The sequence below is a fragment of the Cannabis sativa genome, chromosome 7 (assembly GCF_029168945.1).
Source record: "Cannabis sativa cultivar Pink pepper isolate KNU-18-1 chromosome 7, ASM2916894v1, whole genome shotgun sequence".
Lineage (NCBI taxonomy): Eukaryota > Viridiplantae > Streptophyta > Magnoliopsida > Rosales > Cannabaceae > Cannabis > Cannabis sativa.
The window spans coordinates 60,647,421-60,702,179 of NC_083607.1; the positions used below are offsets into that span (position 1 = coordinate 60,647,421).

The window sequence follows — 54,759 nt, forward strand, 5'->3', positions numbered from 1 at the left end:
TAAAGCCTAGAAAACAAGTGAGGATAATATTATCAAGATGTCAAATGATAACATTAAAAAAAATTCTCTTAATATGCTTAGACAAGACAACCACCCAAGCTAATATTCATATCTATATTACTTTCAATTTTTCTTGCCAAATTCAAAACATTGAAAGAAAACAATTTCAAATGGATGATTGGAAATTCTTTCTTAAACAAGCATTAAAGAAAAAAAAAAAACTAATTAAGTGAAAAATTACAATGTTTGTAAGTTTTTACTATGATTCAAATTCTGTTTTTTTTTTTTTTTTGTGAATTATATGAAAAAAAAAAAAATACTTAGAATCTCTTATATAAATTTGATAAGAGTGTAACGTCCACAAAAAAAATTATTTTTCACATGTGTCACAATGCACACTAATCAAATATTTGTTTTAAATTCAATACAATCATATTAAGATTACACAATACAAGAAACCCATAAAATTAACAAATATTTGAATGATTTGAATGATCGAATACTAATCTAAAGAACTTGCAACAATGTAAAAGCACTCAAACAAAAATATGAGATGGAACAGATAAAATTAATAAATATTTGAAAGATTTGAATGATCAACACTAATCTAAAGAACTTGCAACACCAAAGGAATATCAGTTTTATTTATAGACTATATAGTTAACACATATGGTATTTTTATAAAATGTGGGATTTTTTTTATTAAGATAGTAAAAAAGCCCAAGAAAAAAATGTAAAAGCACTAAAACAAAAATATGAGATATGCTCCTTTCTATAGATTAGATTTGTTAATTTATGTTCTTCTTTTTCCTTATGTTTATGATTCATAGAGTCCACCATATGAAAAAAAAGGGAAAAAAAAATCAATGAATCAACCTTTAATTTTTTTTTTTTTGAATGCACTATTCATTCTCTGAAGGTAAAGCAAGTTGTATTAATTTGAGTACATCTCTATTATACATATATAATTTAGAAAAATTTTATAATGCACCCCCGAAATGCATCGATACATCTTTATCTATTTTAGTATTTGAAATAATTTTTCAGTCAATTTTTTTCTCATGGTCATGTAAATTATAGTTATTTAAAACATCCTGCAAAATTTTAAAAAACTTGAAAAAATTTAACACGCAAAAAATTATGTTCAAATTGTGTGTTAGACGCATTACTATTTTATTTTATAAGTGTGTAAAATAGACTATTTGAACATTATTTTTTATATTGTAAATTATTCCGAATTTCTCAAAATTTTGTAAAATCTCTTAAATAGCTATGTAGTACATGAATATGAAAAAAAAAATTAAACTAAAAAATTCTTCTAGATGCCGAAACAAGTAGAGAATGTATCAGTTGATTTCTTTTAAAAGAGATGTATTATAGAATCACCCTATAATTATAATTTAAAGAAGTTAGAGGCATTCTTTACCATATTTAGTTAAAAAAAAATTCAATATTCAAAAATGGGACTACAAAAAAAGCCAATCACAAGAAGAAAATTCCCCACTAGTAAAAATTCAAAAGCCATAGAAAACAAGAGGGAATAATATTATCAAGATTTCAAATGATAACATTAAAAAAAATATATAAAAGATTTCTCTTAATATGCTAGACAAGACATTCACCCAAACTTATATTCATAACTAAGTCACTTTCCATTTTTCTTAATCAAATTACAAATGAAAGATTGCAAATATTTTCTTAACCAAGCATAAAAAGAGAGAAAAACTTCATAAGTACAATGGTACAATGTTGGCTAAGATTCTTGTCAAATCTTGTACCCATTAGAAGTGTTCTTCTCAGAGTTTACTACACAAACCTTGGTTGAATTATGTGAAAATTTACCAAGAATCTCTGATATAAACTTAATCAGAGAACAAAGTCCACCCAAGAAGTTATGATCAATAATACCATTACCTTCTATCACATGAGCAAAATCAATCAGTTTAATTGTAGCACATGGGCTCTCCCCTTTCTCACACACCATCAGAACTGAACAAGAATAGAAATGAAAAATGGTTTGATCTTCAAACCAAGCCTTGAGTTTCAACAACTGTGCCAACACCCCATTATCACCACCATAAACATTTTCTGCATAAACACAATCAGGTTCTTCAGCAACTAAATCATCCGACGAATTAGACGAAACAAATTTCCTAAGAGCTAATCTAACATCATCTTTGTTATACCCTTGAACACACTTCCTTTCTGGTTTCCAATACCCTGAGTCTTTACTTCCATATATCTGAAATCCTGATATCCGAAATCCCAAAGACAAGCTTGTTGTTTTTCTATCTTTGTTAAGACATTTCTTGATATAGTCTTCAGAAGCTGTTGGGAACCATGTTCTTGATCCCATTTTAATGTCCATTAAGGAAGGATTAGTTCGAATTGAAACAAAATCTTCCAAGACAAGATGGGGGCGTGGACCAGATCCATCGGACGCCTCTATATCCTTAGTCCCATAATAATTAGGGAAGAATTTGCGGATATGATTTGGAATTTCAGTGTTGGAAGAGAACTTTGTATAGAATGCCTCCTCTTGGGCACCACGGTCAGCACTTTGAAGAGGCTTGTAGAAACGCCCCGAATCATCTACAAGAGGACCAATGGCTCCTTTACTGGATTTGTGGCCAGCAACCTGATGATCTGGTATCTTAAACATGGTCTACAGAACATGAATTACCACAACAATGTCAAAATAAACTCTTAAAATCTATTAGATTCACAAAATTAATCTCTTTTTCATTGTTAAATGCAGTAATTATACATAAACAAAGATAACAAGCTTACTAACATTGTAACCCCAAAATTAATAGCAATGATTAGAAACAAACAAACAAATAAGATGCAATGCCTAGAAAGCTTATTAACATTTATAAATGCAATGGTTAGAAATAAACAAAGATAACAAGCTTACTAACATTTTAATCCCAAAATTCATAACTAAATCTATCAAAATTTGAGAATGAAGAGTATTGTAATTCATAACACAAATATGTAAAGTCTCATACATCATAAAGTCCTTAAAAAGTTCATAAACTAAAATTCCAAGCAAAAACAATATATTTATGCAAAATAACAAAATATTAAATTATGTATTAACCATCAATTTGAATATGTTTAGTCATAATTTAAAAATTATCATGCTTTACACCATTACCGACACTAATACTAAATCACCATGAAATCTAAAGCTGAAATGGGTTCTGAGCTATGACATTTCCTCAAGAAAAGGATTCAAATATCTCTAATTTTTTTCTTCAATTATTGAAAAATCTCGAAATCAAAGTTTACAACACAGGAAAACAAAATACCAATATGAAAAATTCATTACCTTTGAGGAGAGGCGGAGATATTCGTGAAGATTCAGAGAAGAGAGAGAGAGAGAGAATTGAGAGTGAGAAAATTCAGAAGAAAATTGGATTTTTCTATCTTCATAGGCAGAAATGGTCGACAAAGACAGATCGCAGTCTTTTCAAATTAAATGGGCCCTTTTATTGGGCCTGATTATGGATTGAGCTTTTTATATATTTTAATGAATTTTACCACTTTTTCTCTTTAGGAAATGAGTTTTACCATTACTTCTGCTTCTTTCATATTTCTTTTGTATAAACTTAACTATTTTATTTTTTATTTATAATTAGAAGCTTTAATTATTTTTTACTTTAATATGTAGTTTTTTTTATAATTTTTTTTGTTTTAACTTTTTGTCAAATATTCAAAATACATTTTTGTTGTTTTTATAATAATAAAAAATATATAAAAACTTTTTTTTTAAAAAAAAATGATATGTGAAGTGATTTCCCTTTTAATAAATTATGGTAAAGTTAAATTTAAACAAATAAGATTAAATTTAATTTAAATTAAACACGATATAGATTTTTTCTTTTTGAAAAGGTTTTCACTATATTTACAATTAATATTATTTATGTTATATTTTTTGAAATTGTAAACACTTTGTATTAGTAAAGAGTTTAAGTTATGAATATTAATATATTATTTTTATTTTTAATAAAAAATAAATGTATTTATATTTTTTATCATATATATTAAATTATTTATTATTTAAAATATATAATTATTTAATTTTAAAAAAAAATAAATAATCAAATTTACTTTATATATATAATGAATTTACAAAGAAAACTAATCGAAGAAACATTGTCCTATTACCTCTTTAAATATATTAATGATCTTGAAAAAAAAAATAGAATTTGGGAAAATATATGAGAATTATTTTATATATTATTTTTTAATTTTTTTTTTAAAATTTATATCTTGTGTTGTTGTGATGATTTTTATGTGTATTATTTTGTAAATTTTGATTACAATTGAAAGTTACTGTAATAATTACTAAGTGAATTTTTAGGAAGATTTCTACAAAACAAATTAAAAAAAATATATATTTTAACGTATATAAATAAAAAAAAAAACCAAATATCTATCCAATAAATCATATTTATTCAAGGGAAATTTAAAATTCCAAGCTTAAAATACGTTATAATTTTTCCTCTAAATGCCTAGTTATTAAAATTGGTCATATATGACCACTTTACTAATTTTCCTAAACTACCCCTCACATTTCAAAACATCACCCTCTCTCTTCCTCTCTCTCAGCCGAACCACGAAACCCAGCCCCCCTCTCACAGCCGATGCCCCCTTTCTCAACCGAGCTTCGTCGACGCTTAACCCCGACCAACCCAGCTCCGTCGACCCTCAACCGCGACCACCCAACCCCCTCTGTCGGACCCGAAGCCTCAATCACACAGCCCCCTCTCTCTCTCTCTCTTCGTCTCTCTCTCGGACCGAAATAAAAAAAAAAAGGCACAGTGGTCCGATGGGGTCCGACCAATCAGACCCATGGTCCGACTATCGGACCCAGCCTCTCTCTCTTCGTCTACCTCAAACCGAAAAAAAAGGTACAGTGGTCCGATGGTCGGACTATGGGTCCGATTGGTCGGACCCCATCGGACCATATGGTCCGACCATCGGACTACTGTGCCTTTTTTTTTGTTTCGGTCCGAGAGAGACGAAGAGAGAGAGAGGGGGTTGTGTGGTTGAGGCTTCGGGTCCGACAGAGGGGAGCTGGGTGGTCGCAGTTGAGGGTCGACGGAGCTGGGTGGGTCGGGGTTAAGCGTCGACGGAGCTCGGTTGAGAAAGGGGGCGTCGGCTGTGAGAGGGGGGCTGGGTTTCGTGGTTCGGCTGAGAGAGAGGAAGAGAGAGGGTGATGTTTTGAAATGTGAGGGGTAGTTTAGAAAAATTAGTAAAGTGGTCATATATGACCAATTTTAATAACTATGCATTTAGGGCCCGTTTGGTACACAGGATTGGACTGGACTGGACAAGATTAGATTATGCAGAAAGTAATCCTGTGTTTGGTTTAAGAATGGACTGGACTATTTTATTTATTTCCTTTTAAAAAAAAACTTAAATTAAATAAAAATATATAATAATAAATTAAAATTAAAATATATAAATATAAATAAATAATTCGTAGCAAAAAAAAATAATATATCATATATAATTAAGAATATATCATAAATATATAATAAAATATTTTGTCATATTTTTTATTTAATAAATAATTAAAATAGTAAAATAAAAATACTTGAATAATATTTAATTGTTTATCTTAAACACTAATTTAATATAAATATTAATTTTTTAAAATATTTTTTAAAATATTTATATAAATTTTTTAATAATTTAAAAATAATATATAATTTTATTGTATAAATAAATGTGCGATAATTATTTCCTTTAATTTCTTATTAAATTTAAAATATATTATTAAAATTTAAATTAAAAAAACGATAAAAAAAAATCTCACCTGCATTGGGTGGGATAAATAATCCCAGACAGATGAGGTTAACTGGATTAGTTATCCAGACTTCTAACATGCCTAAAGACTGGATTTGACAAATTAACCTGTTTAATCCAATCGAATCCTGCGTACCAAACGGGCCCTTAGGGAAAAAATTATAAGATATTTTAAGCATGGAATTTCAAATTTCTTAAACAATAAAAAAAAAATAGAAAGAGTACTATTTCACTTCCACAACAGAAAACAACTGCCTTCCACGATCTACCACCTCCGATCTCCACCGCCGTCGACAGCCACAACCCACCGCCGAAAGGTCTCTGTAAATGCTATCTACCCAATTCGAGTTCTGAGAAGCAATTTGAGCCAGGGATTTTTTATTTATTTATATTGCAGGTCGATTAATCCAGTTTTCCGGTCGATTTGATTTTTTTTTTTGTTTGAGAAAAGGGTTGGAATCAGATTCAGACGTGATGGGTTTTTTGATTACAACCCTAATTTTTGCTGTGGTGGGCGTAATTGCATCTCTTCTGGTCAGAATCTGCTGCAACAGAACCCCTTCGACTAATTTGTATGTTCTCCTGATCCAATTCAAAGTTTTAATTTTTCGTCACTTTTAATTCAATTGCCAAGTGGGTTTTCATCTGTTTCATCATAGAATAATGTTTAGATTGTAAATTGGTCTTATTAGGATTTACCAGATAGAATATGATTTGAGTGCTTCTTTCTTAGTATAGTTTGAAATTTTGAAGATTGGGGATTTTGTGTTCATAAGGAATGTAGCACATATTAAAATTTAGATCTTTGAGCATAAGTCATTGTAAATTGAAGAACTTGATTATAAGCATCTATTAGTAAATATTGAAATTTTAGATCTTTAAGAGTATAAGTAATTATAAAGTGAAGAACTTTATTATAGACACCCATTATCGTTCTTTCCATTGTTTTCTCTACAATTTAGCATATTTAATTGATGAGTACGAGTTATATGTGTCCATGCTGTTTCAAAGTTATATAAATCCTCCAATTATACATGATGTGAGATATTGCTGCTGATCTACACTAAGATTTTCAAGTCAACTCCTTGGTGAATTTTGGGTTATTTAGGTTGCAAGCTCTTTAAATTTTTTGCTCTATTGAAACTCCTTCAACTCCTTAGATGGCTAATTCAATATTTACTTTTGTGCAGGCTTCACCTGACATTGGTTGTCACAGCAGTAGTATGCTGTTGGATGATGTAAGTTATTGCATTTTTCTTTGTTTATTTGAGTTTCTTTCATTATTTTGAGTATGCATTATTAGTAGCTACCATTTTGTGGTTTAGCAATAATGACACCAATCTTATACTTTACACTTTGTAACAAATAACTCTCAATCTAAAATTTTAGTGGCAATACTTCTCAAACTCTATTTTCGTTTGCAAATCTAATGATTCGTTGAAAATAACACGTGGATGATCCAACTCGGCAAATAACACAGAGGGTTTTCAACTGAACCTTAAATTGGCAAAATAGAAATGGAGTTTGGGAGAATTTTAAATTGGGGGTTAGTTGTTACTAAGTGTAAAGATTAAGAGTTTAGCGGTCAATAACCCTTGAAAGAAAAAGGAAAAAACAACAACAAATTTATACCAAATCTTCAAATGTTTCTGATCCACTCTTTAGTAGTAAACCTGGATTTGAAGCCTACTATTGCTTTGTTTGTTATTTTAACTAACAAGTCCTCTCATTTCGTCACACATTCTTTTCCCAATCTAGATTTACTAAGTACTTGGATTGGATTTTGCTTCCTCTTGCTTATGCTGTCTTCTGTTGGAGCAGAGAAGAATCGTTCGTATAGATAATGACTTATTTTTTCGTCTTCATATCTGTAGGTGGGCGATTGTTTACCTCGCGCAGATGAAACCGCTAATAGTTCCAATCCTCAGTGAAGGAGAGTAAAGTGTAGACAACACAAGATTGTTACCCTTCGTTGTTTCGAACTCCATGCTGAGTAATGTGTAATTTTAAAAGAGAAATTCGACTGTAATATTTATATATTTAGTAGTGCATTTTTATTAAGTTGTTCATTCATTCTTTAGAACAAGTTGATCAGTGATGTTGGTCAATCTGGGTGTCTGTTACTATGTACTCTAATTTCGAGTTAAGTTAAATAAAGAGGCCTATATTGGAGTTTCTTGGCTATTTAATTGGGCTAGTGAAAATTAAAGCGCAGATTTTTCCGTGATATAATTTCACTTAATTTATTATAAATCTATGATCGTTTATGTTTGCAAAGTATAATTCATGATTGTTTACTAATTAAAATTTTCATATAAATATATATAGAACTTCTCAATTACAATAAGAGATAATGGTGATGATTATGCATATGACACCTAAATCATATGACATCATAATCTCATTTTTCTTCTTATTATTAAAACTCAATCATTGTGAAAAAATTATTGGCTAAAGAAAATTGGATAAATATTATTTTAGACATTGTGTTTTGTAAAAGTTATTAATTGAATTTTCAGTTTTGTTAAATACTATTTTAGACCATCTGTTTTACAAAAGTTACCAATTGGATCCTGTGTTTTGTTAAATGATAAAATAGACCTTGTATTTTCTAAAATAGTACATATAGGACCCTGAATTGATTTTTTGTCAAAATAAAGTTTAATTATAATCCGATCTAAAAGTGCTATGACAAAACTGTTTACATTTATTGTATCTGTTCGTATTAAGTATTGTCTTCAAGTTGGTTGCATTAAAAAAAAGTTGTCAAAAATTAAGCTTAGGGTCCAATTTTTACTATTTCAGAAAATACAGGGTCCATTTTGTCATTTAACAAAACACAGGGTCCAATTTGTAACTTTTGCAAAACACAGGGTCCAAAATGGTATTTACCCTAAATGGATCCTTTATTTTCTAAATAGTACAAGTGGGACTCTTAATTGATTTTTTATCAAAATAAAATTTAATTATAATTCGATCTAAAAATGTTATAATAAAACTGTTTACATTTTCCATATCGGTTCGTATTAGGAATTGTCTTCAAGTTGGTTATATTAATAAAAAATTGTCAAAAATTAAGCTCAGGGTCTTTTTTTTTTTACTATTTTGAAAAATACATGGTCAATTTTATCATTTAATAAAACACAGGATCCAATCGGTAACTTTTGCAAAATACATGGTCCAAAATAGTATTTACCTAAAAAAAAAATTTTCATTATCATGATGATTTTCTTTAGCAACATTTATTTGTTACCACAAATAGTTAATTTTCTGAAAAATTGAATCTTAATTAATTCTCTTATTCTTGATTTTGATTCATTATTAACTCCAACCACAAGAATTTGATTAGGCAATAAGAGAGTTAATCCCGCGATTTTGTATCCATTACCGACTTATTATTTTATTTACATATTATGATTTTAATTTTAAAGTACTGCAACTAAATACATGTGAAAATTCTTATATTTTATTCATATATTATAATTTTATATTTATGTAAGAACAAAATTCTTATCTAAAAACATAGTATTTAAAACTAATTAAATACTAATTTCCCATAAGAAAATACCGAACATAACTAACTAGTAACTACTTACTACCTTCTCTTCTCTCTGCCTATAAATATCACTCTTACATTCTAAACTTCTTTCCATTCATAACCCCTCTCTCTCTCTCACAATTATTTTGTGTTTGTGTACTAAAATCAAGCTGGTTAAGATCAAGAATGGAGGACTTCAACTCAAGCCCAGAGGAGTTGAAATCAAAATGTGAAACATTGATTTCAGAGCTGAAAGATTTGATGAGAATGATGGACAAGAAGATTGAAGAAATGTTAATTAGTAACGAGTTACCATTTTCTTGTGATGTGGATATGATGATAAAGAAGGAACTTCAAGAAAATTTCAAAGAAAGAGTCATTCAATTGGAAACTAATTACTTTTGTAGTAATGATAATGATGATGATGGTGATGATCATCTCAAGGTTTCACCAAAAATTGTCAACAACAAAATGATACTCATTCTTTTGAAGAGAAAGATTCAAAAGTTGAAGGAACAACAAATTAATAAGTCTGTTGCTTTAGATATAGTAAAGGCTATCTCTTAGTTCTTCATTTAAATTTTTAATGTAATATTTAGAATATGTTTTTTAGTATATGAACTTTTAAGTAGTTTGACTCTTTGGTTTATTATTGTATTGTTTAAAAGAATTTATGTTAATGAAGTGATCCAACTTTTAGTTCTTGATTATCTGATTTGTTTGGTTTTAATCTCTGAGTAAATTGAATTATAAAAAATTATGATGTTTAGAATCATAGGAGTGAATAGATTCAAGAAAATTAAGGAATTAATGGCCAAGTTTGTTGTTTTCTCTAAGTAATGTCGTTTCTGCTCAAGTTTATTGTCGTTTTTCATGTATTGTGGTTTAATGCAATTCCTGCTGTCCTTTTTGTAAAATATATGTCGTTTTTCATTTTATTGTCGTTTTATAAGTTTAATATCGTTTCAGCATTGTTTCTTTTTGAACGATTACTGTCGTTTAACAAAAGGCGTTGTTTGAATGTAATGTCGTTTTATGTAAATTATTGTCGTTTTTTAATATATTGAATAATATATAAATCACTCTTATTATATTGGCTCAGAAACTATTTAAATTAATGAATGTTAGTTACGACTTACGATATTTTTATTGATCCTTTTAAAAAAAAAATATTCCTTTTAAATAATGTCGTTTGTTCAAAAAAAAAAAAGAAAAGAAAAGAAAAATCAATTCCAGTCATTTATGTGAAACGCATGTCGTTTGTCAATTTATTGTCGTTTTGTAACTTTAATGTCGTTTCATGGTTGTTTGTCAAATTAAACGTTTAATGTCGTTTTTGTTTTCTCAAAAATGTTTTTATAGGAAAGTCCACACAACAGTGAGTGAGCACAGACACTCAATGGTCATTAACTAAATTATAGATTTTATACAAAGTGAAAACTCAAAGAAAGCATTAATTATTTGAAGAAACTAATAAAATAAAGGATTGCTATTAAGTACTTAAGATCTCTAATAGGTTACGTTCCATAATTAATTAGCGATATTTTGTAAATATAATTTTTTAAATTATATAAAATTCAATATTTAATTATACAAATAACGATATAACACCGAAAAATATATTATTTTTAGCAATTCTCTCAAAATTAATGTGTTTTGACAATGATTAATATGTTGATGAAAAACAAAATGATTGAACAATTTCCATTTTATATGAACGAAAGATTTTTTTTTCTTTCTTTTTCTGTTCTTTTTCCAAGTGAAAATGAATGAGTTAATCTTCTGTCAAAACTCATAACTAATAAAGTATCAAATTTTGCTTATATTCTCATATTGATTTAAATACATTCTCATAATACCAACTAGGGTCATGAAAATTTCCATCAAATATAAAAATAACAAACATAAAAAAATGATAAATTGACCAAAAAAACAATCTCTTCATTTCAAAAGATCACAATCCAAGACAACAACTTAGTCACTAATAAACATCATCATAATCCAAAAGATCTAATAAAACATATAATAGCTATGGTGACATATCACACTCCATCAACACACCAAAATCTTCAACTTTCTGTTTAAGATTTTCCACATGTTTCTCTAGTCTTCCAATTTCAGCCTCAAAAACCTCAACTTCCTCAACAAGTAATATGTGTTCTTCAAGCATCTTAACACCTTTGATATCCTTTTCCATTATATCAATGATGTAATTCAACCTTAACAACTTCATTTTTATCTCAAATATGCTTTCACCATTTCCAATAGCCATCGATTCAGTTCTTGGAAGCTCTAGATTCTCCCACAATTTCTCAATTTGAGAACCCAATTTTTTATATGACATGACATTTACATCTTGTACATGCACAAAATTTGCATTGATTTTATTAATCTTTTTAAAAATACCATCAAATGTTGAGCTTTGCAAAAATACCACCGGATATAAACTTGGGTAATTGAAAACAACTTCAAGACTCAAAATTTCATTCAAAATTAAACCAAGTAATAATTGATCAATTTCACTTTTCTCATATGATATCTCAATCTCATTCTTCTTCTTTTTATCAAAATTTAACATTCCTATTATCAATGCAGACATGAAAAAATCATTGGTTAAAGAATAAGATTCTTCATTCTCATGATGATGATTCTCTCTAAAAATACTTACTTGTTCCAACAAAGAATCTATATTCTGAAAAATTGAATCTTGATCTTGATTCATTAACAATTCCAACCACAAGAATTTGATTAGGCAATGAGAGAGTTCAATACCGCGATTTCGCACCCAATGTGTCTTAACTTTCTCTTTTATCTCAACACTTCCAATCAATTTCTTTCTCATTTCTTTGATCTTTAGAGAAAAAAATCTTTGAATCTCTTCTTTCTTGAACTCGAAACAATTTTTGTCGAAATCTCTTAGATTCGCCTTAATTTGTACGAATGTAGACTTGAAAGGATTGACATAATCATGATCAATTATCATATCTTTGACCAGTTTCTTCAAACTATTCACATCTTCTAACATGGTTTGAATGAGTTGCTTCATTTCTAACATGTGAGAATGGATTGGAAGATACAAAATATTTCTCTTGTTTCGATTCGCCATTGATGATTTTTCTAGATGAAAAAAAATTGCCCAATTGAGAAGAAGTTGTGAAAACAGAACAAATACAAGTAAAAATCATTGAAGAGAAATATGTATGTAAGTAATGTTACCTTGGATTTCTTAGTCTCTAACTTCAGTGGTTGATTTTTCTACTTAGTTTGTTAAGACTAAAGAGACATGTGGTCTTTATAAACGTGAGAATTTTCAACTTTTGACCTTATAACAGAAATAACTACCAAGTCTCTCATATAAACCCAAATATATCTTTGAACTAAATTTTTACTACAAAGAAAGTAAGTTCTACAATATTGAGGGTGATTAAGTCATTTGCCATGTGGCATGTGCTCATTGGTTGGGTTAGTTTCGAGATGAGAAATGCCTTTTAAGGTATAGTATTAGTACTAGTAAAGTAACACGTGCTCCGCACGTGAATTATACTTATAAAATTAAAACAAAATATATATGAAAATTAATATTTTTATTATATATATTATAAATAATTATCTTGTATATTAAGTTATATATGATAAATAATTATAGGCTAATTAGCAATTTTTTCCCTCGAACTTTGACATATACCAAATTATGTCCCCTGAACTTTTTTTGTCGTTAAAAATTTCCCCTGAACTATTGAGATTGTTAAATTTAATGACTTTTGTCTAATTTCATTCAATTTATTGTTTCAGTGATTGTTTATGAACAAAACCATGCTCCCCATACTTTGATATCTACCAAATTATTTCCCTCAAACTTTGATATGTACTAAATCATGCCCTCTGAACTGTCATCCATGTTAGAATTTTTTTACTAAAATTAGATAAAAGTCCTTAAATCTAACAATCTTAATAGTTCAGGGGACATCATTTAGTACATGTTAAAGTTCGGAGGGATGGGGGGAATTGCTAATTAGCCTTAATTATATTATTATGATAATTAATACAAAAAAAATTAAATTATTTTACTAATTTTCTTTAATTGTTGATCAAGTTTATAGTTAAATTATATATATGCCTGCAAATTGTTTCTATTCATCAATACAAATATAATTATTAAAATAATTTGTTATGGGATTATTATCAAATACATAATTATTCATAAAGAGTGATTAAAATACAATATATTATTATATTTATATAAGGGATTAGAATATTTTAACAATTTTTTGTTGTTAATTATAATGTTTATAGATAAACTATAATGTATGCATAATGTTTCATAACAATGATTATTTATATTTATTTTTTGTATGATTATTAGCTTATATATGATTAAAAATTAAAAATTAATATCACTCACAAAATTTCTCACTTATAAAAATATAATAGTTATCAAAATAATTTAATTTATATTAAATTACAAAAGATTTTAATGGAAGAAAAAATATAAGAGTTAAGTAATTTAAGATGTAAAAGCTTAAAAACTATTAACATTTTTTATATAGTTATAGATTATAGATTATTCATAGAGAATAATTAAAACAATATTTTAATAATTTTTTATTTTTAATGGTAATATTTTTATAGATAAATTATAATATATGCATGTTGTTTCATCAACACAAATATGATTATAATTTATATTAATTTATTATGTAATTATTAGCTAATATATAATTATTTATGGTAATGTTTATAGATATAAACTATAATATATACATAGATATAAACTATAATATATACATATACAAATATGATTATTTATATTGATTTGTTGTGTTATTATTAGCTAATATATAGTTATCCACAAAAAATAATTAAAAACAAAAATATCCCTTACAAAATTTCTCACTTAGAAAAGTATAGTGGTTATTAAAGTAATATAATTTATATTAAATTATAAATAATTTTAATCAAAAAAAGACAAAGGTTAAATAAATAATTTAATATGTAAAGCCCAAAAATTATTCACACTTTTTATTTTGTAGTCTTTTTTATATAAACAAATCATATAAAAAACTATTAGTAAAAAGAAATAAAAATATGTATTTGTATGCATTGTATATAAAAAGTGAAGCTCTCTAAATTATAATTTTTTTCTTGTGATTAAATGGTGTGAGGATTTAATAGTAATTAACAAAAAAAAAAAATAAGGATAATTTTGTAATTTAATGTAGGAAGCCCAAACCTACATTCTCATTTTTATATAGTTATAGATTAGTGTAATTCAATATGGATCTTAATTATTTTACCTTAACAAAAATTAGAAAAAATAGCTAAAGCACATCATTAGTAATACTAGCCACTTTGGTGCCTCTCAAAATTGATAAACCTCAAACCTCTCTTCTAAAGTGGCTCTCCACTATTTTTTTTCATTTTAAAATAATTTTGTTTATCTATTATAAGATTACATTTAAGCTTAAGCATTTATGTCTAGTACTATAAAAATATTTTTTAAAAAATACATAGTAAATAGTTTGTTTAATATGTACACATAATTTATCTATAAATATATATTTTATAGGTCAACTAATCAATTGTATAAGAAGTAATTAAATTACATTGGGATATTTTGGCCTTTTCAAGGTTAAGAAAAAACTCAATCTAGTTCTTTCCTCAAATCCATGGAGAAAAGTGAAAACAAAGAAAGAGACATACAAAGTGTGTCTTTCTTGAGATATTACACAAAAGTGAGAGAATGTATTCTATTTATGTCTATAATTATTTGATCATGATTGAGTTGATTTAACGGTTATTATTTAAAGTTGATCAAACTAAACTCTAATCATATTACACTTTAATTAAATTAAAGTCAAACAAAACTTATAATGCATAACGAAATGCGTTTTATTTTTTTTTTTTCGCCCAAAAATACATATCAAAATATTTTTTTTATTATCAATATTTTTTTTTCTTCTATTACCATCAATATTTTTTAGTTAATATTATCTCTGTACATTTTTTAAAATTTTAAAATAATTTATAGTGCCAAAAATAAATTTGAATTTTTTTAAACATATATGATAAACTATAATATAAAAAACTCTGTTTATATGATCCGTGCGTGTGATCTTTAGACCCTCACGTTGCTGAAGCCAAAGCTTTGCTTCATGGGTTTTCTTGTTGCTTATAGTAAGGTATAAGTTTGTTATTGCCTTCTCTGATTGCCAGCGGTTAGTTCTTGGTGTCAATAGCAAGGTTCCTCATCTCAGTGAGTTTGGTATTGTCCTTAATGATATTAAACCATATTTGAAAGTCTTTTAATAACATATCCCTGATTCATTATAATCGGTCTAAAAACTTTGTTACTCATTTTTTTTAGCAAAACGAGCTCTAGATTTAGATGAGGCTCATGTTTGGTGGCCGAACCTACCTATAAATTAATTGTCTAATTTTGCATATCTTTTATATCTCGAATCTTTTTAGGCTTGGTGCCTTCTTATGGAATTTCTCCGTTTTCTTTTAAAAAAAAAAAAAAAAACTTTGTTTTTAATACTTTAAATTATTCAAATTTTATCAAAAATTTACATATTGTAAATATAACAAATATTACTATAAAAAAAGTGTTTACACCGAGGAGCGTGAAAACAGGAGGAGAGAGAAACCCTACAGAGTCGACGAGAAGCTTCCAGGGACGTAGCGATTACCTTCAGAGTTGTGTGCGATAACGACAGCCTCCAGGAGCATCGTTGGCCAGTCGTCTGCTGTTCGGTTCACGTCGACCGGCGACACCGATCAACGACGGCCACCGTCGGTTCTTGTCTTTTGTCTTGTCTTGTCTTTTGTGACATGGTGTGATTGTTTGAGATTGGTTCTTGTTTATCGGTTCTTGTTATTGGTTTGAGTTTGTTCTGGTTTTGCCATTGTTTTCTGGCTTGAGTGTCTAAGTTTTCTGGCTTGAGAGTCGAAGTTTTTTTGGTTTGAGATTGTTTATGGTTTTATGGTTTGAGAGTCTAAGTTTTCTGGTTTGAGATTGGGTTCGGTCTGTTGGTTTTAGTTTCTTGTTTCGATTGTTTTTGGGATGGCTTCTTGTTTCGATTGTTTCGATTGTTTCGAGGGTTCAAATTGAAGTTGCTGAGATGGTTGGCATCAAGGAAGCGTTAAGTTGGATTGATCGTCACAATTGGGGACAAGTAATTTTAGAATCAGACAGTTTGGTATGCATACAAGCTATTCAATGTGAAATCTATGTCATCTTTTTTTGGTCTTTTAGTGCATGATGTTCGTGCATTATTTTTATCTTTAGACAACATGTTGAATTACATTTTGTCAAACGATCTGCAAACAAGTTGTCTCACTGCTTAGCCAGAGATTCTTATTTCTCTCCAAGTCGTGTGCTTCAGTTGGAAGATTGTTCCTCTGAAGCACGTTCTATTATTTTTAACGATTTGATTAATTAATAAAGATACCGATTTGAGTCAAAAAAATATTACTATGAAAAAAAAAATTGAAAAAATTATTACGGCATGTGATTTTAGACATAAAATTGACTAAAACTTGTAATAAGAAGTTGTAATTATCACTCATCAAAGAAAACAAAAATCTAAGAACTAGGGGTTACATTTAGTTTTGACAAATTAAAATCATAATAAAAAGTCATCAATAGGTTCAATAAGCATTTACTTAAGAAATATCCAAATCATTAATTAGTGATTTGGTTAATAAATCTTGATACTATAACAGTAACTTATTACCATATACAGTTAAAATAGTCAACTATATAATTAATATACAATTAAATACTATTATAACCGTTTATAACATCTTCTCAATATAAATACATGAAGTAAACAAACAAAAATTTACACAATTAAAAAAATCATCACTCTTTTCTCTCTTGGGTTTCTACTGATTTTTTTACTACTTCAATAATGGTTAGTAACATTTTTTCTCCTTCTATATTTTTTTTTTCTCTTCCATTAATTTGTTTTATTTAATTCTTAATTATTTTGCAGGACCCTAAAATAAGCTACTTAATAATTTTAGTATTATTTGGTATGATTTTCTCATCAAGATGTTATGGCCAAAATATATACAATGTGCTTGATTTTGGAGCCACTGGAAATGGCACAAATGATGATTCACAAGTAACATAATAACCATTTTTTTTATCTTAATTATTATGCAATTTATTTTAATTAAGTAATTAATTAATAATATGTATAAAATTAGGCTGTGTTAATGGCTTGGAAAAAGGCATGTGGAAGCACATCAGGGACATCAGTTATGAAATTCCAAGCTGGAATAAAATACCATCTTAAACCTATGTTATTTGAAGGTCCTTGCCTCCCCAAAAATATTATAATTCAGGTAAATATTATAATTGGGAAATTTACATGATATGCTAACTTTTGTTTTTTTTTTTATAAAAATATTGCTAGGTGGTATTTTTTACTTTTTTACTGTATTTTTTTATAAGTTTCATACTGCAGTATACTGTGTTAAGTTTTCACTAGTGTTCTACTAGTGTTTTTTTAGTTGTTTTAATGTTGTTTTGAGTTGTTCTGTTTTGTGTTTTACTAGTATTTTATAAAAACACAGTATTTTTGAAAACTTTTTCGTGTGATAGTATTTTTGTAAAATTTAACCTAAATTCTAGTATTTTTATAAGTTTCTCAATTAAATTATGTCTAAGTGTTAGTGAAGCCTGACTCAAGAGTGGAATGAGTTGGGCCCTCGCTAAGGTGGGCTCGTTTTTAAAATTTCTTTAGAAAATTATACATAAATTAAATTATCTTCAAGTGTGCTGTTCTAAAATATTGTCCTCTTTTATTTTTACCTTCTTTTTTAAAATATATCATTTTTACCTATTTTTTTAAACATTGTACCAATTTTGCCCCTGTCACTTCAAGATACTCTCCATGTGATTCTCTTATGTAAGGGTATTTTGGGTACAATACATATAAAAAGAGGTATGTTTCAAATAAATATAAAATTAGAGGTAAATTTGATTAATTGATGAATAAAAGAGGCATTTTTCAACTTACCCCTAAATTAAATTATCTTCAAGTGTGCTGTTCTAGTGAGACCCGACTCAAGAGTAGGTTGAGTTGGGCCCTAGCTAAGGTGGGCCTGTTTTTAAAATTTTATAAGAAAATTACACAGAAATTAAACTATGTCCAAATGTCGTTCTAGTGAGGTCCGACTCAAGGATTGGGTCCTCTCTAAGGTGGGACTGACTCAAGAGTGGATGAGTTGGGCTTTCGCTAAGGTGAGCCTTTTTTTAAACTTTTTTTAGAAAATTACACACAAATTAAACTATGTCCAAGTGTCGTTCTAGTGAGGCCCGACTCAAGAGTTGGATGAGTTGGGCCGTCACTAAGGTGGGTCCGTTTCAAAAATTTCTTTAGAAAATTACACACAAATTAAAGAGGAAATTACACTATATACCCTTTTTATATTGTCTTCTTTTATTTTTACCTTCTTTTTTAAAATCTATCATTTTTACATCTTTTTTTAAACATTGTACCAATTTTGCCCCTGTCACTTCAAGATACTCTCCATGTGATTCTCTTATGTAAGGGTATTTTGGGTACAATACATATAAAAAGAGGTATGTTTCAAATAAATATAAAATTAGAGGTAAATTTGATTAATTGATGAATAAAAGAGGCATTTTTCAACTTACCCCCAAATTAAACTATGTCCAAGTGACGTTCTAGTGAGAGCCCGACTCAAGGGTTAGATGAGTTGGGCCATCGCTAAGGTGAGCCCATTTTTAAACTTTTTTAAAAAATTACACGCAAATTAAAACTATGTCCAAGTGTTGTTCTAGTGAGACCTGACTCAATGGTAGGATGAGCTGAGCCCTCACTAAGGTGGGCTCGTTTTAAAATTTTCTTTAAAAATTTATACACAAATTAAACTATGTCCAAATGTCGTTCTAGTAAGGCCCGATTCAAAGGTAAAGGTAGGATGAACTGAGCTATTGTTAAAGTTGGCCCATTTACTTTAAAATAAAATAAACTTATTTTCTTTGAAGAAATGACCAATATATACAGGAAACTTACAAAAATATTGAAATTTGGGTTAATTTTTACAAAAATACTATCACACGGAAATCTTTACAAAAATACTGTATTTTTATAAAACACCAGTAAAACACAGAGCAGAACAACTCAAAACAACAGTAAAACACCAGTAGAACACCAGTGAAAACTTAACACAGTATACTGCAGTATGAAACTTATAAAAAAATACAGTAAAAAAGTAAAAAATACCGCCTGACAGTATTTTTGTAAAAAAATGGCAAAAGTTAGTATAACATGTAAATTTCTCTATATATATATTTATATTTTAGATTTTAAATTTTAATTAGAAAAAGAACTAATTATTCTTAACCTAATTGAACTCTTTTAGCTTAAGAACCTCAATTAGCTTGAGTCGACTCTAATTCTCGTCTCAATCTCTAACACATTATTAGGGACGAGACTCTCGTCCCTGTAGGGTCTTACAATTACGGCCCCAGATAATTTTTATTTTTCGAATATGTAATATATATTTTTGGGTAATTATTGATTTACTTTTAATTTTGTGTTTAATTAGATGGATGGATATGTGGTGGCACCATCAAATATTTCAGAGTGGGAAGGATATGAGCGTGGAAGTTGGCTTCATTTCTTAAACGTTAATGGTCTCATTGTTACTGGAAATGGCATTTTTGATGGTTATGGAGATATTTGGTGGAACATTGCCAAACATGTATAGTATATAACAATTCTATACATTTTTTTTTTATAGATTTAATATTATATATTATGATAAGCTAATTTTTTTTTGTAGGGAGGTGGTGTCCAAGCACCTGCGGTACGTGTTAAATTTCCTAAATAGTTATTAATAAATATACGACTATAATTTATAAACTATATAATATAGTACCAAAATTATAACTCATATTTATTTATAAATGTACGTGTATAATAGACAAAGAAAAGAAATACATACATACGTAAGTGTGCATATAAATTGATGGATTACATATATAAAAAGTAATAGAAATGCTAAAAAATGTCTAATTTTTTTTTAACCTAATGGTGCAATTAAATATCAGATTTTATATAATTTTATTAATAACTTTTAGAAAGTATCGTTAACTGATTGTAAAGTGACATACACTACTAGTGTCTAATATCAATGCTCAAAAAAGTAAAATTAAGTCATATAATTTTTTTTACGATAAATGCTAAAAGACACAAGTAATACTTAATTAGGCCCGATCTTAGTATAGGTAGGCCAGGCCTGCACCTAGGGCCCACCTAATTTAAGGGCCTAAAAAAATTCTTTTTTAAAAAATACATATAATTTTTTTTACTTTTTTAAAGAAGATGCAATTTTTTTAAGTATCAAATCTCATATAATTTAATATAATAATTTTTATAAAATATCGCTAACTAGTTATATCACGCCACCATAGTGGTAGGCAGAATGCCTAATAGTAATATTTTATTTACGTACTAAAAAAGAAAGATGTCATTATCAATAAAGACAAGTGTAATATTCATACTATAAAATCTATATAAATCATTATATTTTTGAAAAGGAAAAGCATTGATTATATATGATGATGATGATGATGATGATGATGATTGCAGGGTTTAGGATTTCACCATTGTAACAATCTTAAATTAAATGGATTTGCTTCTAAGAACAGTCCAAACAAACACATCACCATTCAAGGTTGCATTGGAGTGACTATCTCTAATGTTCATATATTAGCACCTAAAACCAGTCCCAACACTGATGGAATCATGATCTCTTACTCTTCTCAACTTAATATACATGATTGTTTTATTGCTACTGGTTCGTAATTTAATTACATATAATTCATTTTTTTATTATAATTTATTAGTTCCATATTATATAAATTGTAATAAATATTATCACATTTTTTTATATATACATACAGGTGATGACTGTATTTCTATTAAGAGTGGCTCCTCTTACATCAATATAACACATATAGCATGTGGACCAGGTCATGGTATAAGGTATTTAATATCACCTATAAAATTAGTGCTCGATATTCACTTACTCTCAAAAATACTCATCATTTGAAAGTTCAGAGAGGCCAACTTAGGTTAAAGCGAATTAGGTCCGTGTTTTTGAGTCCACCTAATTCAGGAGCTCAAATAAAGAAAAACCTTTTTAAAAATAGAGGAAATTACATTCTATATCCTTTTTATATTGTCATCTTTTATTTTTACCCTCTTTTTTAAAGTCTATCATTTTTACCTCTTTTTTTAAACATTGTACCAATTTTGCCCCTATCACTTCAAGATACTCTCCATGTGACTCTCTTATGTCAGGATATTTTGGGTACAATACATATAAAAAGAAGTATGTTTCAAATAAATATAAAATTAGAGATAAATTTGGTTAATTGATTAATAAAAAATGCATTTTTCAACTTACCCCTTAAAAATATACAGGGCCGGCCCTGCTCTTGTCGTAGATCTTAAACTTTGAACCATATGTAAGACTTGATACCTAATTGGATGAATTACAATCAAAGTAGTTTTGGGCACTTGGTGTCTTCCTCCCCTATAATATAAACATTATTATAATTGATAATTATAATTTATGTACTAATGTAATGATAAAAAACCAGTGTGGGAAGCTTAGGAGTTGGAACAACCCCTAGCACGGTGGAACATGTGCATGTTAAAAATTGCACATTTAAGGGAACTTTAAATGGTGCTCGAATCAAAACATGGAATGTAAGTATTATATAAAAGGAATAGTAAATGTTATGTGATACTACTTTATATGTTGAATACGTATAAGTATGACTCGATATTTAATTACACTAATATCAATATGATATCTCATTGCATACGTATCATTAATAACATTTGGCATTTATCTGAATTTAATACTTGTTAAACTTAATAAATTTAATTCCTTTCATTTGTATAGGATATTGTTAACTATATGGTGTCTATAGAACAATATTCTTACAAATATTAAGCAAAAATGTTGATACATATTTTCTAACTAATTTATTTTATATCTTAAGTCGGGAGTTGGATATGCAAGAAACATCACATTTGAGCACATAACACTCCTAAATTCCGAAAATCCAATCATCATTGATCAAGACTATGCCTACTTGGAGGTAATAATTTATTGCTATTATTATTATTAATATTAGTTAGTGAAATTGATAATTTTTTGGAGTTATTTTTCAAAATGATTTAATATTTTGTATATTCTACTAATAGAGAGAGTGTATTAATTGAGTATTTATCTATAGTGTGTCAAAAAAGTTATTTTATAAAAAATTATTAAACTAATACTATTTTGTAAGCTACAAAAATAATATACAAACAACATAATAGGAATATAAAGTAAAATATAAACAACTTGAAATCAATATATTATAATATTGTTGTGAAAACAACCATGTGTATTTTGCGAAGAAAATATTTAAATTCGTAAAAATATTGAAAAAAAATTATAAATTTGTATTTTTCGTAATTTTAATAAGGGATGATTACATAAGGTACTATTGTTTTGTAAAAATAATTATATTTTCACGTTTAAAGAATATTTTTTTACATTTTTACGGTTTTTTATAGAAACAGCACGAAAACAACAAGAAAATTACATAAAAGTAACATGAAAATAACATCAAAATAACAACAAAAAATAACATACAGATAACAAAAAATCAATAACAAATTAACAATAGTACAACATAAAAAGACCGTATTTTTTATAAATAAAATTTAAAAAATCATAAAAATATTCAAAATTCCATAAAACCGTAATTTTATAATTTTTGTGTGTATTTTTGAAATAACCCCATTTTATAATGCAGGGTAGTTCGATCAAAATAAGTGATGTAACTTATAGAGGGTTTGTGGGAACATCACTAAGTGAGGAGGCAATCACATTGGATTGTGCCAAGTTGGGTTGCAGTGGCATAGTAATGGACAGTGTTAATTTGATTTCAGCCTTGCCGGGGAAGAATGTGACGTCGTTTTGTAAAAATGCAGATGGAAGACTCATTTCTACTTACCCTAATGTTCCTTGTCTAAACAAAGAATAATCATAGTCTTGAATGATTTTAATTACTTAGTTTTTGATGATGCTCTTTCATTTAGTTTCCAAATAATAAAGTACTATTATCTTATATATATTAAGTTTTTTATTTTCAAATTTTGATTTATCAGTTTTGTCCTCTAAGATTTAATTTTGTGAAAAATAAATTGTTGAACAATAGTAATCAATGAAAAATATGCATATTCAACTGTACTATGTATAATTGTAGTATGAGAATTTTTTTAAGAGAAATTTTTAAAAATATTATTATTTATTTTTTATTTATAATTTTACGACTTAAAATTTTTATTTTAAAAAATGAAGTTTGAAAAATAAAAAGGGACTTTTTCATTTGGGAAATTTGATTTTCTATGCTTAGAAAATCAAAAAATTTGATTTTTAAACCAATAATTAAAACCCTAAAAAAACTATACCTTTTTTTTCAAAACCCCAAAAATACCCCCAAACTAAAACTATCTCTCTTTCTCTCTCTATCTAGCCGGTCCCAATAATCCCACACCCCAGGTCCGATTGTCGGACCATGGGGTCCGATGGGGTCCGACCAATCGGACCCATCGGACCCCAAGGTCCGACCATCGGACCTCTCTCTCAAATCGCAGGAAAAAAAAAAAAAAAAAAATTAAAGCGGTCGGACCTTCGGTCCGATGGGTCCGACCATCGGACCGAAGGTCCGACCATCGGACCCTTTCTTCCTCCCTCTCCAAAATTGCGAAAAAAAAAAAAAAAAATTCAAAGGTCCGATGGTCGGACCTTGGGGGTCCGATGGGTCCGACCATCGGACCTTTGTCTTCTTCCCTCTCTCAAATCGCAGGAAAAAAAAAAAAAAGTTTCAGAGACTGGGGTTGCTCTTTCGGGTTGGGGTTGGGGTCGGAGGGGTTGGGGTCGTGGTCGACGGGGGTGAGGGTGGTGATCGGCGTTGGGGTTGACGTGGGTGGGTGAGGGTGGTTCGGGTGAGGGTGGGCGGTTGGGGTGAGATAGAGGGAGAGAGAGATGATGCAGAGAGAGAGAATATTGTGAGGGGTATTTTTGGGGTTTTGAAAAAAAAGAATAGTTTTTTTAGGTTTTAAATTTTTGGTTTAAAAATCAAATTTTTTGATTTTCTAAGCATAGAAAATCAAATTTCCCTTTCATTTTTACACTTCAAAATAGATTTTTTTTTTTTTTGTACTTTTACGAAATTCTACATAAAAACACCTATTACAACTAGCACTGTAACCTAAATTGCAACAAAAAATCGTATAGAAACCATTGCAACTAGCACTGTAACCACTTTAGACACTCAAACCATAAATTTAAAAAAAAATAAAATAATATATGAGGTAATTCCCCAAATAAAAATTACTTCATAAAAATAAAAGAAAAATAAACCCCCTTTTTTCAAAAAAAGAAAAATAAAAATTATTCTATATTCTTATTCCCTAAAAAATAATCAGATTCTTATTAAAAAAATAACTTTTTTTTTTAAAAAAAAAAACAATTTATTAATTAAAAAAAACTAAAAAATAAAAGTATTTTAGGTTTTTAATTTTTTTAATTATTAATTAATTGTATTTTTTGTTTAGGAGTAGGACCTTCGTAGGGCAAAGCTTCTTCTCCCCTCAGTCTATATTTCCCCTTCTCTCTTACACAGTCGTCTTTCTCTCAATCTCCATCGTCTTCTCGGTCAATCCACCTTCCAATCTCCACCGTTAACAGCGAAAAGTTTCAATCTTTGAGACAGATTTCTCTTCTTCCTTCGAAACCCAATTCAGATTCACTCACACAACAATGGAAGAACAACTTACCAGAAGTGAAAACTCAGCAGTACCACACTCAGTAACAGAGTCAGCTAAGAGAAGTTTGACCCACCTAGAAGCTGTTCAAACCCACTTCTTCGATTTCTTATCTCTTTCCTCAGACCCAGATGTCCTTTCCCAAATGCCTCCATTGCAACGCGCCCACGCGCTGCTCTTGTTAGCAAAAACCATCACAACCCTATTCACTTTGAAATTGAGGTGTAATGGAGTTGACCCAGATGAGCATCAAGTCAAATCAGAGGTTGAGAGGTTGTGTTTGTATCAGAACAAATTAGAAAAGTTTGTTGGGATGAGTAAAGCCCCAATTAGACCTTCAACAAGTTTGAATTTTGAGGCTGCAACTCGTTTTATTCAACATTCTTTGCCTGATCTTAGTCAAGAACAGAAGAGGAGTATGATAGCTATTGGGAAAGAGAAGAAGAAGAATAAGAATAAGAGAAAGTTTGAATCAAGTGAGAAGAGATCTGTTAAGACTGCTGCTAAGGAGTTTTTAGAAAAAGCAGCTTTGGAGCTTCTTGGTAGTGATAATGAAGGCAAAATCAAGGGGCCTTTGCAGTTGAAAAAGGGTTCTGAAGATGAAGATAATTCAGATTGAATTAGTTTATCTTTGGTAAAGTTTTGATTTTTATGAAATTTTTTGTTATGATATATGAGTTTTTAGGATAAGAGAACCTTTGTTTGATTTTATTGGTTTTGATCTTTTCATAGGTTAGGATCTTGTATTTATTTGAATATTGGTTTGTGTTTATTTGATATAAGAGATTGTTTTGTTGATACTGAGCCTTTTACTGTTTAAATCTTAATTTGGGCACTGTAAATTGTGCTGATTTTTCAAAAAATAAGCATAATCTCTAGTATAATTACATTTCAAAAATAAGGAGTTTTTAGAAAGTAAAAAAAGAAGCTTTGGAGCTTCTTGGTAGTGATAATGAAGGCAAACTCAAGGGACATTTGCAGTTGAAAAGGGGTTCTGAAGATGAAGATAATTCAGATTGAATTAGTTTATCTTTGGTAAAGTTTTGATTTTTATGAATTTTTGTTGTTGTGATATTGTATTTGAATATTGGTTATTTGATATAAGAGATTGTTTGTTGATTTTATTGGCTTGAATGTGGTGAAAGAAGAACCTTTGAGGAGTAACAAAACACTGAACTTTTAGTCTTTAAATCCTAGTTTTTGACACTGTAAATTATTCGAAATTTTCCGAATGGAATGCCTAATATAACTATACTGCCATATGAAAAAGAGTAATTTGCGGCATAAATACCTAAGTTTTATGTCGAGTAGCAGATAAATACTTAAGTCGTATTTTTGGCGGTAAAAATACCTTCCGTCACTAGTGTGGAACTTCCGTAGGTACCTGGCCGTTATGTGCCAGGTTATTATCTACGTGTCACTATGTGATTAGTCCAGATCATTTTATTTTTATTTTTTATTTGTAAATCAAATTAAAATGTTAAAAATAAACAAAAAATAGTTTAAATTAAAATAAAATAATAAATATTTAATATTTATATTTTCATTAAATTAAAATAAAATAAATTATTAATTAAAACCCTAAAACTAAAACATCTCTTCCTCATCCTCCTCTTCTTCTTCCTTCTCTTCTTGCTGAAAACTATTCATGAACCCTAATCAGAGACCCTCGCGTTCTTCACTCTCTCTCCATCTCTTTCTCGACTTCTATCTTCTCAGAGCCAAATGGAGGTTCGCAACCCTTGAAAACCTAGATCTGGATCTGCTTTGATGGTGAGGAGGAAGAAGGCGTCGATGAGGAGGAGGTTCTCAAAGAATCCAATCGCCCAGTTTTTAGAAACAGCCGGAGAAGAAGAAGAGACATTGAAATTGCTGAGCAAAACGGAGTCGACTGATATTTTAGGGAGGCGGGGACGGAGTACGAGTCAGATGATGAAGATTAGAGGCAGAAACGATAAAGAAGGCTAACATCAAAGCAAAGATACGACAGATGAAGGTAGTGTGTGTTGGATTGTAACAGTAGGGATACGCATTAGGGTTATTAGGCGGTGGTTGCTGGTGATGGTAAGGCAGCGGATAAGGATAACCATTGGGGTTAGCAGCGTTGGGTTGAGGCTAGTGGAAGCAGGGTAACCCGTTATGGGTCTTGAGGTATCTGCCATGGAAGAAAAGCTTGGATTTAGAGTGTGTGATGCTAGTGATGAGAGAAGGCTAATTTAAAAGGAAAGAAAAGGAGAAAGAGAAAGATGGGTTGTAAAATATGCTAAGGTCTGCTATGTGGATCAACCTGTCAACGCAGAAGAGAGAAGAACATGATTTTAGGGATTAGGAATTTTATGTTCTCAGATTTTTTAAGTTTTGAATTTAATTTTGTACTTAAATTAATTTTAAGTTTTATGTTTAACAAAACCAATCCTCTTTTGTTGGATTCTTTTTATTAACATAGGATTAAATTTAAAGTTTATGTGTTTGATAATTTTGTAATTTTTTATGTTAAAAATAATTTTTATTTAATTTTTAAATATATAAGAATTTATGATAAAAAAAATTTGATTATATTTATTTTTTGTTTATTTTTTATATTTTAAAAATCATTTTTAAATATTTAAATAATAAATTAAAAAAAATTAATGACATGAACTAATGAACGAGTGACACGTGGATTCTAACCTAGCACTTAACGGAGAGGTACCTACGGAAGTTTCAGAGTAGTGACGGAAGGTATTTTTACCGCCAAAATTAGGATTTAGGTATTTATCTGCTACTCGGCATAAAACTTAGGTATTTATGCCGCAAATTACTCTATGAAAAATGACTTTTGTATGTGCAAAAGTGATATCTGCACTTAAGGATTTCACAATGCTTGCTTACCTTGTGGTTTAAGCTACTAAACTTAAACTCAGAATAATGTTTGGAAAACGAGAAAAATGAAATTGTTGTATGAAGACAAACTCAAGGGACCTTTTACAGTTAAAATGGTTCTGAAGATGAAGATAATTGAGATTGAATTAGTTTATCTTTGGTAAAGTTTTGATTTTTATGAATTTTTGTTGTTGTGATATTGTATTTGAATATTGGTTATTTGATATAAGAGATTGTTTGTTGATTTTATTGGCTTGAATGTGGTGAAAGAAGAACCTTTGAGGAGTAACAAAACACTGAACTTTTAGTCTTTAAATCCTAGTTTTTGACACGGTAAATTATTCGAAATTTTCCGAATGGAATGCCTAATATAACTATACTGCCATATGAAAAATGACTTTTGTATGTGCAAAAGTGATATCTGCACTTAAGGATTTCACAATGCTTGCTTACCTTGTGGTTTAAGCTACTAAACTTAAACTCAGAATAATGTTTGGAAAACGAGAAAAATGAAATTGTTGTATGAAGACAAACTCAAGGGACCTTTTACAGTTAAAATGGTTCTGAAGATGAAGATAATTGAGATTGAATTAGTTTATCTTTGGTAAAGTTTTGATTTTTATGAATTTTTTGTTATGATATGATTATATTTTATGATAAGAGAACCTTTGTTTGATATAAGAGATAGTTGTTGATTTTATTGGTTTGATATTTTCATTTGGTAGGATCTTGTATTTGAATATTGGTTTGTGTTTTTGATATAAGAGATTGTTTTGTTGATTTTATTGGGGATATTGGCAGCAAACCTAAATCAACTTTATGATTAATCACATAAACTAATTTTTTGACGGTAAAATATACTGCAAACTCCCATTTTATTTTGTTATTTACTATTTCGTCTAAAATTTTATATTTAATGTTACGGTATGTAACATAGGTATACATAAGTGGCAAATATTAGTAAAGTCAATTTTTTTTTTTTTTATTTTGGTTAAAATCATAAAGAAAATTAGAAAGAATTTAAGGGTAAATACTATTTTGGATATTGTATTTTGTAAAGTTATGATCATTTTATTATTTAACAAAACAGAAATTATAATTGTTAACTTTTGCAAAACACACAGTCTACAATGGTATTTATCCAAATTTAAGAGACAAAATACAATAAAAATTATAAAAGAATAACAAAAAATACCGTCTTATTATGTTGAACTTATGTTAATTTGTTGTTATTTTTTTTATTATTTATATGTTATTTTTTGTTATTTTGATGTTATTTAAATTTTATTTTTATGTAATTTTTTTGTTATTTTTATAAAAAATTGTAAAAAAAAATTCTTTAAAGGGTAATTTTTTTTAAATAATAATAATTATCTAATAAAAAACCCAAAACATTCATTGGTCACTTTCCCTCAGCCTCCATAACTTTGCACAATACTCTCCTCTCTCTCTCTCTTCTCTTTCTCTCTCCCTTGAAGAGATATTTAGAGAGAGATTTGGTGTTTGGTGAGTGATGTAACAAAGTGATTGGTAGGATTTTATTGTCTATTGATAATTTTTTTTTTTGAAACAACTTTGCCATTTCATCATGTAATCAATTAAATATATTAGAAGCCTTCTATGTTAATTTATAATATATGATAACAAAATATTTCCTCTGAATTTATTTCATACACACTCTTGGAATTTGGAATCATTGTGGATCTGATCCAACAATATATAATCTCAAGTTTATTTGTTGCATTTCTCCCACTTTAGAATTTAATATTTCTAATATCATTAAATCTTATGCCCATTAGGTTTTGTAACAAGAATAATATATATGGTTTTATATGTTAGTTATTATCTACGCAGTTAGAAGAGTAAAACATATTGTAGATACGTTTGATATTTTGGAGAGTATCTTGAATCAGATAATTGTTCTGTTCTCTATATCAGCTTTAACTTACCCACTGTATAATAATTTTATCACTTTGATTTTCTCTTAACTTTTCTCTGTTGCTTAGTGAAATTAATTATTCTTCCAACTAATATTTAAACTATCTTTTGAAATTACCCTGCTTTCTTAAAGTCATGTGGTACAAAAATTTTTAGTCTTTTGAAGAGGAGAAGACATGAATTGGTTTGTGTAAAAAATTTAGGGGACTTAGAAGAAATTCGGTTATTATTTTTTACTAGGAAGTGAGGCTTGATTTGAACCTTCTTTTTGTAGCTTCAGTTCAATGCATATATTTCATTTGTGTATCATCTTATTCTTATTTGGCCCTCTCGAGAGCTTTTTGTTATGTTAAAAAATAAATAAGGGAAGCATTGTAACTAAAAGAGTTTGTCTGATCTTGATCTCTCATTGGTAAGGTTTCTTTGTTTATAATTTTAGAAGCAAGACTTGTTGGTGCAATTCTCTTGTCTATTCTATATAAAGTGTGACTATATAACCGAATTATAACTGAATTTTTATTTATATTAAAAATAAAATAATTAAGTATTAAAAATAAAATAGTTTTTGAGATATCTATATATCTATATATCTATATATATTTATGGGTGATTTATTATAGATATTTATTATAGATATTTATTATAATTGAATATATATAAACTTAATTATATTTAAAATGCATAACACCCTCTTCTATCCATTTTTACCAGGCAGATTTACACGTAAGTGTGTATTACTTTGTTCTTTTATTTTCTTTATTTTTCAATCTAATTGACTCTCTTATTGCTTCTAAAATTATTTTTTTATTGACATATATGTTTGATTTATCATACATATGATGAAAACAAAATTGTATTAGTGGTAGGTTTTCATTGTTAATGGTAAGTGTTGACCGAGGTTTTCGGCAACTAATAAAATATTATAAAGTTAGTGAGCTGTAAGAAATTGAGAGAAGGATTTTTACGTGGTTGGGGCGTTAATGAGCCTTAGTCCACGAGTCTTTGTTATTTATGGATGTCTTTAATACAGAGAATGTATTTGGGGAGTGTTTCACTCTTATAAATACAGAGAATGTTCTTGGTGAGTATTTTCTCTACTTGCTCATCTGCAGTCCAAGATTCTCGATCCTATTTAATGAGCTTTGATGGGGTATTTATAGTATTTTTGGTGGGGTGATCCCTAGAATTATCCTTACAAGTGTATCTGTAAGTATCCATAAAGTTAGGTATTCCCAATGAATATACCATGGGTAATGCATGGTCAAATCCCAAGGTACTGTAGGGTTTTTATGTGGAATGACCTGATTGTCTTTTGACTGATGTGACTCTTCACAGTGTAGCCGTCGCTAGACTTAAATGATCATTACTGTGCAGTTGCTGGTTGGAGGTTGTGCCGTCAGACTTTATTGCGTGTAGCAGTCCCAACACGCTTCCTCCCATGCGGCATTTAATGCGACTTGATTGCTCAGGAGAAACCTGACACCTCGCGGAGATGCCTTAGCGTTATTCGAGCTTCCGGGAGCATATGGAGTTCCATGTGCCTTCTCCGGGGGCTACGTCCTGGACGCTACCTTATGGCATAAAGACATATCAAATATTGTAAATTGCTTGATCCACGTGTCCTTATCTGGTTGGTCCACGTATATTGGGCAAAATCAAGGACAACATTTACCCCCCAAATCTTGTTTATTTGAAAAATGAAACAAGGCTTGTTCAAGTGCCTCCGGTTGACTCCTCGGTTTCCTGGCACGAGCTTTGAGCGCGTGAGGGTGTATTTAATGATGGCTTTTAATGCATCGATTCACTTTTTGCAGGGGTCGATTCGTTTCGCGCCCATTGATTGATACGGCGCATTAATGGTGTCAGACGGATACTCAAACGTTTCCACCGCCTATATTGCAAATCGATCTGGTCCGTTGATCTTTGAGTATTCGAATCGTGCGCTTCCCCCACCGTTTGATTGGTAGGTGATGACGCCTGTTCAAATTTAGATATTAAAAAAAAAAATATCTTTTACCTAACATACAAAATTAACAACACAATAATTAATATCTCATTAAATATCAACATAATATATGTTTTGAAAAATTTGGTGGACTTAATCTTTCTAATTTATTAAATCTAAAAATGAATTTAAGATATATAAGAATATCGTTATTTGATGATTAAATTTCCATTTTAATCATGAAATAACGATAATGGAAAATATTTCTATTCGTATATATATAACTGAGAATGAATATATATAACATATACCTTGTCTCATATATATTCAGCATCATCGGCCATGTCTTCCATTTGATGACTTTGAATATAATTTTGTGTGATATATATATATATATATATGCAGAGATATATATACTTGGTGTGAGACCAGATCATATTCTTTGGCTTCCTTTCTTCACCATGATGTTAATTACGTCATGAGAATCTGTAACATTTCTTAATTCATTGATGACATAACTGTGGACACCCCAATTTCTAAGCAAATTAATAATTCTCCAATCATACATCCAATTCCAAACAACAATAACATTAATAACTTATATATATTTATATATATATATATATATATATCTAAGCATTCATTGAATTAACGTGAGAAGATAGTAACTAATGATCATTTGGAACTTTTGAAAATTCTCTCCGTACAACTTTTGAAATTCTTGTGTAATGGCGTACGCGGTGTACGACTAGGACGTGTCCTGGGTACGATTTGCCCGTTATGGCCGGTACGGCGAAGAGGGGTAGTGGCCGACTATCCCCTGACCAATTCATTGTGGTCCTAGGGTTTATTATCCCTTATTTTGCTCTGCGAAATTACATCAACATCTACCATTTTCAGACCTGCAAAAAACGAGTGAAACTCTGCCTTTACCAGAAACAACTGACTTGGATTTCTATGGCATCAGCTAGTATGGATAAGTCTTCGAATGTTAGGGTGGAGGAAGTGGCTGAGGAAGTGGAAAATTTCTCGTTGGAAGATTTCTCGATTCAACTGGCACCTGATTCAGAGGCGGCAAAGAACACAATAGCTTCTTCCGTGGTGGGGCGTTTCTTTTCCAGGAGGGATTTTTCTACTGCTACCATGAGAGGAGCTCTGACTGGGATGTGGAGACTCCAAAGAGGATGGCGATTTCAAATGGTCGATCGTAAAACCAAGACGTTCATCTTTCGTCTTTCTTCTGAGGGGGAGGCTCGTTTCATCCTCTCCAATGGTCCGTGGTCTCCGTGTGATGGCTTTATGATGGTTGCTGCGATGCCGGAGGATGGGCAATGGACATCAGCGGACCTGGACTCTCTTGATATCTGGGTAAAAGCTCACGGCATTCCCCTGGAACTTATGACTGATGAAGCTGCGGTTCTGTTGGCGAACAGAGTGGGTATATATGTCACATCGGATAAGGTTAGGAAGAAGGGAATCCTAATGAACTCTTTCCTCCGGTTCAAGTCTCGAATCAACATCCGCCTCCCTTTGGTCCCTGGTGTCTCTCTGGAAGGAAATGGTAAGAAAAAACACTGGGCTTTCTTTAAATTTGAACGTTTACCGGTTTTCTGTTTTAAATGTGGAGTTATAGGCCATTTGGAGAACATGTGTTTTGGGCGAAAGAGAGTGGTCTTGGTGGATGATGGGCGTAGTGTTCCGTTGTTTGGCCCTTGGATTCGGGATGGGTCTCGACTTGAAAACGGATTTGCTCTATTGGAAGTGGAGGATATTCGGGACAGAGAGGTCTTGGAAAAATCGGATGGGCAACCTGTGGGATTGGAATCGGGGAATGGTGGTTCTTCTGGTTATCCGATTGCTGCTCTCCCCCCCCAAATGGGAAGCGATCTTGCTGGGTTGGGTTCGCGTCATTCGGAGCTTGTTAGTAAGAACTTACTTGCTGGAGGGATGGAAGGTGTTCCTAGACAACGGTCAGATACAGCTTTTTCGGTGGCGTACAATGATTATGTTCAGCTTCCGTTCCCTGCTCAGCATGTGGCCCATGTGGCCAAAATCTTTCAAGATAAACTGGGGCCAATCCGGTTTGGTGCAACTCGTGAAGGGGAGGCTAGTGGGAAGCCCCCTAAATCGGCTATCCACTTGAAAAAGCCTCAGATGGTGGGACCTAAAGGAGTCCACAAGAAGCTAGTGTTTAGATTCTCTAACCGGGATCTTGAGTCTCATTCAGGGGCTAAACGTAAGAAACCCATGGGCTAAACGCGATGGATTTGTCTGAATACAAGGATATAATGAAAGTTATTGCAAGATTAAAATTAGAAAATGAGAAGTTAGACAAGATTGAAGAGAGGTTCAAAAAGTTTAATATCCTAAAACGATATCAAAATGGTCAAAAACAACCTTTGGCGGATTACAAAGAAAGATTACAAGAGTTTATGGAAATGACATGGAGAGAAGAATCCAAGAAAAAAAGAGAAAGAGAGTATTTTAGTTTGAACGATTGGATGAGAGAGATGACAAGAAGCTCCGAACAAGATTGTATTGTTTCCAATTCTCTCTCGACTTGTTTTAAAAAAATTGGTACTCAAATCTCCAACTTCTTTATGAATTATTTACCATTGATTGTCTTTGCTTCTAATGCAAGTAATCATGAAACGGTGTCATTGTTTCTTGATGAGGTCATAACTTTAATCCAGTGCTTAAATGTGGAAGAGAATGGTAACAAGTCTTTTGTAATAAATGGTTTTGATACTTTATTGCGATTTCTCAAAAAAACAATGGAGTTGATTGAACCATTTTGGTATAATGAGACGAATAAGAAAGAAAGGGAGAAGACAATATTTTATTTGAATGATGAAATCGAAGACGAATTTGTTCATCGTATCATCAATGAAGTTCTTCGTTTAGAGATAAGCTTTTTTAATCCTGAATTCATCCCTATAGAGAACAAAAACTTTATTGAAGTGTTTCATTCAATGGCAGAGGATCTTGAAAGTAAGGTTTTCAAAGACAAATTGAAAAGAATCAGTGATAAGATAAATGAGCATTGGAGTATTTGTATTGATCCATATTCGGTCCAAGAAAGTAGGGGTGTTCACAAAGTATCCGATCCAATCCAATCCGCACGATCCAATCCAATCCAATCCGCAAAATGCGGATATCCGCACTTGTGCGGATTGGATTGGATTGAAAAATCTAAAATCCGCACTTGTGCGGATTGGATGTTGTTTGACCTCAAAAAGTAACCGATCCAATCCAATCCGCACTTAATTATATATATTTTTTAAAAATTATAATATGTAATATATATTAATTAAAAAAAGACACAAACTTCTAATTTCTTAATCTTTTTTAGTAATATATTGAGTTGGTGCATTTTATTTATTTTGTAATAAAAAACACAAGAAAAATAATTCTTATTCACATAGACACATACACATAAAGTTTAAATATATATATACTAGTTTATTTATTTTAGTAATTAGATACATATATATTTTAGTGTAAATCTAAATATAAGTATATATATATTGATATATATGTATATTGGTTTAATTTGTATATAAATAGAGATGGAAATAGATTAGTATTGGAGATTAAGAAACAATAGTCTTTTTTTAATTTTTTTTTCTATGAAATATTAAATAATTTATTATTAAAAAAGTAACCGATCCAAAATAACCGATCCAATCCGCACTATTGCGGATTGGATTGGATTGGATTTAAACTTTTATGCGGATCGGATTGGATCCAAAATATGAAATCCGCACTTAGTGCGGATTGGATGTTGTTTGACCAAAAAAGTGCGGATTGGATCGGATGAACAGCCCTACAAGAAAGTAATAATGGTGACAGCTCTGATTATATTTCTGATTGGTATTTTTCTCGAGTGTTGAGTGAAGGGATTCAAGAAATATGGAGAGAACATGATCCAAAATTACGGTTCTTAGTGAACTTAGTTCTTCTTTAGTTAATTAATAAATTTCTTTATCATTGTAATGTTTCTTTAAAGATTTATCAATAATAGAATGAAAGATTGAAGAATTTATTATTATTATTATTATTATTATTATTCAAAATTACATTATTCTCAAGATTTTCCTAAGATTAAAGATATTTTTTATTAGGCAAACTTGACTCAGATTGATTTAAGTAATTATATCATTTAGTACAGTCAAATTATGAAGAAAAGACTAATTTCTTTTAAGATATAAAACTCTATAAAAATGGGGCCTTTTTGTTACTGTTCTTGAATCGAAGACTAAACTCATTAAATATACTTTTGTTGTGCTTGAAGAGAACGAAAAAGGTCATTTTCTCATTTTCTGCCTTTAATAAGGTGTAGCTTAATTGAAAAAGGATAAGACCATTAAGAGAAATAAGAAAGAAAAAAATTGGCCTGAAAACCCCATTACTATTCAATCAAGAAGTATGTAAACAAATCATTTGAATTCGAAAGAGATTCGATATCAAGTGATGTACCATATGGAACACGGGCAATGTTAGAAACTGTAAAAGCAAAGGCATAATACAAAAGAGAACGAAACTTCATTAGAATTGCCTTACTTTTTTAGCCCCAAACTCACCCCAAATCGGGCAACAAAGTCGTGAACAAATGTAGGTTGATCTTGTGATAGAATGCTCAATGTACAACAAGTGATCGATCAAATCACCCAAGTGAATAAATCATTCGCTCGCCAAGCTCTTTGCCAACAACGTGTAAGTATCTACGCAACTGACTATCCAAGTCACCCCTTTCCCTCGAACCAAAAGCTCGTTGTAAATCCTGCACGAGTGAGAAACATAAGAGCCAAATGGAAATCGTTTTAGTTCTCATATTCCTGTATAGCTCACAATGAATATAACATACCTTGTACTTCATATAAGTGCCTCTCATCCCAATCAATAAGTTACCGATATCTCCATCATCCCCTTGGATAGATTCTGGGAGATTTGATTCTCCGCCTGAATCATTGTCAGAGCTGTCATCATATTCGGCATCATCCATCTCTTCCCTTTGAGGTATAAGAACATCGTTCGTGTCTTCTACGCTGTTGTCATGATGTTGCATTTCCATGGCTTGTTCAGAAGCATTCGGTGATGAGGACTCCTCATCTTGTTGGGCAGCACAATCTGATAAGACAACATATGCCTTTTTGTCAAGGTAAGGCCTGGCCACATCAAACGAAACCCACCTGGATAAGAGAAGATCACATGACAACCAGGTTAGCATTGGTGGGCGGTAATGAGGAAAGTTATGAATGTTAAACTGAGAATGAGAAGGTTATGAAGCACAGCTATCACAATGAAAAACCAAACGAAAAAGACCGAGGGCTTTCTACTTTAACTACCCCCGATTTGTGTAAAAGACTTACTCATAACGAAGAGGGCAGAGAAGCTCAGAAGGGCGATACGCTGCTTTGTATCTCATCTTATTGCAGGAGTGAATGTAAAATCCAAGATAGTAAAATTGGAGACTTGGACAATGAATTTGATTTTCTTTCACCCAATTGATTTCTTGTAATGCAGAATACTTGCCAAGTGATAGAAATGCAAAGTCTGGATCCCAAAATAAGTATTTACTTGACAAACATCTAGGAAGGATATCTATAACACCAACTGCAACAAGTTGGCCATCAATCACATACCGCTGATGGAAAGACCCAAAACCACAAGGTGGAACTGTACCATCACTAGTTGGAGGAACAAAGATTAGCGGAGTATCAACAAGAAACCTTCTATATGAACTTTCTGTGACACGGCTAGGTGAATCGTTATGTACATTTATCTGATATCGTCTGTACAAGGCAAATTCCTCTGGATCGAAACTTGACCTTGTTAAATAAATCTCAAGCTTTCTTTTTTTAACTGAAGAACCTTCATGATTATTCGTTGAGGAACACACTTTACTTTCATGTACAGTAGCAGATCCTTCAGAATTATCTACAATCTCAGAACTTCCATCCAAATAAGCCTTATTTGCACCAGAATAAAAATTTATGTGTCCATTGCAAGCCTTAACGGAGAGACCAGAATTTTCTGCTAGCTGATTTAGGGAACTCACCAGCTTTTCTGCAATTGTTTTGGGACATAGCTTATTCTCATCCACAGTATCATTGGAGACTCTTGGCTGGTGGACATGCTCCAGAGCTGGTTTTGCTCGTTTTATAGCAGCAGAAATCTGGAATGCAATATTGCTTGAGTACAAGAGAGTCTCAGATCCTTCAACAAACAATTTCCTTTTGCCTTGTGAGACTTTTTTAACAGAAGCTTTTGGCAATTGAATGTCATTGGGAAACACCCCGCTCTCAATACATGTGCAAACTGCATTAGTAATTATGTCCGTTAAAGAATTTAAGAAAGGTTCCCCCTCAGTCTTCTCTGCACCATTACTAGATGAGCATCTTTTCACTTCTGAACTTGAATATTGAGTATCAGCACAACTGTGTGCTTCCTTGGAAGCACTAGAATCATCTTTTAGTTTGGGAGACTTATTAGAATCCAGGTCACCATCTAAAAACCTAGGCATAAATTGCTATCAGAACTCATTTTCAAATGTTAGGAAATAAAATGAACTGTCAAACTAAAAGGCGAATATCCATATAAATTTGTAAAGCAGCTATGACTACCTGCTTCACCAAAAAAAAAAGGAGAAGCATTGGTAAAGTAACTAGAACCTTCTGCACTTCTGTAACCATTATCTTATCATTTGAATGGAGTGTGGACACAGAACGACCATTTCTAACAGAAGAGACAATAAAAGTATACCTTTGCAATCGCCTAGCAACTCGAAGCTGCTCTTTAGAAGGAGAAAAATCGGCTGCTCTCAAACGAATCGTATAAGAAGGGCAACACGTCCTTTCCATCTCAGGTTTGTAAAGGAAAGAGCCAGATCTTCTCCAACCTCGGTCAAGAAGATCTAAAAAATCATTAATTAAGTTCAGAACAATCAGTCATCCATTACCAGCCAAATTGAGAACAGCAGAAGATAATTAAACTTAGCACATATAGTCTAGTTTTCCTCCAAGCACATAAAAAAAAGAATTTGGGGAGATAATAAAAAAATTTGTAATGAAAGCTCTCACGAAAATGAAAATAATAATTCATCGAATGCTTACTTATTCATAATGGAAACCTAGCTTACGAAGAGCATTTTTCGTTTAAGAGAATTTTCTCACAACCATAGAATAGTCTAAAGATCAAATGCACAAACATAAGCTTGGTAACATCACATGTTGAAATATGTAAAATACTTTGAAAGAGAGCACCCTAAGGCCCCAATTTCGCAAGGATGTTTGGTATTGAGGATCCATCCATATTATCAATCACGATGGCAAAAGAGTATGTTAAGAGTTAGAAAGTTATGCACTAAAAGTAGTTATGCAAACCAACCTTGATAGTCATTGACACTAAGGCTATGCGCCCACAAACCTGCAAACCACAGCAATGTGATCAAAAGATCAGTTTATAACTTATAACAAAGCACACAAACTAATTTATCATTCGAAAGCCTCAACATTGCAACTGAATTATTGTTACTATCAAAATGGTTTTTTTAATTAAAAGCTTGTGCTAGTTAATTACCATAAAAATTTGTTACAATTGCTTAATGTTCATATAATCAATACAACAATCTATCTTGATATGTCTTGCTTAATTGTTCAGTGTTTAATATACTGAATACATTCATGTAACAATCTCACCTATATTCCTACGAATTTCAATATTAATTCAGATTAAAACCTCAATTCAAAAACAAAAGTTTTAGCCATCGTTGACCAAATACTCCAAAGCCCAAAATTCAAAAATTGTAATTAGGTTGATGATAATTCTCAACGAACAATCCGATCAAATAAATAGCAAGTACATAAGATTTAAGAAAGAGAAATGAAACCGTGAGAGATGCTTGTGGAACCACGGGATTTACAGTAGCCGCAAGAGCTTCTGTTTCTTCCACAATCGGCTAGCTTAGTTTCTCCTCTGCCATTGTTGATGATAGTGGTGGTTCTACTGCTACTGCTAGCTTCGCTTTTCATCTTCCCTGCCATTTCCGATTCGGTCTTCTTCTTCTTCTTCTTCTCTCCCAAACTTTGTTCCGAGTTCAACTCGGAGACCGATTTACAGAGGAAGCAACCCATGGTTGTCTCTTTCTTCTATTTTAATATCCATAAAACGACGTCGTTTCGCCTATATATGAAATTTATTTATTTTAGAAATTTTATTGGGGTATTTCTCTTGCATAAAATATGAGTACACCTTAATTAATTTATCTTTTTTAAAAAAATAATAAATTAATTTTTAGAAAAGATTTTCTTTTTAATTTTTATACTTCAAATAATTTTTTTTTACATTTTTATAGAAATTAACAGTAAAAATCACTGTCAGCGGCGGAAGTTATTCTATTGGCAAGAGTAGTCCTTAATCAATGGAGACATGCTCAACAAAGGAGATTGGGGTCTTTATTTGTTCCTTCGGGTTCGAACATAGACTTAGAGCATTGGGTGAAACCAGTTAGGGGAAAGATTAAGGTAAATGTTGATGGCGCAATCTTTGCAAATGACGGAAAGTTTGGAGCGCCTGCCGTGGCTCGAGACCATGATGGTCGGTTCATTGAAGCCTTCACGGTCCTCTAGGAGGGGTTCGTGGACCCGGCCATAGCTGAAGTTGTGGGGGTTAAGGAGGCTCTGAGTTGGATAAAGAGACACCAATGGGGTCAGGTTGAAGTTGAGACGGATTCTTTGGTTGTTGTTCAAGCAATCCGAGGTTCGGTTATCATTCCATCTCCTTTTGGTCAACATGTGTCTGCTTGTCGTACATTGTTGGCTTCCTTACCTTTAGTCACGATTAATTTTGTTAAACGTTCTGTAAACAAAGCTACACACTGTCTTGCTCGTAGCTCTTGTTTGTATTCAGATCGTATTTTCAGTGAGAGTAATGCTCCTACTGATCTTTTATCTATTGTAATAGTTGAAAGTTCATTCTAATAAAATTTACCATTCTCCTTCAAAAAAAAAAAAAAAAAAAACAGTAAAAACCACCTAGAAGTAACTTAAATTGTAACCAAAATTCACATAGAAACTAAAATAATTTTAAGAAATTATTTCAGGCATCTTGTAAAATTTTAAAAAATTCGAAATAATTTACAATATAAAAAGCAATGTTTAAACTGTCTATTTCACACTTGTAAAATAAAAGAGTCACTCGTGCAATAAACTGTTTGAATCATGTTTTCAAAGTGTTAACTTTTTTCTAAATTTTTTAAATTTTTCACAGAATATATTAAATAACTATAATATTTACAACCATGAAAAAAATTAGAATAATTTTTTTTTTAATACCAAAACAAATAATGGTGAATCAAACTACTATTTTTGAAAAGTTGAACTAAATAAATGAAAGTTTATACAAGTTACAAGGTGAGAGAAAGTTGAATGTCTACAGGTTTGACTTGGCCTATTGGGACCCATGTATTATAAAGCTTCTACATTTGGTGGTGATGATGATGAATAGACTGAGTCGCCTTTAGGTCGTGTGCATAATTAATAAAAATGGAGAAGAGTAAGAATTTGTTACAATACAAAGTAACCAAACAAGTAATGTAAATAAAGATAAACAAAAGAGAAGAAGAACCTCACTATAAAATAGTGGAGATCACTTAACTTAAACAAGCCTTTACACATTTATCTAGAAAAAAACTTTCTTCTCTTTATCTCTAGGCACTAAAAAGAACTTTCAAGGAGATTGTGAGAATGGTTAAAAAGCACCACTAGTGTCTAGTATTCTCCTCGGAATTATACCGCTATTAGTGTAATTAAATATCAAATCTTATATAACTTAAGAATATAGTTTTTAAAAAATATAACTAATCAATCGTGGGACACCACTCATAGAAGGTGTTGAGCACCACTAATGCTCAATAACAATGCTTGAAGATTGTAGTAGTAAAAATCCATTAAGGGGTCTTACCAAAAGCCTAATAAGGCTCCTTCGGTCCAAGTTGTCAAACTAGCTCACGAGTCGAAATGCCAATAAGCCAAGCAAGCTAGCACATAGGGCTATCTGGCTGGCTCATGCACCCAAGCTCAAACTCAACCAAGTCAGCTAAATGAGTCAACCCACACTATTCTCAATGGCAGGCCAAAGATACACAAAAATCTTCTATTTTTTCCTTTTTTTCGACTTCTTTTTCTTCATAAAAGTGAAATAGATGAAAGATCTTATAGAGGTTCATAGTCATGCATAAAAAAATTGTATTATTTACATATCTTCATCGTGTTTTGATGTGTTGAAAAAAGATAACTTTGACTTCAGAAATTCAAGTATCAGCAAAACTTGCAAGGGAAAGAAGAAGGGTCACCAATGCTAAGTACATCCATAGACAGTATTACAAAATTACTCTACAAACGAGTGTTTTGTAAAAATAATCTGATTTTTTTTAACCTTGTATAGTCGCAGAGATGACCATGAATTATACTACACGACCATAAACCACTATAGATTTACACTGTGCGACCATACTATAAAGTAAATTAAGTGAGGTTATTTTGTAAAGTTTAGTATTTCACATTGTTAGTTTGGCAAATGTCATTCCACAAACTGTCATGGCTTACACTTTTAATAGTCTTTAACTACTCTTGTGGAGAATTACAAACAAACATTGATACCCTAGTAGAAAGGTCATAATAAAGTCAACTAATTACATACATGGAATTTAATACCATAGTAGAAGCAAAAGGTCTCAAAAAGATGAACACATCTAAATTCGATACGAAAAAACTTCAGGTAGGAATAGGATGCATGTTAATACTCTCTTTGTTCCTTATTAGCAACCTCTGCCTGCATGGGAAAATTTTATGCATATCATGAATTCACATTTTCATCACCTATAAACCAACTATTGATAAACTTGACAGTGTGAGGCTCGACCGAGGCAGCTAACCAATTAGAAGAGAAACTTGCAAGTAACAAAAGATGTATGGACCAAGATTGCATACCTCAAAAGTGCTCCTGAGATGGTCAAGTTCCTTATCGAGATCATTGATAGCCTGGTTATATGCTTGCATAGGTGAAGACTGGCTGGTTGTATGAATCTTCACATAAAAATGACAAGATCACATATTATGTTAGAACCCAAGTTAGTAATAGTATATACATATAGGATACTAAGGAGAATTGGGGGTTATGCAATGTATCGAGTAAAACTTTTTGCATCAAAGGGGCCTAAGGGCTCCCATAGTTTGTAGTACTAGTAATTGGTTTTCTCATATATTCAATATCAACTCCCACAGTCTAATCCATTGTTCTACTACTGTTTCATTGATATTTCGGCTACTTTGCTACTGGTTTAAGAATTTGGCAGCATGGTCTTATCACATTACAAGACTTACATTACCACCTTACAAATTGTATGTATATATAGTAAATATCAACTATTTAACCCAAGGCTAAGTGGAACATTTTGAGCTCTAAGTTTTAGCTTCAATTTATTCAGGAAACTACTAAGAAAATTTGTAGAGTAGATAAATTAAAACCAAATTAAATATACCATAAGCTTTAACAGGGAGTAGAGGAAGAAAGAGTGAATATAACAATGACTAACCCTAACAATTATCTTGTACTGAAGAGGGTGGGGAAGCTTGTAACCAGCAAAAAGCACACTTTCGTCCCTGTGCAACTGCCTGATTCGATTATAGAAAAAAAAAACATAATGAATGTTGTACTAAGAAAAGATATGGAGAGAGAGAGAGAGAGATAGAATAAAAAAGATGATTAATACATGCGGAGGATGTTGCCGACGGTGTGGTCCTCTCTCTCAATGGTGAAGGAAGCGGCATTGATGATCTTAGTGTCCCTCTCATAGGAAACCCTGCATCATCATCATGTCAAAACTTACAAGTTACAACAAAACCCTATACCTATTATAATTTTCAAATAATAAATCTAGATAGCAAAAAACCAACTTTTTGGTTCCTTCAGGGACGACGAAACGTTCGTATCGATCAGGTGCGTTCATTCTTTACTTCTCTCCCAAATACCTACAGGACAGCTCTGTCACTCTCACTACACCAAATACTACTTTCCAAATACAAAAATATGAGTTTATCAGAAAAGTATTATAAAAACTAAGGGAAAAAACAAAGAGGAAAAGGAATTAAAAAGTGGACATTGAAAATTTTAAAGCAGCAAAATGACAAAATTAAATCCAAAGTGTTAAACCAAATATCCTTTTTTTAAGGTTCTCTCTGGTTCTTGTCTAACTAGGGATGAGCCTTGAAGATCACCAAGTTTTCTAACCTAGGTATGTATTCTTCTTCTTCTTCCTAGTTTAAATAGTTCTTATTGTATATCCTATTTGTTGGATGACTTGATATATATATAGAAAAATTTCTTCTAGTAAACAAAAAATATATGTACTTAAATGCCATACTTAGAGTTATGTAGGAGCACAATTTCTCCATTGGTTTATTTATTCAAACTTATGAATAATATTTACTTCTATAAGTCAGAAATGAAAATCAAAACATAAGGTGTGAGAAATGCTTACATTTATTGCAATTACAGGTCTATAAGAAGTGTTAACGTGATTTTGTTTAATTTGCTATATCAATTTTATTAAGAAGTATTACATTTCTTTTTCTGTTTTAGTCATTTTGTTTTTTATTTTCACTATGGTCCATATGGGAATAGCCCAAAAAATGATAAAATCAAGATAATACATACAGAATAATATATAGAATCTCTTCTTTATTTCATTTTGAGCTATTGCCATAAGGACCATCGTAAAAATAAAAAACAAAATGACTAAAACAGAGGAAAAACCATTACCTTTTACTCTTCATAAAATTGCAATAGAAAAGTAAACAATTCTTACAGAAAGCGAGCATTGCCTTAATAAAAGAAAAAACTGTTCAGCTTTTCAGAACAATCACAAAACAAGAAAAATTAAATCCACCCACAAAATAAAATAACGAAAGTAAATAAAGAAAATAACTACTAGTAATACACAACCGCAACGCGCTTAAAATCTTGCCTTATCTAATCTTGCAAAAAAGATGCAAATTTCAGTTCCCTAGCTAGTATGAAAAAACAATAACCTTGTAGTGTTGGTCTGTAGTTTCTCATGTAGAATTTGGCTGTTTCTGCTATACGAGTTTGAGGTGTTGGAAAGAAACAACAGAGTTTTTGAAGGGACTGAATGCTCATTAGAAGAGGTATGGGAGAAGATTAAATTCTGAACTGCCACTTGGGTCTACAAAACCAAGCATTTTGAGCATTTGACGTTTTTCGATCCGAACAAGGAGTGGAAATCTTGGATGTATTAGGTTTTAAAAGTTAGGCTGGTTTGTTTGATGTATTTCTCTCTGTCTAATTTTCATGTTATTCTCATTCTAATTGTTTACCAAGATTTTCCTCCGCTACAAGTGAGCATATAAATCTATATCGGGGGGAGGCTAGTCTAAGACAATGGCCTCTTTCTCTTTTTCAAAGAAATAACCTTGCACACTCACTTAGTTTCAGCTTTATCCCTAGCTAGTATGAGAAAACAATAACAAACACAATAGCTCACTAATTGTTTCTTCTTTATAACTTTTTTTTATTACTCATAACATAAATAATCTTATAAATTATCATACACTAAAAAAAAATATTCAACAGAAAATTCATCTTTTTCCTTTATCTTTCCAAACCCTTTTTAACCAATGTATTGCCATATCAAACAATGCACCACACTACAACTCAAACAAGACTTTCCTACAAAAAAGAGCAAGACTTTCAAACAGAAAATCAAAATATGAATAATGTTAATATGTTGAAAATCAAAAGAAAACTAGATTGGAAGAATCATTATAAACAAACAAAACCACAAATTCAATTTCCTAAAGCTACAAATGAACATGAATGAACATCATACCTCATATTCAATTTTAACCACACTCAAATCTTAACTATTATATATAAAAAGACTATCTAACTTTATTTGTTGTGTATTAAACAAATTCTTATGCTTTAACAGAAGTGTGAATGTCAATTGGTTAGAATCTGAAATTACTTTCAGAATAACAAAGATTTTTAAAGAATCAAATGAAATCAGTTATATAAGCATATTGTTTCAAACAAAACAAACTAAGTAATGCTCTTCTTCTGAACTATGATATTGTAGAAAAAGGAAATCTTTGTAGAAAAACATAAAGGGAAAAGGGAAAAAAAAGAAAGATGCATTGTTCCCTTAGAACCCTAAAATCCGTACCAGTGAGTGAAGGAGTTCCTCTTCTCCGATGGGTTCCGCCGAAAACGCCGATAGAGAGAGATTGACGAAGGAGTTGCTCACTATAGTATATATGAAACCATTTTTATTAGGGATTTTTAGTCAAAACAATTTTTTTTTATTTATTTATTTTGAGAAATTTGAAAAACTATATTTTAAAAACCTTAATATTTTATTCTTAAACCAATACATTTTAAAATAAAACATATGTGACACTTTTATAAAAAACCCAAAAATAACCCTCAACCCAACCGAACCCTCAACCCCCTCACCCCCACTCCGACCACGAGACGACCCAGCCCCCTCACCCCCACTCTGACCACGAGACGACCCCCTCCTCCGACCGAGACGACTCCGACAGAGACCCACAGCCCCGATCCGACCGAGACGACTCCCACCGCCCCGACCCACATAACCTTCAATATGTGTTGTAGCCAACAACACCATCGGACCCAACCTACGTAACCCATCGTACCCCCACCCATCGGACCATCGGACCCCCCACATACCCCATCCAACCCACATACCCCATCGGACCCCAACCCCACGAGAATGACCATCGGACCCCAACCCACAACCCCATCAGACCCAAACCACATACCCCATCGGACCCAACCCACAACCCCATCGGACCATCGGACGGCATCGGACCAATAGGAGGTCCGATGTCTTCAACCTCAGATCTGAAAAAATCCAAAATCGACCGAGGAAAAACTAACCTTCGACATATTCACGACTGCGGATGGTGGTCGTGCGTGGTCGGACGGTGGTCGTGCATGGTCGGGGGCTGCTGTCGGTGGTGGTGGGTGGTCGTCGGTGGCCGGGCGTGGTGGTCGGGCGCTGAAGCCGTGGTCAGCAAGAGGGAGAGAGAATGACGAAAGAATGTTGGGATTTGTTTTTCAAATGGGAGGGGTATTATGGGGAAAAATTAAATGTAGTCATATATGGGCAATTTTAATAGATATAGATTTAGGAAAATAATTTTAGAGTGTTTTATGGATAGTTTTTTAAATTTATCTTTATTTTAGAGTAATTTGTGTAGTAAATACTTAAGTTGAATTTTTGACACTAATATTTATTTATTTTTGAAAAATTATTTCATATATTATTTTTTATTTTATTTTTTTCAAATTTACGGTTTGGGTTGCTCTGTTATTTCTATGTGGGTTAATATACAGATTTTGGTTGCAATTTAAGTTGTTCCGTTAGTTGCTACAGAAGTTTTTTACGTGAAATTTCGTAAAATATAAAAAAAAAAGAAAAAAAAAACTATTTTAAAGTGTAAAATTAAAAAAGTTTTTTTTTTTTGCTTAATTTTATTTGTTTATTTTTTGTATTACCATAGTCAAACAATTTCATTATTTTTCTTAACTTTATTTATTATTTTTGAATATTTTACGCGTAATTACAGTAATAATAGTTAAGTTATACTTAAGTTATTATTTTATTGGTATATTTAAATAAACTTTTAGATAAAAAATAAAAATTTAATAACTTAGACCAATTAGAGATTGTCACGTGGTAATTTATTTCACTTAACAGCAAAATGTCTTTCAAGATTATAATTTACCTAAAATTAAATTTAAGTATTTATTTATAATCAGAATCAATCTTAAATATTTATATTATAAATTATTCTCTTTTTTTTTTTTTTTTGAGTATTTTTACACAAAGTATTGAAATGATACTTCTTTTTTCACATTATTTTACAATTTTATTTAAAAAAGATAGTTATATTTTTTGAAAAATTAAGGTAAAAATAATTATTCATATTTTTGTAAAAAAAATTAAAATTCATAAAAAAGTTGAAAAAATGTAACTTGTTTTGTTATTTTTGAGTATGTATGAAGGTATTTCTTTGTAGAAAAAAAATTTACTGTTTTTAAATTAGTGTGCCCTTTTTATTCCACCAATTATTTTAATACACATTATCTATACTTATTTAATATATAATAATAAATTCGTTAACAAACTCTAAATTAAATTAATATTTGTAAAATAGATATAAATTAATACCTTTGAAAAACTAGAAAGTAAACTTTGATTATTCTCCATATTTTGGATCAAGGGTATGCCTAATCATAGATTTAAAAGTGTTCTAATCAAATTGTTTCTTCTTCTCCATTAGTTTGGTGATTATGTCATTAACAAACACAAAATTTCAGTGAGCTTTTAAGGACAGCTTAATTGCATGTGCCCATGTAATATAATTGTCTTAAATCTTCTCCCTCGCGCACTCTAAAGGCCAATTTTAAAAGCAAGGAGTTCCGCTTCAACAACAACCAAACAAAGTATGACGAAACACACTTTTGCTTTACCAAAGTTCAGAGTCAGCTTAAAACTCTATTTTTCCGAAAATCTTAGTTAACACCATTCTTCACTATTGATCAGAAAAGGCAATCAGTCTCGCCTTTGTAGGCAAAGCATCTCACAAAATTCTCCATAGCATCATACTTAATCCCCATGTGAATGTCAAGGTCCCTATTAACTCCAAAGGTCTTTTACTCATCTAAACCTATGAGACTGACTTAACTTGAAATCCTTTGCATATATATATGCAGAGGATTTGATTGATTACTAATATCATCCTCGATCGGAGCCGGTTTAACACTCTCCGTAGAGCCTTGAATTTAAGTCAATATGAATAACTATTGTAGTATAATAAAAATAAGAGAAATGTCACTCATGCTTAGTATTTTTTTTTGGTGTCATACTGATATTGATGTAATTAAGTATTATATCTTATATAACTTAAGAAAATAGCTTTTAGAGAATATCGCTAACCAATCGTAAAGTGTCGTAAGCTCTCAAATATCAATGCTTTAATAATAATGCAATAATACTATAGTGATTACTCTAAATTGGAGCCTTGAATTCAAGTCAATATTAATCATTATTATTTCAAGAAAAAATAAGCCTTGAATAAAAAGGTACGTACAATATTATTAGAAAAATTCATAGCATCATGAGTAGCAAAGACCAAGTTTGCTGCATATATTACACTACCATTTCCTTGAACATAATTCACTACATTGTTGTCCTCTCAGTTAAGTTAAACGACATGTCGTTAATGAAAGCATGGAATCATTAAATAAAAACGACATGTCGTGAGTCTAATTTTTCAGGAAAACGACATTTGTATCCATCTTAAGAACAAAAATAATACAAACAACCAAATTAACACGTAATGAACTTGCATGAATTGATCATTTTCTCATAATTTAAAACACGTCAAAAACAATTATAGTAATATTATTTATGTGAATTATATTCTTTTATAATTTGCAATAGTAGAAAGATAGAAAGAAACATTAACTAATCTCTTGAATAAGAATTAGCAGACTACATTATTTTGAAAAATTAAATCTAACTCTGCTTGAAACGTTTGATCTTTTGAGAAATTTTCGAACTCGCCAAATATGCTTTCGAGCTCATCCTTCGTTAATTTTGTTGAAGTTTTTGGTACTTCTTGTTGTACCGCTATATTCTTCTCTTCGCCAATATCATCAAGAAGATAAAGATTTGATGTAGACTCTGATAAAGTATTCTCGTATACTATTTTTTGTCGTTTCACGTTCGATTCTTTATGCTCGTTTATTACAATCACTTTCTTTTCTTTCGATTTCATTTTGTAAATCTTGCATAACACCCAACTACATTGCTGCAAAAAATAAATTAAAATTAAATTAGTATATTAATCAAATTAAAGTGAGTATCAAAATTTGGTAGTGATAATCAATATATATATGTATACCTGTGTGTTATTAGATTCAGGTAAACGATACTCGATCATCTTCCATCGAGTTCGTTTTTTATCTATGTCCATAAAATCCAGAGTTCTTCTAAAACCAATCTCGACTTTTTGTTTATTCAAGATTGCCTTTTTTTGAGCATTGCCATGCCAAGTTCCATTCTTAGCTTTTCGTTTCGATCTCTTACTATTTTTAAATGTGGAAGATGAATCTTTTCGATGAAAAAAATACCATGCGTTTTCGCACATGGGTGAGTATTGATCTACATACAATTGATAACATATATAAAACTAATGTTACTAACAAAATTAAAAGAAAAATATGAGTTATAAAGAAAGTACTAATGTATGATCTTACCAGTAAGTTCTTGAGGATGAAAATCATAGATATTCACATCTTGAATGTGATTAGGTTGAAGAAGATGAGGGTTGAAGTTTTTGTTAGACACATAAAATTCAATTATTTCTTGATCATTTGGACGAAATCTAACCCCAGCTGGTAGAAAATTGTTGAACTCCATAATTATTGAGAGAAAATAATGTATGTGATGTTGATTTAGAGAAATGAGTATGTGAATAAGTAAAGAGTAGTGATTATTAATGTATTTATAGTAGTATTGTTTTCTGTTAACTATATTAACTGTTTTGTTAGTTAATTGGTTGACTCTGTTTAAAAAAAATGTGTGACTAATTGTTCCAAACCACTATTTAATTAATTAAACAATTTTCTTATGATAAATAATTTTGTGATTAAAAAAATGTGACACATTTTTATTTTTATAATCAGAAAATAATATAAGTTCATTAAATTACTTGTTTTGATTTTATTAATTAATATAATGAAGAAACTCGTTAGAAGATTGAAAGAACTTGATCAGTTCAAACACAGTGATTCAGCAAGAAAAGATGAGATTGAGAATCTTCAAGAATTTATAAAACCATTAGAACAAGATTCGAAAAAGAAGAGTGTTGATAATGAATCTTTAAAGATTGTTATAAAGACACTAAATGAGAATTTGGACAAGTGTGAAGAGAGGTTTCGAAATTAAGTACAACATACCAAAAAGGTATCAAAACGGTCCGAAACAACCTTTGAAGGATTACATAGTAAGATTACAAGAGTTGATGGAAATGACATGGAGAAAAGAAACAAAGAACAAGAGAGAAATAGGGTATTTGACATTGCGAGAATTGATGGGAGAAATACATGTCACGAAAAGCAATGGCGATGGCCTAATTGCTTTCAATTCTCTTCGGTTTTCTCTTGAAGAAATCGCCACTCAAATCTCTAACCTTCTCATTCAGTACTTTGTTCTCTCACTTATGTTAACTTCCAATGCAAGTAATGAAATTGTATCGCGTAATCTTGATGAGCTTCTAACTATAATCGAATGCTTATCTCTAGAAGAATCTGATTACTCTGTTGCTAAAAACATGTTTGTTGAGATAATTTGTTTCTTTATTGATGCAATGGAGTTGGCTGGACCATTTTGGGACCACGAGAATAAGATTAGCCTTGTTAAGAAAACCGCTCATTATGATGTTCAATAATGATGTGCTTTTCTCAATGTCTGTTCATCTTAAGAGTAATGTTTTCGAGGAGAAATTGGAAAGAGTTGGAGAAAAGATAAAAGAGTGAATTTTTTATATCGAATTTGTCCAAGAATGTAGAAGCTAATTTTTGTTCAGAGATAAAGTTTTTAAGGCAAGTTTTGGAAGCTGGTGTGCATGAAATTTTCATTGAAGATGACAAGAGTTCATGGTCTTTAGTAAGAAAAATTTGTGTAATTAATGTTTGTTCAAAGTTTTAACCTATAATAGAAAAATTTCAAGAAGAAGAAGAAGAAGAGATTACATTGTTTATTGTGTTTCTTTATTGCTGACTTTGACTAGTTATAAATGATCACATCAGAATGAAATATTACCACTAATTCAAGCACCAAACATAACCAAATTAGCCATGGTTAGCTCTGGTTCTAGGGGGAAATTCAATGTCAAATCGATCTATGTTTCACTAATCTTGGCTGTGAAGATTGACTATGCTGCTGCCATCTTGTTTATATCCAGTTTGACTGTTGCTTTGCTAAGAAAATTGTTGCTGAAATTACTTCATGGCGGGTTTTGGAAGTTGTTTGTAACGCCATTCTCTCAGCGGTTTACTATGGTGCCGTTTGGTAACACTTTTGTTTTTTAATTTTTAAATCATAAAATGAAAGTAAAATTTTTGTTTTAAAAAAATTTATTTTTAAAAAACAAAAATGCGTTTTGTAACAACTTTTGTTTTTCAATTTTAAAAACAGAAAAACAAAAGTGTGTTCTGTAAAGTTCATTTTCATTTTTATTTTTTGATTTTATTTAAGTCGGGTCTAGGTCCGGGGTTGGATTCGGATTCGGGTTCAAATCAGAAGCCGGGTTCAGCGCCAGGACCGTGGGGAGGAGATTTGGTCCGGGTCTGGTCGTAATCCAAAAGATTGATTACGAAAAAAAACTGTTTAAAAAAATATTGAAAGTGATTTTTTTTTTGTTTTTAAAATTTTGATTTTTAATTATAAAATTGAAAAGTAAAAACAGTTTTATAGAACATGTTTTTGAAAAATATTTTCACTTTTCCACTTTTAAAAATAGAAAACTCATTAAAAAAGTGTTACCAAACGCCACCTATGCTATTTGGTGAAACCGAAATAAGTGTGTTTTTGATCTTGCTTGTAACTCATCGCTTAGAGCTGTTTGTGAGTCTGTCAAACTAGAATAAATTTTTCCCTTTGCTAAAAAAAAGTGAATCATTTAGAGTTTCATTCAAGTACTGATTTTTAGTACAATCTAAAAAGACTATGTTAAACTATTATTGGACCCTCATAACCGACGATTCAAAATTCAGTTATGACAGTTGGTACTCGAAATAGAGAGAGCAATAAAGAGATTATCGAGCCCTTGAGGTTGGTTTTGGCCGAAGACTAGAATGGTTGAGGGTTGTTTGGTTGTGATTTGGCCCTATTTTCCTTCCAATATGTATCTTCAGTCCCCTTGTTAGTTTATATGCTTAACTGTCAGTTATTACAGTTATTAGTGAACCTAATTCTAACTTAATTTTAATAAAACTTGTTTACCATTTTAATTTTTTTTATTTTTTTTTAATTATTTTTAAAATTTTAAAATAATTAAAACGAGTTGAATCAATTAAAACATGTCATATGTACACACATGAATAGTCAACTAAAGAAAATAAGCAAAATAATTTTTTAACCTATTTTACCATCAAAAAATTAGTTTTCATGAGTTTAGTGTACCATAGTTTTTGTTAGAGAGTCCCACATTGTCAATGTGTAGAAAGATAATAGAATATATAAGACGAATGGGCTACTCCTCCCATTGCCAATTGATTTTGAGTTGGAACCTCATTCATCTTATCCCTAAATTCAACCAAAAAAAAATTTCTCGAAAAAGAGCCGCTTATGATCGAGTTGTCCAAGATGGTGTGCAAATAAAATAGCTACTAACTCCTCCCCTTGTCAATTGATTTTAAGATTGAACCTCATTCATCTTATGACTCATAACTCCAAACTTTTTTAGTTTTTTTTAAGGCCAAACTATTTTTAGTTTTGTTGTTGGAAAAACAAGGGAATTAGTTGAATTTGAGCAAGTTAAATGAAAAAAAAAAAAATACACACACATATAAAAACCCTTTTCTACTGGTGTTTTTTAGTTGTTTTACTGTTGTTTTGAGTTGTTTCATTTTGTGTTCTACTAGTGTTTTATAAAAACACAGTATTTTTGAAAAATTTCCGTGTGATGTATTTTTATAAAATTTAACCTAAATTTTAGTATTTTTGTAAGTTTTCAAATTTTAATATGTTTATTATTTACTTGATTTAATATTGATCAATTTTTTCTTTTGTAAATATGTTGGTTGAGCAGATTTTTTTTTTTTTTTATATATTAAAATTTTATTGCCTAACTTTCTGGTAGTATCTCTTTTTTATATAAGATACAGTGTTTATGTTGTGGCCCATTAATTGGTTTAGCATGTCATTAAAATAGATAGTAAGCTTTTTTGGATGACATGAATCTTTTTACTTTTGTCTTTCGACATTTTATTCTCTAACCTATAACGGTTATCCTTGCAAGAAAAAAGCATACAATTTTTATTTGAGAAATGCTAAAGGCATTATTGGTGCCTAGCACCCTATTCTGTGTAATACCGGTATTGGTGTAATTTGTTACGAAAATTCTGTTTATTACGCAAGTGTACGTATCAAGTAGTATCTCACGCAAGTGAGGTCGAACCACAGGGAATTGGATTAAGTACTACTAAATTATACTTATGATTCTATTTGGTAGAATAATAAGTTTGCAATTTAAAAATAAAGAACTCAGAAATTAAAAGGAAAATAACCGAAGATTAATCAAGATGAGAGATTAGGGAGGTGAATCCTATTGATAAGTTACCTATGTTAATGCCTAATTGCTATCCTTATCTCAATGTGAAAGACAGATTATAAATTAACCTAACTCTTTTCAGATCTTTTAGGTTCTAAATAATATGTTCTCTAATTAACTTCTTAATTAGATCAACACAAAATCAGCATTGAGATAAGATTATTTACATAGCCTAGTGACTAATAGATTATTGCTTAATGCTGATTTTGTGTTGATCTAATTAAGAAGTTAATTAGAGAACATATTATTTAGAACCTAAAAGATCTGAAAAGAGTTAGGTTAATTTATAATCTGTCTTTCACATTGAGATAAGGATAGCAATTAGGC

At 30.6% G+C, this 54,759-nt stretch overlaps 8 protein-coding genes across 10 annotated transcripts; 3 read left to right on the forward strand and 5 right to left on the reverse strand.

Moving 5' to 3' along the window:
* Window positions 1-1,603: 1,603 nt before the first annotated feature.
* On the reverse strand, window positions 1,604-3,477 carry LOC115698255 (inositol polyphosphate multikinase beta). The gene is made up of 2 exons (XM_030625459.2): window positions 3,335-3,477; window positions 1,604-2,665 (listed from the first exon to the last, which is right to left on the reverse strand). Exon 2 carries the CDS (start codon window positions 2,660-2,662, stop codon window positions 1,766-1,768), a length of 897 nt encoding a protein of 298 aa, XP_030481319.2. The 5' UTR covers window positions 2,663-2,665; window positions 3,335-3,477; the 3' UTR covers window positions 1,604-1,765.
* Window positions 3,478-6,031: 2,554 nt separating this feature from the next.
* Window positions 6,032-8,004, forward strand: LOC115696843 (V-type proton ATPase subunit e1). Its single transcript, XM_061119056.1, has 4 exons — window positions 6,032-6,137; window positions 6,272-6,392; window positions 7,011-7,058; window positions 7,695-8,004. Exons 2-4 carry the CDS (start codon window positions 6,295-6,297, stop codon window positions 7,759-7,761), a joined length of 213 nt encoding a protein of 70 aa, XP_060975039.1. The 5' UTR covers window positions 6,032-6,137; window positions 6,272-6,294; the 3' UTR covers window positions 7,762-8,004.
* A 3,270-nt stretch (window positions 8,005-11,274) lies between these two features.
* LOC133039926 (uncharacterized) lies at window positions 11,275-12,754 on the reverse strand. The gene is made up of 2 exons (XM_061119057.1): window positions 12,575-12,754; window positions 11,275-12,475 (listed from the first exon to the last, which is right to left on the reverse strand). Exon 2 carries the CDS (start codon window positions 12,462-12,464, stop codon window positions 11,388-11,390), a length of 1,077 nt encoding a protein of 358 aa, XP_060975040.1. The 5' UTR covers window positions 12,465-12,475; window positions 12,575-12,754; the 3' UTR covers window positions 11,275-11,387.
* A 4,455-nt stretch (window positions 12,755-17,209) lies between these two features.
* LOC115696786 (probable polygalacturonase At3g15720) lies at window positions 17,210-23,653 on the forward strand. The gene is made up of 10 exons (XM_061119058.1): window positions 17,210-17,274; window positions 17,356-17,487; window positions 17,573-17,710; window positions 19,946-20,101; window positions 20,183-20,206; window positions 20,992-21,199; window positions 21,306-21,387; window positions 22,008-22,116; window positions 22,416-22,514; window positions 23,220-23,653. Exons 1-10 carry the CDS (start codon window positions 17,272-17,274, stop codon window positions 23,448-23,450), a joined length of 1,182 nt encoding a protein of 393 aa, XP_060975041.1. The 5' UTR covers window positions 17,210-17,271; the 3' UTR covers window positions 23,451-23,653.
* Window positions 23,654-25,008: 1,355 nt separating this feature from the next.
* Window positions 25,009-26,360, forward strand: LOC115696787 (uncharacterized). The gene has a single exon (XM_030623671.2). The coding sequence runs from the start codon at window positions 25,232-25,234 to the stop codon at window positions 25,853-25,855; it is 624 nt and encodes a 207-aa protein (XP_030479531.2). The 5' UTR covers window positions 25,009-25,231; the 3' UTR covers window positions 25,856-26,360.
* A 10,012-nt stretch (window positions 26,361-36,372) lies between these two features.
* Window positions 36,373-40,153, reverse strand: LOC115697706 (arginyl-tRNA--protein transferase 2). Its single transcript, XM_030624803.2, has 6 exons — window positions 39,873-40,153; window positions 39,371-39,409; window positions 38,747-38,897; window positions 37,354-38,499; window positions 36,849-37,173; window positions 36,373-36,764 (listed from the first exon to the last, which is right to left on the reverse strand). Exons 1-6 carry the CDS (start codon window positions 40,114-40,116, stop codon window positions 36,648-36,650), a joined length of 2,022 nt encoding a protein of 673 aa, XP_030480663.2. The 5' UTR covers window positions 40,117-40,153; the 3' UTR covers window positions 36,373-36,647.
* Window positions 40,154-42,520: 2,367 nt separating this feature from the next.
* Window positions 42,521-46,378, reverse strand: LOC115698250 (DNA-directed RNA polymerases II, IV and V subunit 11). Of its 3 annotated transcripts, none has more exons than XM_030625452.2 (6): window positions 46,227-46,378; window positions 43,939-44,013; window positions 43,755-43,844; window positions 43,578-43,656; window positions 42,973-43,068; window positions 42,521-42,814 (listed from the first exon to the last, which is right to left on the reverse strand). In XM_030625452.2, exons 2-6 carry the CDS (start codon window positions 43,989-43,991, stop codon window positions 42,779-42,781), a joined length of 354 nt encoding a protein of 117 aa, XP_030481312.1. In that variant the 5' UTR covers window positions 43,992-44,013; window positions 46,227-46,378; the 3' UTR covers window positions 42,521-42,778. The 3 variants fall into 3 exon arrangements, with proteins under 3 accessions (XP_030481312.1, XP_030481313.1, XP_030481314.1); XM_030625453.2 differs by having other exon boundaries at window positions 43,939-44,050; window positions 46,227-46,351; XM_030625454.2 differs by having other exon boundaries at window positions 43,939-44,053; window positions 46,227-46,329.
* A 3,086-nt stretch (window positions 46,379-49,464) lies between these two features.
* On the reverse strand, window positions 49,465-50,593 carry LOC115696790 (NAC domain-containing protein 101-like). The gene is made up of 3 exons (XM_030623673.2): window positions 50,354-50,593; window positions 49,999-50,258; window positions 49,465-49,905 (listed from the first exon to the last, which is right to left on the reverse strand). The coding sequence occupies exons 1-3, from the start codon at window positions 50,514-50,516 to the stop codon at window positions 49,579-49,581; spliced, it is 750 nt and encodes a 249-aa protein (XP_030479533.2). The 5' UTR covers window positions 50,517-50,593; the 3' UTR covers window positions 49,465-49,578.
* Between the last annotated feature and the right edge of the window lie 4,166 nt (window positions 50,594-54,759).

Excerpts from the sequence above, each read along its gene's own strand:
- LOC115698255 (XM_030625459.2), bottom strand. The coding sequence starts at position 2,662 with ATGTTTAAGATACCAGATCATCAGGTTGCTGGCCACAAATCCAGTAAA.
- LOC115696843 (XM_061119056.1), top strand. The coding sequence starts at position 6,295 with ATGGGTTTTTTGATTACAACCCTAATTTTTGCTGTGGTGGGCGTAATT. Across the intron at positions 6,393-7,010 it reads AGAACCCCTTCGACTAATTT|GCTTCACCTGACATTGGTTG; the intron begins GTATGTTCTCCT and ends ACTTTTGTGCAG. Across the intron at positions 7,059-7,694 it reads GTAGTATGCTGTTGGATGAT|GTGGGCGATTGTTTACCTCG; the intron begins GTAAGTTATTGC and ends TCATATCTGTAG.
- LOC133039926 (XM_061119057.1), bottom strand. The coding sequence starts at position 12,464 with ATGGCGAATCGAAACAAGAGAAATATTTTGTATCTTCCAATCCATTCT.
- LOC115696786 (XM_061119058.1), top strand. Across the intron at positions 20,207-20,991 it reads GTGGTGTCCAAGCACCTGCG|GGTTTAGGATTTCACCATTG; the intron begins GTACGTGTTAAA and ends TGATGATTGCAG. Across the intron at positions 21,388-22,007 it reads GGACCAGGTCATGGTATAAG|TGTGGGAAGCTTAGGAGTTG; the intron begins GTATTTAATATC and ends ATAAAAAACCAG.
- LOC115696787 (XM_030623671.2), top strand. The coding sequence starts at position 25,232 with ATGGAAGAACAACTTACCAGAAGTGAAAACTCAGCAGTACCACACTCA.
- LOC115697706 (XM_030624803.2), bottom strand. The coding sequence starts at position 40,116 with ATGGGTTGCTTCCTCTGTAAATCGGTCTCCGAGTTGAACTCGGAACAA. Across the intron at positions 39,410-39,872 it reads TTCCACAAGCATCTCTCACG|GTTTGTGGGCGCATAGCCTT; the intron begins GTTTCATTTCTC and ends TGTGGTTTGCAG. Across the intron at positions 37,174-37,353 it reads CTCTGCCCTCTTCGTTATGA|GTGGGTTTCGTTTGATGTGG; the intron begins GTAAGTCTTTTA and ends TCTCTTATCCAG.
- LOC115698250 (XM_030625452.2), bottom strand. The coding sequence starts at position 43,991 with ATGAACGCACCTGATCGATACGAACGTTTCGTCGTCCCTGAAGGAACC. Across the intron at positions 43,845-43,938 it reads GTCCCTGAAGGAACCAAAAA|GGTTTCCTATGAGAGGGACA; the intron begins GTTGGTTTTTTG and ends ATGATGATGCAG. Across the intron at positions 43,069-43,577 it reads AGTACAAGATAATTGTTAGG|ATTCATACAACCAGCCAGTC; the intron begins GTTAGTCATTGT and ends TTTTATGTGAAG.
- LOC115696790 (XM_030623673.2), bottom strand. The coding sequence starts at position 50,516 with ATGGAGTTCAACAATTTTCTACCAGCTGGGGTTAGATTTCGTCCAAAT. Across the intron at positions 50,259-50,353 it reads TCATCCTCAAGAACTTACTG|ATCAATACTCACCCATGTGC; the intron begins GTAAGATCATAC and ends AATTGTATGTAG. Across the intron at positions 49,906-49,998 it reads CTGAATCTAATAACACACAG|CAATGTAGTTGGGTGTTATG; the intron begins GTATACATATAT and ends TATTTTTTGCAG.